The sequence below is a fragment of the Melospiza georgiana genome, chromosome 6, assembly GCF_028018845.1.
Source record: "Melospiza georgiana isolate bMelGeo1 chromosome 6, bMelGeo1.pri, whole genome shotgun sequence".
In the NCBI taxonomy this organism is placed as follows: domain Eukaryota; kingdom Metazoa; phylum Chordata; class Aves; order Passeriformes; family Passerellidae; genus Melospiza; species Melospiza georgiana.
In genome coordinates this window covers 38,716,327-38,788,415 of record NC_080435.1, presented here as the reverse complement: position 1 = coordinate 38,788,415, position 72,089 = coordinate 38,716,327, and positions in this window count along the sequence as shown.

Here is a 72,089-nt window from a genome sequence, read left to right as displayed (position 1 = left end):
AAAATGCCTGTGTTCAGAAGTATTGGCCCTTTGGCTACTGCCTTTGGTAGATCGTTCTTGCCCTCAAATTACATCTTAATAAAGTATTGTCTGTCTTGGGATAGCAGTACAAAAAATAATCAACTTTTAAAGTTGCTGCTGCGATTTCAGGGTGGTGAGGACATTGGGTTGCAGGCGGCTGTGCACGAGCACCTTGGTGTGTCCCACGTCATGGCAATCCTGCACGGTAAGCACTGCTCCCTCTAGGGCACATGATGCAAAGTGTGCTCTAGTGATGATATGGGCTGTTTTGTCTGGCCAGGGCTCTTGGACTTGCTCCTCTGTGTCTCAGTGCTGGGAGCTGCCAGTGCCTCTTTGGGGTCCCAAGAATGCAATCTGTCCGTGCTGCCACTGCCAAGCCCTTCACCTCTGTGCTGGGATGAGCCGATGGCTCGATGGGTGCATTCAAATTCTTCACTTGGGAACTTGAACTGTGAAGTCTTAACCCAAATAAAAATTTTTGATTCATCTCAGCTATCTTTTCTCTCGGAAAAGTTTTCTCAGCAGAAGGCAGTGAGAGTCCTTGTGCCCCTGGCTTCAGTTTGACTTTGTGTGTGGGAAGAGAACTTGACCATGTGCCAGAACAGTGAGGCTATCCTGGCAGGCCTTCCTGCCGGTGACAGCAAACAAATATATTGCACTACACATTTCCTCTCTCAGAAGGGTATAGTTTGAGTAGCTAAGTACCTTGTGTTTTGGGCTCCCAAGACCTTCATTTGTTTCTGCCTTCAAACTTCCTGGCAAGCTTGCTTATGCCTATTAATTTTCCAAAGTCCATGAAAGCAAAAAAAGAGCAAATTGCATTAAAGTAATCTGTAATCATTTGAGTTAGCGTATGAGTGAAATACTCTCATAGCTGAGCAGTTAAAATGGAAATGCAGTATTGGGATGCTGTATGTGCCATAGTTTATTGCCCACTATGTGTGTTGCAGAATATCAGGTTAATTCCACTCAAGGTTATCAACATGCTCATGTTTGGTTTCATGTTTATTTTTTTTCTTTTAAAAAAAGCAAAGTAAATGAGACACTGGTAATAGGAAAAAACATCTGCCTTATCAGGTGCTTTATTTGTTTATTCTCTTTCTTGGTGGGGCTGAGAAGATATGCTGGCACCCAGGACTTCTGACCAGGGTGTGTTTCACAGCAAACATGTGGGTGTCATGGAAAGGCCAGTAGGTTGGTCTGTGCTGAAGAACCAATGTTTTAATCAGAAATGCAGAAGCTCAGCATATCTAGTTGTGTTACCATCTTGAAGTATTGCAAGTGCTTGGTATATATAGCACTAATATTGTCCCTACTATGCTGAGACATCATGCTTATTTTAATGCACGGTACTAAAAATTTCAACTTCACATAAATTAGCTTTATTAGCTACTTTACTTAGTCATCATTCCTATTACTGCTTCATTAGACAACTGATTCATAATCATTGACTTATGAAGAACAGATTGCAGAGTTTTCTCCTTTCTGCAATTGCAAACTCTCTTTCTCTCAGAGTTTGCTTCCCACCTTCCCGGGTTTCAGTGTGCATTCAGACCCATGCAACACTAGTACTACACACAACACCAGTCCATTTTGAATCCTGATGTGGGACAGCCTGAAATGCTCTGTCCTTGTAAAGCTGTGTTTCTCTCGGACCTACAGCAGGATACTCTACAGCATTGATTGGAGTGTCTGACTCACAAGGATGAGCTAATTTTGTTGGCAAGTTCCTGCTTTCTTGAGCCAGTATAATTATGTTTTTTCTGGTGTTTGGGTGGTTGTGACAGGAGTCTGAAATATTGCATGTGTGTAAAATAGTGCATAAAAATATCCTTACAAAGTGGTGAGGTTATGTAGAGCTTATGTGCCCTTGGTGCACAGGACAGCAGACACTCTGAGGGCTTTTTTCCATCTCACCAAGGTGAAGAAGCAGTTATCATCTGGTGTTTGTGTCGGGAGGCTACATGGCTCTGAGACCCAATTGTTACATCCACCGAGGTGTACCCTTATAGTTGGGTGCAGGATGTGGCCTTTCTGCTGAAACACAGCTACCAAGCGACTGGGTTCTCAAAAAAGGTGTATCATGCCTGCTCATTTGGGTGTTACACTTCTCGTAGCCTTTGGGAACTACTTAAAGCATGAAGTTGGATATTTTGAAAGGAGAAAGTAGGAATGTCTTTGTAGAGGAAAATTTACTTTTCTTTATATTGCTTTTATTTGCTGCTAGCCTTTGTTATTTGATTGTTCTGTTAGCCCTGGAGTTTCTGGAGTGACCCCCAGCTCCATGACCACCTATGTGTCACACCAGCAGCTCATGAGATTCTTGCTTGGAAAGATGGGGCTCTTACCAGTTCTTGCAAGGAAAGCTGTGCTTTTCCTTCAGAATTCTTGGAAGGAATTTCCCCCATCGTCAGGCTATTCTTCCACAGTGAAATGGGAAAATGTTGCTGTAAGACCATTATATATAGTGGGAAAGGATTCTGCTGCAGAGACATGAACATTGCATAGCATTGCAACTCATCACATCTCTAATGAGAGACTCTGGCTGTGTGAAAAGGTTTGTGCTGGTTTCCCTTGCTGTAATGAAGAGAAAATCTGAAAATCCCAAATGCCTTGTAGAATTCCTATGACCTTTTGGTAACTTTTTAGACACATGCACTTGCTAAGCTCTAATATGCATGTGGTCACTGAACTGGCACTCCTCAAAATTAAATAGACCTAATGCAAATTACTAATAATCTGAGAAAGCTTTGTGCTAAAGAGGCTGTAGTAAAATTTCACAGGAGAATCCTCTTCTGCAGGCGACATTAAATGGCCTTGTTAGACATTTGAGTATTGAGTGTCATTATGTAGTGATTTGAGAAGGACAGAATAAAATCATAAAACTGCTAGTAAGATTCTCACAGCAGATCTATTATAGCTAGTCTCACTCATAATAATTTAGAGTTTTAATTTTCTCAAACGTCCCACAGGTTTACTATATCGAGCCAAATGCTTCACGGACAAGTTGGCAGAATGGAAGCTTTTTATGACCTGTCCCCATTGGTTGCTTTTAAAGCTTCATCCCCTCTTCCTCCATACTTGTGTGCCACACTCACGCACACGTGCATGCATGTCCACACACACACAAAGGAAGTCTCAGAGAGACACAGGAGTTTGTCAAGTCCTGCACAGTTCTCAGCTTAATTCACGCTGTTCAGAAGCCATCAGCATCTCAGTGCAGGGGCTTTTTTTCCTTTGATTTTAAAACTAAGGGAAATATGAAAAACTGAAACCAAAGGCAGATTAATTGATACAGAAGGTCAGAGTCAGGGGGTTCCTGATTTGAATAGTCTCCTTGAGAAACAACCCCTCTCTGGGTCTCTGGGTTTTACTCAGCAGTCAATATCCATCTGTTTGAAAAGTGAAGAACCTGCTGGAAAGCTGGTAAGACCCCTGGCAGAGAGTGCAAATACCTCAGATCTGGGGACTTGTATCAGCAAGCAAGGGGAAAAATACATTTTCTACCTAACTGGCACAATGCAGCCTAAGTTATCCATGCTGGTTTGGATCCATCGCTGACAAACGGGGACATGCGTGTCTCGGTGTCGGCTGTAGGGATGCAGTCAGTTTGTGCCCCTTGGGCTGGGAAGGGATGCTGGGGATTTCCTAACCCCCTGACCCCTCCCATGAGCAGAGCTGGCCACAGGAGTGGAGAGATGGGAATCTTGAGCTGGAGATTTTAAACAGAAGTGCTGAAATTATCTTCAACATCTGCAAAAACTCTTTGACAGAGCCTCTTGCAGCAAAGTCCCCAGAACATGAATTTTGACAAGGAAAGAGCCCATTATTATCAGTGATGTTTCAACCATTATTTTATGAATATATTCAATGACAAGAACTAGCTTGTTTCCAAGACAACAAAATTCAAACCCGATCCATGATTGCTCTAAAGGAGGCCTCCTGTCATTTCGTTCCTTTGAAGAAACTCACAATTTGATGGGCAAAATGCCAGAAATAATTAGACAGAATAGCACCATAAACCCCAACGGAAGCAAAATATCTGCTGTAAGAATTTCCCACCAGAAATCCTGAAAATCAAATCAAAGCCTGGATAAAATCTTTTCTGTTGAGTGTAAGAATGAAGGGAAAAAAAAAAAAAAGTGGGTGGGAGAAGACAATCCAGTTTTTTTACCTCATCAAAGGGAATACTAAAAACTGTCTTTGTGACTTGCTTGTGTCTTCTTGTGAAATAATAAGTGGGCAGGGCAATCAAATTTAAAGCAGTATTCCCCAAAGCAAGGTCAAAACTGCTAGAAATGTTCATTTCATTTTTATTTGCTTTCCCTGCAAGGTACACACTGTGGCTATAATTTCCCATTCTTTATGGGGAGATCAAAAGATTTGTGCTGTGCTGTGTAGGAATCAATTCAGTCATCCTGGCAGCACGCCAATCTTTATTACATTATTTGTTAACCCGCGTTATTGCAGAATGGAATAACTGTTCCTGGGATAAACCAGGGAGTTCTTGCTTCCTTGACCTTGATTTCCACGCTCGTGCCTTGTCCCCTCAGCACCCACATGCAGATAATGATTGTCTGTGTTAGAGTGAATGAAATATCGCTGTGGATCCTGTGCCGAAGCGAATCACTGAATTGATGGCGTGTAAGTGAACCAGATCCTTCACTGTTTGCCTCTGCTTTTGCAGCAAACTCAGTCTCAGGTGTTTCTTACAGCGGGACTCTCCTGCTTTACCGGCAGTAAAACCAGCCCACGTGAGAAGAATTGTATTTGCTCTTTTCTTCCCAATAGGCCCTCTCTGTAATCTTGAAAGCCAAATGCGTCAGTCAAACCATCCTTCTTGGAATATTTCTGATTTTTTTTAAAGAATGTTTTTCATTAAATTGGTGAGCAGTAAAGTATTTTGGGGACAGGCATTAAGGACATGCTTAAACCAAGTTTGTGAGTTCTCTCTAAGTAAGCATCACATGTACAGGGTTCACATGTGCCAGTTCTGCACTGGGAATGTTTCACTTACATTTTCTTAACAGAAAAAAGTCAGCTTTGCTTAGTCACGTTTTTCACATGGAGAAAATGGAGGGCCGGTTCTGAACTGGTGTAATTCAGCATGTACTTGATTTCAATCAAATCAGGTAGCTTTTAGATTGAATCAAAACCCATCTGTGTCCTAAAAAATACTGCAATGGCCAGTGCTAATGGAAGTTTGTGGACATTGAGCCCCACTGCTCCTCTGACCTCAGACTTCCTGGACAGGTGCATTTTCTATCTACACAGAACTTTCTGACTGAAAGAGCCACGCTTGAAGTCATGTTTTTTGTGGTCATGCCAGGGGACAGAGCATGGCAGGGGAGAAGGAGCAGCCTGGAATGAGGTCCTTAGGAGTCTAAGACAGATCTGAGGTTTAATTTCAGTGAAGGGCAGGGAATGCTATGTTGATATGCAGTCTGCACTGTGAAATGTCAAACTGGATTGAACTCCTCCCTGGCTGATGTAATTCAGTATAAAAAAAAAAAATCAGATTTCAGTCAGGAAATGTTAGTGAGGGAGACAGAAGAGGAACAAAACTTGCAGATTATTTTCCAAAATGCCCTCAACTGCTAAAAAGCAGATTTTTAATCCTATTTCAAAATAGAAACTTTTGTTGAAATCTTAGGATTTCTTATAGAACAAGTGTTCTTCATGACAACAAATTCCAGTCACTAAGTTGAGACCAAAGTTGATGGCATTAGTTGATGCCAAAAAAGTGCAAAACACACAAAAATGGAGAGTGTGGAGTGAACCAGGCTCTGAGACCAGGGAGTTGGTGCAGGCTCAGAAACAGAGAAGAAGAAACATCTTCTATTGTCCCTCCCCTAAGAACCGATGGTGGCTGGGGAAGTCTGGAGCCAGCTGCAGGGAGAGCCAGTGAAGGCCAGGGCTGCAAGTCTGGGCAGATGCAGTGGCAGTGTGTGGCACAAGAACACGAACAGAGCTCTAGAGACCTTTCAGGTTTTCTCCATTTGAGACTTCTCTGGAGGCTCTGTGCTTGGCCAGGTGCAGAAGCTGGAGGCAGTCACCTCCCTGCTTGTCAGGTCACCAGGGAAGGGCTCAGCTGTGCTGCCAGGTCATCCTCCTGAGCAGATCCTGCAAACCCCGAGAGCATCAGGCTGGAACCCAGGCGCTGTTTTCCAGTGTGATAGTCCCTGCCCCTTCCTCAGGAGTTTGGGCTGTGCTGCTTGCACTGAGTGGAGCAGGGAATACAGAAAACATATTTAGCCAGACTTTACAATGGGCAGGACTGGGAAAAAAAAAAATCTACTTTTGCTGAAATCTCTGTATGCTGCTTTGCAGAGGGATTTTTTTTCCATTCTGCTCTTCCATATTCTGATGCTATAATCTGAAAATACCTCTGTCTCACAGTAGGTTGAGACAAAGGTGTTTACAGAAGCACTAAGCCTGAGAATTCAGCCACCCAGCATCAAAATAGGAAACTTAAATTCATAAGCTCCCTCCTTTAAACTGATGGAAATGGATCCAAACAAAACAAACCAAAACAAAAGCAGTAGGTAAACATGTTGGAATGTACAATGGATAATGGATATTGAGGGATGATCTAGTCATGCATGCTAAACAGATACACTTATGAGTTTAAATTTAATTAGCATCTGGAAATTAACAAGGCTAGAAAGAAGGGCAATGTGTTTTTAAGTGAAGGCGATGAATAGGTACTGTTAGGTGCATATAGATAAATGAGGATTTAATTTGTAAGACATAATGAGCCAGGTGCCTATAAAATAATTTGTGGGGTTTTTTTTCTGCTGGATATCACAAAACATAATGGTGTAACACTTCAAGGTCAGTCTATATCCACCTGTTCATTTGTTTTGGGAGAAAATATTTTTAAGGATAACTAAATGAAATTTACTTTCTTTGTAGAAAACTGCTTGGTGTTTTGATTTTTTTTCTTAATTATGCATCATTGCTAATTTTACATTCAAAACCCAGTCAGCCTTTATTGAAGAAGGCTTTAGTTGCTGCTCTGATTTTAATTTTTCAATCTGTACATTGACTGAGACAGGTTTCTGTGGAGAAATGCTAGTCCAGACTGTATCCCTTAAGTGTGCATATGGGAATGCATTTCTGGAAGAAATGATATTTCAGAATGCTGGAATCGGAAAACATTGTTTTTAAACCAGAATATCACTTTAAAAAGCAAAGCATTGGTTTAAAACCAGGACTTATTTAAATAAAAACAGTTAAATTGAATACTGTATGATGCTGTGAATTATGTTTTCCCTGTCACCTATAGGATTTTCATCCATCTCCTTAAGCATTGCAGCAGAGACTACTACCACTTGAACTGAAAACTAATGATAGCAGGAGATCCTGTTATCCCAGTGATGGATAGGGCTGTAAAAGTTACCTGTTGGATCTTGGTGATGTTCAGCAGGGTGAGGAAAGATTATGGCAACCCCCTTTTTTTTTGTTTTTGGTTTTTGTTTTTTTTTTCATATTTCTGGGAGTGCTTCTGCCGTCTCAGGGCGTTGGTGGAGGGTAAGCTGCACAGATCTTGTAGCTGGGTAACAATCAGCCTCTTTGTCTCCATTCTGATTTTCCAAGTGCTGTAGCAATTTCTTGGTTTTCCAGCAAAAAATTGTAGTGCTTCCTTGTTGCTTATGGATTTGCTTGTGGAGCTGCTATTCCTCAGAAAATGGAAGCCAGAGAAGAGAGGATTCTCTTCTCAGCTGTTAGCCAAGCAAAGCACAAGTGAAATTTTATGAAAGAAAGTAAAGGCATTTTTCTTCAAACCAAATGTCATGGGTCTGCTGTGAGTAATAGCTGCATGCAAATTTATTCAGGAGGAACAATTTCTCTCTCTCTTTCTGTCCCTCTCTTTTATAAGGAAGGGTGTTAAATACGCTATATAAGCATTGCTCCCAGTATGTCATGCAATCAGTAACTAGCTTCACCTTGAACAGGAATGAAAGGGATTCTACCAGGAATGCAAAGGATTTGAGGAGGATTAGTATTTTGATCAACTTTTGAACATACAGTTTTGGATTAAAACACCAGTGATGAACTTATTTGCTTTAAATGGGCTTGTGGTAGATGGGGAAGACTGAACACCCACTTACTGACAGTTCTTTGCATTGTGATAAATTTAATGTGGCAGTAAAGCAGGGTTTATGTTTGTATGAATGCCTTTTACAACCAGCAGTTTCCATCCACTTAATAATGACCCTGCTTTCCTCAGGAGAGCGGAGCCATTACCAAGCTGTTGGAATGGCTTCCGCAGCTCTTCCCGCCGCACGAAACGGCCTGGCCCATCTGGGAGTGCGCCACAAGGCACCTGCTGCCTCCAGTCTTGTTTCTGAGGATCAGACCCATTGAGGCTGATTGCACGAGGCCTCTTACTTTGCTTGTGTTTTAGGAGAAAGATGAATAAGAGCCAGGCTTCCCACTAGGTGTGCAACTTAGCAAAACCAGTCACTAATTAAATACCCAAAAGTTGCGTGCACGAAAAGCTGCGTGCAAACATCTCTCTTGCATCAAGTATTTAAGTTCAGTAAAGGGTTTGTCATAAATTATAACTTGAAACTTATAGTTAAATTGATATTGCTTTGTGTTCTTTTGGATACAAAGAGTATCACCTAGACTTGCTAGGGTTAATACAAGTGGGGAGGGGTTGGACATAGTCTGTGGTTTAGCCCATGAGATATTTGCTTTATTTCACCTTTTTCTGTCTTTGTTTGAGAAACCCAGAGTTTCAGGACAAGCTCCGGGCTGGCAGGTCAATTCTTGTGTTTGGAAATGATTTACAGCTTAAGCTCTGTCAAGCCACTGTTGTTTGGCCAGATCCTGCCACTCAGGGAAGCTCACCCCACCTCCTCCCGAGCCCAGGCCAGCCCACCAGGCTCTGCTCGCCCATGCAGGGGCACACAGAGCAGCTGCAGCCCTGGAGCCCCTGCCGTCACATCTCCTGGCAGGGGGCGTTTGCAAGGCCACCTGAGTTCTTGCAGCTAATGAGCTGCTCACTCTTTTGTCATCAGGTTGGCTCCAGATAAATGCTCTGGGGAGGGATTTGCTAGAGGACCTTTCCAGGCTTGTCTGCCTGTGGAAAAATCTGATTACAGGAAAAGGGAAAAATTTCTCAGGGTGGTTCTACAGGCTCTGGAATACTTTGTGTTTGCTCATCAAGGCAGTATCTGCCAATTTATTCAAGGGCCTGACCCAGGAAAAGAGTTTGTGGCCAAGAGTTGTGAAATGGGAGTGACTGTGGACTCCTTGGCTTGATGTACAGCCTCTGCTGGCATCACGAGCACCTGCAGCATCACAGGTGGCCTCTGACAGTGTTGGGAGAGGCTGAGAGCTGAGCTGGGGGAGCAAGGCACCCAGAAATATGGTTTTTTAAAGCCACATTGCTTTCCTGCAAGTGTGATTCATTTCCTTATGCCTTACAGAGTGGGAGAGGGCATGTTAGGGGCTAAGGTCTGCTTTGCACTTCCCTTACACTCTTGAAAAGGGTATTTTAAAGCCAGAGCTTTGCAAATTATCTCTGTTTTTTCCCTCCTTTTAGTGGCATTACCTCTAAACATGTGTCTAGCCAGAGGGCTTCCTGCACTCTTCCTCTGCCATATGGAGCAGAAACACTTCAGTCTGCCTTTTGCAAATTGATGTTGTAGAAAAGGTTTCTTACTCACTGTTCATACCATTCTCACTACTGCCTATCACCCCTGGTCGCCTTCCTTCTAAATAAAGATTTTATCTACAAGGTGTAGCTTACAAGATTATGTGTATGAATTGTTATACGTGGTCCTGAACACTGTCATGCAGAACTTCAGGTCTGGCAAAAATAGAGAGTGGAGTGTACTGAGTTTTGTCACTGTAGGGGAATACTGGCTGAATTATTAATGAATATTTAATAGTTCTATAGGGAGGCAGAGTGGTGTAAATGGACACAAAGAAAACTAGCATTATCCTAGTCTCTGAAAGAAGCAGTATGGTAAGAGGAAATAATGAGCTAGTAAATTGAACTTAATTGCAGGCAAGTTCCTAGAGATTTTCAGAGCTGAGATCAAAAAGTATATGGGGAAGTGTGCTTTGATAAAAGTTTCCAGTGTGCCTTCAGAGGAAATAAGCCTTGTGTGGCAAGGCTCGAAAAGTTATTTTGTGAAGCTTACTGAGAGGCAAAAAGTGTGAAGGAAAGGAAAATAAAACAAATTTTGTATTAGGTCAAATAACAGTATCTGGAGTTGAGAAAAGAGACCCATTTCTGAAGGTACAAGATCCATGTGATAACCACAGGTAAGTAGTAGAATAAGAGTGAGTAAAGAGTTATGAAAGAAAATAGAAGGATAATCATTAAAAAAGTAATTTTCTGTTTAGTGTGCTAAGGGTAGGTTCTAAAGTGCTTTATGCTAGTTTGTCCTCTCCATATTGGTGGCAAGTGGAAAGTCATTTTTAAAGGGAAAGCTGCCAGATCAACACAGAGTACCTTTGGAAATTCTGGAAGTCATATCTGCATCCTGTGAACTGAAAACACATCTCATTTTGCCAGAAACATGATGGTAACCTAGGAAAATGACAAGAAAGAAGGATTTAGATTAGCCTACCTGTACAGACATACTGAAAATGCAGCAGGGCAACTCTACCTTAAAAAACCAAATTGTCTTTCTCAAAAAAACCCTTCAACCCAACCAGAAAAAAGCCCCTCAAGCAGAAATGAAGAGCAAAATGTAATGGGTAGGACAACATGGAGGGAAGTTCTAGAGTTATGAGACATTTATCAGATGGCTGCTGAAACAAATTCAATACTTCTGTTTTCTGCTCAAAATTTACAAATAAATTATAAAAAGCATGGCTAGATAACATTATACTGAAGTATAATGTTATAATATAATAAAAGACATCAAAGTCTTTTACCTGACATTAGAGTTGCCCTACACTAGAGCTGATCCATGGAAACCAACAGAACTTGCATAAATCCCCCTCCAAAATGTTGTGTCCTAGTACTAGATTAATCAGGTTGATTCCAATTATTGTGGTTTTCCATTTTTCCATATCAGAAACTGTTTAAAGCCAGGGATATTACTACAGCCATGAATGTTCATAATTACAGGCTTAATCAAATTGCTGATGGACTTCAAATCTTATTCCTACCCATTTGATTTCTTTGTTTGTATCTTCATCCACAGATCATGTTCATAACAAAGACCTGTTAGAAAACATTGGAGAGGGAACTAGAAGGAGTCTGGATTGATCTGTAAATTAATTGCAGTTCTGGACAGTGCATGTTTGGAGGCAGGCAGATTAAATGTGTGTTGCTTGCAAACCACCACTCTTCACATTCTCTTTCATACCAAGGCATTGCTGTGGAGAGGGAAACTTGCCACTCCACTGGTGGCCAGGACCTACCAGTCCCTTCCTGGCTTCTTGAGGCTATTGGGAGATACTTCATCTGGCTCTGGCAGCATGATCAGCGCAGGAGTGATGATAGGGAGATATGCATTCCAACCAAATCACCTGATTTACTACACTGGAATGGCTGTACACTGCACACACTCCCTGGAGCAATTATTCAGGATCCTCGTCATCTGCAGTGAGTGTGTTAAGCCTTTCTGAGTTTTATTTGGGCCATGTTTTAGCAGGGGAAGCTATCCATCACTGCTTTGATTGTCCGTGCCTTACAGTGGCCATGAATTTGTATGTCCATCATCTGAGCTCTCTGAAGATGTGGTGGCATTTCTAAAGCATGCCTGGATTGAACTTTGCCTAAATCTGTGTGAACAAGAGACCTGGGTGAAGTATTATGTGCCTCACCCAGTCACTAAAAAGAAATAAGTACAGCTTCAGCCATAACATATAAAAACTGACCAGGAAAGAGGTGGTGACATAGCACTATTCTAGCTCTTCAGCCAAATCAGTGGTGTAGGAGCACGTTTATGAATATGATTCCCTCTGTTTTGGTTCTGTGTCTGTGGAGCAACATCCATACAAGTATAGCTGAAACCCAGCAGAATATGATGCTTGGCAAAGCTACCTGCTGGGGAAAAGCAGTGAGTAATACAGACTCTGTAGTGGCATGAACGCCACTGCCTCTCCTTCAAATTTGAACAATATTTTGACCTTCTCATCAAATAACTTTCATTGATTTCCTTTTTAGCTTTTTCTCCAATTTTTGTTACTTGAGTTACATCTGTGGCGAGAAGATCAGAGCAGAACTCATGATAATGATTTAAACTGGAAATTAAAATGTTTTGATGGATGAACATCTAAGTTGAAATGCAAATTGATTTTGCAAGCTGGGGCATTCATGTCCCTACTAATTCCTTAGACAATTAGAAAACTAGCGTAATTCCATAGTTATATTTATGGCTATGTAATGGGTTATACACTTTTCTAAGATGTCTAAAACATCATTAGGAAAGTCAGCATTTCTGTAGAGTGGAGAAAGATGAATAAGAAAGGAAATGTGCCTGTAATTTAGGTTATGTGTTTGTATTGGACTTGGTTTTTGGTAGTTGCTAAGAGCTCATGGAGCTTTTTGGAGCCAATGGGAGATGAAAGTGCTCAGCAGTGCAGTAGCTTCTTTTGAGTAACCTGTGAACCTTTCAGGCAGGAAATAAAAGAAACTTCTTGTTTTGTACAGCTCCTAATTGAATTGTGTGCTTATTTTTTTAACTGGACTAGAGAACAAGGATTTAAACAGGCTCAAAAAAAGATTCTACACTCTTTTGGAGGGGTAGATCAGTTGCTGGTGGTCAAGCACAGTGAGATGAATGCCACTCAACGCAGCAGTGCCTCCCCACCCATCCCAGGAGCAGCGGTGCTAGTTGGGATCCAGCAGCTGCCCCAGCCCCATCAGATCCCTGCTGTCCTGAGGACCCAGCCTGTCAGTGGTGCTCATGTCTGCCTGCATGCTTCCCCCACTGCTTCACCCCACAGGAGAGGCTCAGTCCCCATCAAGCACAGTGGAATTCACCATGGGGAGGGCAGAGCTCAGGCAGGAGTGAAAGCAGGAAGCTTCAGACTGCTCATTTAAACACTGTTGTAATAAAGGCTGCAAACAGCTGTAAAGCTGGGCTCTACTGCTTGACCCAACATTACTGTTAACTCTGACAAAGAAAACTGTTGCTCAGTTCTCTTATACTTGGTAATTAGTTAATGCAAGAGTTATTAAAAAAAAACAACTTTGTATTAAAATATCTCTGTGTATATGTTAGAAATTTATTTGAAAATTTTTTTAGGGGGGAAAAAGGGAAAGGTTAAATGTTGAGCAAAGATGTAGAGAATATCTGCATTGGCATAGGTACTGCAAGTCCTGAAAAATTAAACCCTGCCCTTTATCATTACCTGGGTTTTAAATTCTTTATGATGGCTTTATGGAAGGATATGTCTTTATAGACAAGGGATTGTCCCTCATATTTTGTCTACAACAAAGAAAAAAAACCTTTCTGTAAGTCATAATTTTTATGTTGTTGCTATAAAATTCTATACAGATGTCATATTTTAATTTTAATTGACTTTTGACTTGATGAGACATAAAACCTCAAAATAGGAGATACTTTCTGGAGCTTGGTGTCTGAGGTGAGTGTATTGTGCAAATTGCATGAGCATCTACAGCATCTGGGTTGAGCCAGAGTACCTTTGATAATATGTACATGCCCGCACTTCAGTTTTCAAATAATTTTGAGTTGTCCACCTGAGTGCCCACCCAGCCCACCAGGCACTTGCTCCTCAGTACAGAAAGGTGGGATTTCAGTGGCACTGAGATGTTTTTCATGTCTGCTGGTCAGCTTACAGGGACCACGGGGCTGCCCCAGCCCGTGAAACTGCAGCGCGGCGCTGGGGCAGCCCCGTGCCAAAGGAGCCGCGATTGCTGTGGCACATTTGTGTCCCAGTCATTGCATGCTTGCACACAGCAGCCTGCTAGTGCACATCCCAGCCTCTGAGAGACACAGCCTGTTCATGTGTGGGCAGCTCCCACTGGGCAGTTTGCTCCAGGTTTCTGTCTTGAGCTTTATCTTTATACGTCCATGGGCTTCAGAAACCAACTGGCCCTTTTCTTGTAGCAGCAAGCTCTGGTCCCTCTCCTGGGAATGCTTTTGGCTGCAAACTCAACCAATTTGAGTCTGCCTTACAGCACGGATGTTTTCTAACTCTATGGGGGCTTGTTTGTCTTTAGCTTTTTGCCTTCTCCAGCATTCAGAAATAATTAACAAGTAATGAACAGAAAATAAAAGGTCCTTGAACAGCACAGCAGATGGGGTAGACTACAGCATTTCTTTTCCTGGTTCTCCCTTAATTTTATGATGATGGGGGAGCTGTGCTGTCTCTTTCCCTCCCAGTCTTTATCTGCCTTATTTGTTCAGACACTGAATATCCCATGTTAGGATCTGCCTCTAATGTATCAACACAGTGTCTAGATCAAATGAGCTCCAATTTGTAATAGAGTTTTCAGGCTCTGCTGATGAATGTACTGGATTCACAGGCTACACCTGTGCTATCCTGAAAGAGTGATCTTGATGGAAGATGATCTTGGCAGAGCTGGCCAAGCAGACAGACGTATTTCTAGCATGCTTGTTCATGCAGAGGAGACATCTGGCTTCCTGGCTTTCATAGTACCTGATCTATTAACCCCTACTCCACCTCTGAAATTAAATTGATAATGAGGAGCTGAACAACAGTGTCTTTTTATGGACCTTCTGTTTGGGGAGAGAGTAACTAATGTGGGGTACTGTAAATGGTAGATAATCAACTGGTTAATGATTACATGGGTGCATCTGTCTGAAAGCTGCTGATATTGCTGAGAACATTCTGAAAGGATGTTTCAAATATAGAAGTTTTACTGTTATTGTAGCAGAATAAGGGTTGCTGAATTCCTGCTGAATGTCAGGATGGGCATTGGAACTGCAAGAGGTGAGGATGGCTTTAGTGACACTTAGCTTTAACTCATTTAACTCGGAGGGCAAACCAAAAGCAAATGTCTTAACTGTGTTTCTTGACACAAGGGAAAGCATCTGTGCATGCAAGTCACTCTGCTCCCCTTTGCTTGAATTCTCACTTTGAGGGCCTAATCCTGCAACCCTTCATAACACTGATAACCTTTCTGTGTTGAGGTGCCATCACATACAGAGGATTTGCAGATGCACAGCTTTTGTTCACACTTAGAGCACTGCAAGCATTCCCTTCTTTTTGTACCACTGGTGACAAGAAGATTGCTCTGATTCACCTGTCACCAGTTGTGAGGTAAGCTGAAACACCTTGTCCCACAGGGCAGCACTTCCATAGCACACCGGCTTTCTCCTTACCATGTTCATTCTTCATTATATGGCTGCTGCACTCTTTTACTATCCACTGGAAAGATTTCTTCTCCCTTGTGGTTTCTTGCTATCTACAGGACTTTCTCTTGAGCTGCATGCAGTTCATTTTTAATAAGGAGTAACATATACTGAAAGCACTTATAAATGTTCCAAGCCTGTGATTCTTAATTATGTTGTGTGTATTTTGTGAAATATTGCTATCCCTCACACCCTTTCTGCTTGCAGAACTGTAGTGTATTATGTGGTAACAATAAATGTTAAATAACCTGCCTGCCACCCAACTGCACTTTGTGGCACTCGTATAATTATAGAGGCTTTCAGAAATCACCTTGTAAGGCTCTGATTTGCTGGCAACATGTGAACATTTCACTGTAAACACTCTTTCACTACATGAGATTTCATTACCAGAATTTTCTGCTCTAATATCCTCTTTCCTTGGAGAATCAGGGCCAATACTACAGTAACCACATTGTTAGCAAGAGCAATGTAAGATTAAGACTGTGGACTCCATTGATCTGAGAGCTTCAGAGTAAGGGTGCTAAATGTACTCTAATAAGCTCATGTTGGCTCTGTGCATAATGACTGCACAGAAGCATTTGAGTTATGTTGCCTCCAGCATAGTAAAAAAAAAAAAAAGCAAATTGTAAGATTGATATCAGATTATCTGCCATTTATTTATCCCTGTTATATGTGGGTAAGCTACTAATCTCCTGGGGGTGTCTTCCCTGCAGAGGCTGTGTGTGCAGCTGCCACTCTGCCTGTGCAGGGCCTTCACCTGCCCAGCCCCTCAGTGGGCTGTTACACTTAGAGCCAGTGCTCAGGCTGGAAAACAAACGCATTTTATGGCTTGAAAGATGTAAACGTATATCAAACGCCAGGCATGCACCCACCTAGTGTGTGAAAAGCACAGAACCTCACAGCTCCCTGTGCACCTTGCAGGCAGCTTTACCAGGGAGCTGGGAGATGCAGACAGTGCTGAGTGCCAAAGCCAGGTTTGCATGGGCTTTAATGAAATGCTGTTTGCAACAGCCCAGTGTTGGGTCCACTGGGTGCTGCCTCTTTTACAGAGCTACCAAAACCAGATCTCTCCTCTGCTAATAACACTCTATTAGCATCCTTGTTACTCCAACATGTGCACCTTTGTAATTAACAGCTCTCAGATGCCATATTTTTTTCATTGATGTTCCACTCCCTTGTACTTTTGCTTTGTTTCCTTTTGTGAGTCGGTGAGGCAGTGCTGAGCTTGGTACTCGCTTCCCTTGACAGTAAGCATTAAACTGTTGCAAATGTCTCCCTCAGACTGTTAATTATCTTGGAATAATTCATTAGTGAATGCACTTGCTTTATGCCAGCTAAATTTCATTGGTGAAACCCAGTCTGAGCTGCTCTGCTCTGTTCTGTGGCTGCCTGCAGCACCACTGTCCCGTTTGGTGGCAGGAGCAGTTTTCCAGGGGCTGTGTCGGAGGCACCGCTGTGCAGAGCGGGCAGGGCACTGCTGTCCCCGTGGGCTTTGGGGCAGGCTGGGAGGGCTCCCTGCACTCCTCTGGGGCTGCCTGAACCAGGCACGCTGGGCTGGGACTCACTGCTACCATGGCTCAGTTTCTGCCCTTCAATTGCTCCAGAGAGTTTGTGTATTTGGCCTGACTATACTTAAAGCAACACAGATCTTTGAATAGGCTCGAGTGAAAGCTACTGCTAACTCTGGATCAACACAGGCTGGAGTGCAGATTCTCATGGGACCACGTTCCTATTTCAAGGGCTGAACTCTGGGCATTCTGGATTTTGATCACAGCATCATCATCATCTGTATCATCTGTAGCCTTCATATCCATTTCATGATTTTCTACGTTTTTGTGGTTTTTTTTTTTTTTTTTTTTTTTTTTTTTTTTTTTTTTTTTTTTTCTTGATTCCACATCTCCCCAAGGTACTAAACTGACACTGCCTGGAGTTAATAGTTAATTTCAGATCTGTTCTGATCTGAATGGGAGTCACTTTGAGGACCTTCTTGAGTCAGAGAAGGAAGAGATGTGGCAGGTGGTCTGTGAGAAAGAGACTGGGACAAGAAGTTCTGAGAGGTTTGAGACTGAGACTCAGCCTCCACAGGTGGCCTTGCACAGAGCTTTGCAGCCACCCTCCCTTTGGAAACATATTTTGATTATGCAGGGCAGTGGGGTGCAGCCTTCCTGCATCCTCTTTGACTTTCTCCTCCCCTTCTTTCTCTCTGTCCTCCCAGGACACTGCCAATGACTCAGCCTGGTTCCTGCAGCAGGGCTGCTTTCCTGCAAGTCAGAGGTGGGCATGCAATCTGTTTCTCTAGATGCCATGCTGGCTTTTAAGGGAGCCTCTCTTCTCATCAAACTCCTCACAATCAGATGTGGTGGGTTCAAAAATTCTTTGTGATGCCTTGGAACCTCTCCCCTTCCTTCACCTCAGAGCCATCCAATCTTTCTGCAGCCTGCTATCAAACTGCAGTGCTACAAAGAGAGGGAAAAGGGTGGGATGTGTTGTACATACTATTGCAGCTCAGCTTTTATCCTATATATGTATACATTGTTTTCATGTCTGTGTGAATGAGGAAGTTCTAATGAAACCTAAAAATACAAGGTACGTTGACCTTCAAGAGATGTTTCCTATTCCAGCTGTTCAGCTCAGTCTGTGGTTGCTGCGGCTTTTCCTGACTGCAGAGAGGGAGGCTGGAATGAGCAATCAGCTTGTTTATGGCAGCTTTTAGTGCTTCCCTGGTATAATAAAAGAGGCTTTCGCAGAAGGGATTTGGTTCTTGTGTACTTCAGTGTTTTCTGCTCCATTTTGCTCCATAAAAGCCAGGCTCTTGTTTACAAGAATTAGCAGCTTCCCGAGGTTTCTGCTGATTTTGAGGAATCAACCCCTTGCAGTTATGTGACACCAGCATGCAGCTCCCACTCCAGCCGGTGCTTGCAGAACGACTGTTCCCTACGTGCGCTTCAGCACTTGGATTAAACACCTGCACAAAACAATTGGCACAACCCAAAGGGCTGTTAGAGCTCCGTATCCTGTTTGGGAATCACTTCAAGTGAAATTAATGATTCTTCTCTGTGTGCAGGCTTTTAAAAAAGAAATCTGTTTTTATAGATGCAATTAATCCAAAGCGGTTGGTGTGCACTCTGTGCTGTTACACGTCAATAAGACAGCAACTTTGTGACTTTTAATTCCATAAGATGTGTACTATTCAAGACAACCACATTTTAGACAACAAAATCCTTGCGCAGGTGGTAACAGTGACGTGTGCATATCCCCCTGACCATTTACCTTTTCTCCATTTTGGAATGAGAGGGAGAATGTCATTTAAAAGGCATTTATGCATGTGGTCCCCACATGACACAGATATTAGAGCTAAATTATTTTCATGGCAGAGATTCAAAAACTGAAAATTTCCAGTAGGCTTTGTGTGCTGATTCACAAAGTGCTGCCAGCACTTGAGATATTATCACGAGCTTTGTGATAGCTAATGTTCTGTCCCAAAGCTTCAGGTTTTCTCTACATGCGATTTTTTTGAATCTTAAGTTTCCTATCAAAAAAGAAAAGCCCATTTCTCTCCTAGCTGCAGAGAACATCTTGAAATACCATTTCCTCTCCCAAGAGCCAAAAAACATCAGGAGGAAGGTAAAGTTTTCCAAGGCTTTTTTTTTTTCTTTTTTTTTTTTTCCCAGTTTTTGGAGGTTTTGATTCCCATTTAGCTCTTACTTGTTTGGATCTTCCTTGTGGATTTCAAGTGACTGCATTTGGTGCCAGAAATGACCAATCTACATTGTGTTTGTGGTTTGATTCTTCAGATGAAGACAGAAACACTTTCTTATGGCAGATAAATTTTGCATGAAGAGGTGCCATTTTACTACAAATAATTGCTGTCCTGTAGGTTTGCTTCATCACACCCCCCTTCACATTGAACCAGTGCTTATCCCAGGATCTTATAAATGCATAGTAGCAATTAAGTTTCTTTTGTTCTTTCATGTAATTTAGCAAATCATAGTCTCCAGAAAGAGATGAGCCAGATGTCTTGTAGAGAGTTCTACCTTGTCAAACAGCTAAGATCAGAATAATGGATCCTGGTGGAACAACTTTTCTTACTTATATGTGGTCCTACATGGACAGTAGCATTTTCATCCTATACTATAGCAGAAAAAAAAAATCTATTGTTCCATTTTTAGCTGAAATCTGAGTTCTGCATTTTTACTTTTCTCTCTTACAGTTCTGATTCAACTGTTCTAAACAGAACTGTGTAACTAAAAGACAATTTTAGTTGAATGTTTAAAGTAAGAATGAATTGATGGACGCTACATTGTGTTTTAGAGTCAAGCTATTGAAATCCAAGGCCACTCACTAATTGCTACTTCTTGTGAAGAAGCAAACCTGTCTGTCATCTGTTACCCAAATTTTTTCTATTTTAGCCCAGTCTTTTAGCCCAGGCATTTTGCCCCATTTACACTAAGCTGGACTGTGCAGTCTGTCACTGCACTAGACATGCTGCTGCAGCCACAAAATATTTATACACATATAGTCACACAACCTGTCTGAGGCAAGGTTTCCATGAGGAAAGGCCTGTAGATGGTGCTGTAATATAACTGAAAATAAAATAGATTTACTCTGCGGCTGGATGGAGTTGTCTTAGTCCTCAGAAGCTGAACTCAGATCTATTTTGCTTAACTTCATACCAGCAGGATTTTGAGTTCTAAGTAACCACAGCAAACTCAGTTCACTGGAGATGGAGTGGTACAGGAACCTGCAGCTGGGCTCAGGTGCCCTGGCACACCACCTTCCCCATCTTCCTCATGCTTTGTTCAGCCTGGGCTCCACCTCACCAGGCTGGCACCGTGGAGGTACTGCAGGAAATTGTGCCAGTGACTGATCTGCATACCTACGTCTTGGAAAGGGCTGCATGTCCTAAAAACCCAGAGCTCTTGCATAAGGATGGACTTTTTCCAGGAGAAGGAAATGGTCAAAAGAACAGAGATAAAATTATTTGGGTTACCCACCAGCCTCAATTTTTACCAACTCGGCCCTCCTAAGAAGCCTCCCAGCTCTAACCTACAGCTTACCTTGGGTCAGTAGTGGATGTCCTGACTGCAGGAGCTGGGGAGTGCCAACTTCAGCAGTTAAGCAGATTTTAGGAGAAATAATTTTGCGGAAGAGTTGACTCTGTGTAGTTATGAGCTTCCCTCAGTAACTGCAGGCTTGGTGTCTCCCTCCCCAACTGTGAGTTATTATTGGATTCTTTACTCTCTTTCATAAACTGCTGATTGGTGGCAGATTGTTTAGCAGCTGCCACCTGCTATAGTGCTTGTTGAATAAATTTCCCTTTTTAGTTCTAGAATAGCCTTGGCCTGCTAACAGCTCTGGAGGCATTTCAGGAGGAAAGGGACAGGGATAATGTTGGGGTTTTTTTTTGGCAGGGTTCAATGCTGGTCCAGTGCAATTCTTCTGGGAATCTTGAGCCCCAAAAAGTAAAACATTTTAAAGTGTGAATAACCTCCTCTCTATCCAGGGGGGATTTAGACATGTACCTCAATTCTACAATTTTTTCCAGGGTGTAAGTGCTTTCCTGACCTGCAGTTTCTGGTAATCTGGAGTCATGCTTCAGTGCCCCACTGAAACAGGGCTTTTGTGAATCTTAAATGGGCATTAGAGGTTGTTCTGGGATTGAGATGATACTTGAATCCAGAGAGACTACATAATGCCTTGTAATTTAAGGAGAAAATGTAGAGAAGATTTGTCTTTTGAGAATATTTATTTTGGGATAGTAAAGTTGTGGAATAGATTCTAGAGGGGATTGCTCTGCAGTCCCATCTTGGTACAGGGAGAATTCCTGTGAACCCTGGTCTTCATGATCACCTCAGTGGGAACAAAGCTAATTATCGTCTCTGTCTGCCAAGCCCATTTATCAGGACAGATCCTGGTGACCTAGAGTGCAAAGAGAAATGGGGAGGATGCAGCAGCAGCAGGTGTGTTACAAATGCTCTGTGTACAGGGGAATGGCAGGGGTATGGGATGGTTGAGGAGACACTCATTTTTTCTCCTGTATCTCTCAGTAAGTCTTGCCCAACAGGGTAATATCTTCCAGCAGATTCACTCCACTCAAAGCAGCTCTGGACCCCCATCTTCCAGGAGAAATTAAAGCAGTTCAAGTAAGAAATTTGAATTTTTCCTGCATAAAGTCCAAGAGGAAGGAGAATATTAGCTTGCAGCTTTCTGTGTGTAGGTGATTGGCCAGTTTCTTCCTCTTTGCTGATTGTCTGTGGTAGAAACTGAGGATGTTTAAATCAAGTACGTGGGTGGTGCGAGCAACTGATGGATTCCTCTCTTGTAACAGCTGTTGTCTCTTTTGTCAGGGAGCTTTTTTAAAAACAAGAATAGGAGGGGGTAGTGCCCATTTTTCTGGCCAGAATCCAATTTGGATAATTGCATTCTGCCTACCTAAAATTCTAATGGCATGTTTATGCTTCCCATCTCCATAATGCCTGAGGAGCCTTTGCTTGAAACTTGTTGTTTAAATACAAAGTTATTAGTTGAGTCATCAACATTAATTTTATTCTGTATCTCAATCAACAAATAATGGTTCTTATTCAGGTAACACAGATCTTTCATAAAAATACTATTTTGGTGGATCCACACTAATATTATATTTTAATATTTTTAATATTATTTCAAGGTGAATGTCTCTAATGGCTGGGTTTTCAAAGATAGGAACACCCACTGATGTAACTTGTAGTTATAACTGCATGCCAAACTGAAAGTCAGGCCATTCACACGTAATAGCTCAAACCCACCATGAGCTGTCTTGGATTAGTGTGGTACAACTGTCCCACATTTTTAGTTAAGCTGTTTTTTAAACCACACATATTGCAATTTACTGAAGTGGTGCCTAAACAAATATCCAAATGGAATTTAATCAGTTGTTCAATGTCTTGATCAAGATCAATGATTTTAAATCTCTCTGGACTTCCAGGAAGGTGCATGGAGCCGTGCTCAGACTCACAGACTGGATGGTTTATATATGAATTTAAACATAAATGAAGTTGCACTGAGCATATATTCATTTTAATGTGGGTATATGGAAGGAAATACAAATGCAAATTTAGAGTTTGCAGGCAGATTTGACACTGATTTAAAGCTTAGATCCAGAGCAATATATGGATCTTAGTTTTAACAAGTCTCTCTAATCCTGTTGGGGCACTTGTTGGATGAACCATGCCTAGACTCGTCCTCCAGGAGTAGATTCAGGTTGCAAACCTCAATGAAACATTCTTCAGAACAGCTTCTGTAGAAGATCATTCTTACACCCACTGAGGTCTCCACCAATTTAGGAAGTCCCTGCTGAGCAGCAGATCTGTCTCAAAGGGCCTGACAAGTCCTGTCCGTATCCTGCTCCTGCAGGTGAAGCTTGCTTGGTGCCTGTCTTGCAGTGTGGCTCTGCGCTGTCCCTCTTGGCACTTGGAGAGTCTGTCCTCTTGCATCTCTTGCCCTGTAGGGTCAGTGCTAGACACACATTCACGTCCTTCTCCAGCAGTGGGCGGATTGCAGAGCGTGGAGTTGCTCTTCCCAATCCATTTCCAGACTTTCAGCCTCCTCATGCTGGCTGAGATTCAGGCAGTTGGAAAAGCAATCTGCATAAAAGAGTGAGGAAGCCTTTTTAAAGCTGTCATCCTCATTCATTGATCAAAGATTATGATCCTACTTTCTCATTGTTTTATGGAGAGCATTTGTTTGTTTACTACTTTGGCAGCTCTGGGTACATAAGCAATGCATATACTATAAATATCCCCATTATCCAAGGGCCCAGCTCGGTGAGCACTGCCAGGCTCTGCTCTCACTGCCATCAAGTTGATAGAAGCACTCCAGACAATAAGCACTGAACTCAACAGGGTATTCATATTTCCATCTTTTTCTGCATGAAAGGCAAAAAGGTGAAATCTGTCCCACTCAGACACCTAAAAGAGAAGCCATCCATCCACTGCTGAAACGTGTTGGTGAGGGGCACATGGGAGGCAGTGCCAAGCAAGGGCACAGAGATCAGTGCACATGGCAGTGGCAGCGCTGCGTGGTGTAGGAAGAGAAGTCACTACCTTAGTCAGAAAACACACTGTGAGGAGCATGAAAACAGCTGAAACAAAGCTCAGAATGGAGGCAAGGAAGAGGGCAAGGACATTGGCAGAGAGACGCCTGCAGAGCTGGGTGAGAAAGGCTGGCTGATAGTGCAGAAGAGAATGGTGAGTGAGAGAGGAGGTGATGGGAGGAGGAAATGAATATCCAGTGCTTTCTTCTTTGCAGGGCTGCACCCTGTCCTAGGGAGTGTGAAGTCCAGGGTGATGCCCCTTTCATGGTGATGACCCTTTCATGGGGCTGCCAAGGCCAGTGCTGGATTCTTTGAAATCATTCAAACTCAGAAAAACTTGGTTCTTTTTCACACCTTGTATTCTTTGTCAGAGGGATTTTTCAGATGGACGTTTTGTTGTTGCATGAAGGAATAAAACCATGCATCGTGGCCACAAAGATTAGTAGTCAGACCTGTTTATGCACACAGCCATCCAACTGCTGTTATTTGCATCCATATAAACAGAAGCTATGCTAAATTCTGGCCAAAATTCAAACCCATTGTGAGCTGCCTAGAAGGCTTTAGCAGATGGGAACCATATAAATAAAATGTGATGTCGTTATTAACTGGCCCAGCAGTTCAGTGCATTTCTAACAAAGATTATTTGGAATGGCATGAAGACTCTTCTGTCTTGAAGGATGAGTTTATCTTATCTGCCAGACTGAGGCATTTAAAAACAAAATGTACAGTCCTTCCTCTTCGGAGGCAGTGGTGCTTTGAACCCCATTGCTTCCCACAGTGTATGAAAAAGGGAATTGCTGCACAGTTTGGATTAACTTCTGTGCCAGTTACATTAGAAAATTCATGTTACAATTCTGTATGGCTGCTTTAATTTACTTCTATCCTAGTTCAGCACCTACTCTCTCAGCCCTAGCCCCAGTAATGACAGACTGTTCTTTGCTCCTTTGAGACAGAGCTCATTTCAAATGAGGGAAAGTTTAGTTGACAGTGATCTGCTGGACTCTTGAACAGCAACACTATGTCCTATATGAGAACAAAATAGAGACATGTGAACCCAGTGAGCAGAAAGAAATAAATCCATTTCCTCAGTGTGATCCATGTTTCCTGTCCAGTTCTAAAATCCCAGTTAGGAAATACCTCACAGGCTCTTCCTGGAGTGTTCACCAGCCCTTTAAAGTGAGCTGAGATAATGACTGATACCTCCCAAACAGCTGTTTTCAGTTCTGTCACGTATCACAACTACCTCTTCTTCAGTTCAGACCTTACATGTTTTCCCCAGGCTTTCTCTTTCTTATTCATGAGGTGGTTGCTGCTCTCCACATTGTTTTCTCAATCTCACTAGCAGGAAAGAGAGCAGTTTTCTAGGATTTTAACCCATTTTATTGGCTGAGCATTGTTGTTCTTTGTCCTCCATTCCCATTTTTTACCAAAGGCAATACTTCCCAGTGCTGATGAGACCCTGGTTGTGCCAGGTGGCTGCTGCACAATTCTACCATTTCAAGCAGCTGAGTTGCCTTTCTGGAAGATTTCACAGTTCAGTTTTGTTGATAGATTCATCTTGTCAAAATACAGATTTAGAAAGTCAATCAGGAATGGCAGGCTGCAGAGGGAAGCCAGTATAGGGGCTGAGTTACTCTTGCCATGTTGCCACTGGTTCTCAGGGATTGCTGTTGTTGTGCCTGGAAGAGTGGCACTTCCAGATTTTAAAAAGCCATTTTTATGGCTAACATTAGACAACAACTGAGAAATACAGGTGTGCTCCCATGTGATGACTGTGAACTAAATGATAGCAATGTGTGAGCTCAGGGGAAAACACTGCTGGGGGTGGGTGAGGAAAGCACCACCTTGGGCTCTGCTGTTCTAATGTCTCTTTATAGAGTGAGTGTCAGCTCATCAGAAGAACTCCTACCAGCTCTTGAACCACTGCCTTATCAGTCCAGAAATGAACTTCATCCAGTCATCTCTGTATGCTCTCCATGTATTTACACATGCCTTTCTCATGGAGTTTAATGTATATAAAGGTCAAATACTGGGGGAGTGGGTGTGTAGAGACAGCAGAGCAGGACCCAGACTTGGAAAAGGCTGTATTGCATAAATTGCCATATCCTTTAGCCTGCAACTTGATTGGTTTTATCTTTTTTCCAAAAGTGCCCCAGAAATACAGCCACAAAGACCAGAGCTTCAGTGCTAATAAGAAAGCAGAGCTGACTCAGTGCTACTAAAGGTGACTGATGTAGTTAGGGATCTGTTTATGGGTTACTTTCCCAGACACAGGGATATTAAAGCCCATCCTCACAGGCTGCCTGCTGTCTCCTGCAGGGCTGTGGAAGGCATCTTGGCACAGGGTCAGCACAACCACTGCCCCTGGTGCTGGGATAGCAGCCCGAGTGTGGGCACACACACACACACACACACACACACACCCGGGCTAGAAAGGTGAAGAATATTTTTAAGACATTATTTTTATGGTAATCTATTTCAATGGTTAATTTAGTTTAGGACACTGATTTATAACAAGTTTATAGATCTTCTTTACTATTCTTTGTTGAATTATGGAGGTGGCATGTGTGAAATGGAAGTACTTGGCCTATTGTTCTGCTTCTCACGCAACCAGTATAGTTGAGACAATAAAAAGATCTATAAAATTAATATATACAGAGAGAAAGGGACAGAGACAGAGAGAATATGTAATGCTCTAGAGCCTGATATCACATTTATCTCTCCCAGAGAGGTTAAGACTCAGAATTTACATGTAGAAATACCAGAAAGATCTTACCCTCTTATGTGGAGAGAAATGACTTCTAAGCATCCAGGCTATCATCTCCTTTATTTATAAAGCCAATTTTCATGGTGTAATTTTTTGTGGGTTTTTTAGGCTAGAACCATATTGCTTTGCTTACAGCTTGGAGCTAGGCCATCTATTGCTGAGGGCTCCCTGACCTGGAGCTATTAGGCAGGCTTTTATGGAGACATAGCTACACTAAGATTTCAATTCCCCATTTTCTTTATACCAGCACATTATATCATATTTAAATGTACCTGCATGTGAACACGCACATCGTAATGGGCAAATATTTATACATCTCTCAACAAACCCTATATGCTCACACTTATTAAATGTGATAATAGCATTTTTATCTTGCCTTTGCTAAACTGTGTTCAGTGCATACTGCTGACTACAGAGGCACTTGACTCCCTATTCTACCTCCTCTGAGGCTCTTTCTGCTATTTCAGGCCATTGAAAAGTGATTCATTTAAGGTCTGGTATCTCAGGTGTTTTAAGACTTAACTGGTTTTCCCTTCATATTTATAATAAAGTAGTGTTTCCTGGTATCCTTACTTTTGTGTATCATTGTATGACTGGGATATCAGGACATTTTTACCTACTTTTGCTTTAAAGGTTTCTTTAGTAATTATCTTGTATGAGAAAGTAAGGAGATGAAAGCAGGTATAAAATACACAAAATAGTACAAAGCACATGCTTGTTTCATTAACACAGTGTCTTTGAGTGACTGATTGTTGGTTTGCTCTTGTAGCAGCAGCAATAGCAGTGCTCCTTCTTCTCCCTTGGTCAGAGGTATGCTAGGATAATTCTTAATCAAAGCTTTAACATGACCTTGCAATGAAATATGACCAAGGCAATTAATCCATATTTAAACGGTGAATCCACTTCAGAGCCCTGGTATCTTGTCCAAGGTGTGCAAATCTCTCCAATGATGTATTTGCTAACTGCTGCTATTTTAAACTGTCCTCTTTGCCCAATCTCTTCTCTTTGATTAGTTTTCAATATGTTAAATTGGGTAAACAAATAGGTAGTGGATTGATAGTTGTGAAACTGGTTGATGTCTTGTCCTTTTCTTTTATGTTCCTAAAGGACAGCAGTCTTTTAAATAAACCTATTAATGTACAATCATTCCTTCTACAGAGTATAAATATATGGTAATATGAGGTCTGTTTTCTTGTCACCACACATCACCACTTCTATTTGAAGAAAACAGAATAAATGCACCAAATATAATATTACAGTCAAATGGAAAGAAAATTCCTGGTTTCTACTGTCAAAAAGAAAAAGCAGAACAATAATTTGAATAGAATTGCAGTTTATCCTCTTTGGTGTTAAAGAATACCAATTTATTTTAGAAACTACAAATAATTTAAAGATTTCAACAATTTTAATGAAGTTTAACAGTTCTAAGATGGGTATTTTTTCTCCATTTGGTGTATCCTTCATCCTGTGTAATAGAAACCAGTGCTGTCCACATAGTCTAGGTTGAAGGTTACCAACACTGACAAATTATCAAAGTGCTTCTGTTATTTTAATTAACAATCTCCTAGAGGTTTTTCTCTCCAGAAACATAAATAATAAACCTGCAAAAGCCTTATTTTTGGAAATATACCCTAGGAAAGAGAAAGGGGCTTATTTTCCTGACAAAGCCAAAAAGTTGGAGAGAAAGACCAAATAACAGAATCTGGCTTAGTGCCCAGCAAATTACTGGAGAAAACTATTTGGTAATAAAAAAGAAAATGCACTTGGGCTCTGCATCGTTCACAGATACAGATTGGAACAGCCAAGAATGGTTCTTTTTTTGGAGGAGGGGTTGTTCACTAACTGTTCTGTGAGGATATTTACTAGCGCAGACAACTAGAGCTAATAGCCATACAACAGAACTGCCTAATAATTTTTTAAGCCAAGTCCGCTTATTATTTCCATCAGACATTGAAATTCAGATATTTGCAGTAGTAACATCACAGACTACAGTTGTAAGTAAGGCAATGTTCAAGTAATGCAAAGTTTTATCTGAGGCTAAATACCTGCAGATAGTATCACATTGGTACAACACCCTTGGATTGTCTTTGTCTGGAATATTTAATTAATTCTATTTGCAAACACCTGTCAACACAACAGTTGTGGCTTACTTTTTGAACATATTGTGTCCCATACATTCAAGAAAGCATTTTATTTTCTTTTTGAAGCTGCTAGTTGTTGAATGCTAAAAAGAACTGCTGTAGTCACATCATGTCAGGAAGGATAGACTTGCTGCTATATTCTGCATATATCAAATTACAGCCTCTGGTAAGGCTTGTAATACCTGCCAGGTGATGGTAGGAAGTTTAAGGATAACTAATTAGCTAAATGCCCCACCCAAGGATTAGGTTTGTTGGCCTTGCATCATGGCAATATGTTGGTGCAAGTGGCTGGAATCTGGGCAGAATCATTCAATTATCAGAAGGCTGGAGGCTCTCCCTGTTGCGGAGCCTGTGCTAAGTAAAATAAGGGCTTTCTGTTCAGAGAAGGGACAGCATCTGAATTTTCTGCATCCTGGCTGAAGTGGAGGTGAGCTCCTACAATTTTGTGAAGCATTAACACAAGCTAAACTTTCAAGAGTGCTCAAGCCTTCATATGAGTGCCTCCAGTTGCTGTGAGGGTCTGCAGTCTGCAGGGGATGTGTGCCTTGGCAGCTGAAGGTACACATGTGTGTTTGTGTGTCTACTGACCCCACTCACCACAGGAATGGAACTTTAAACTGTGGCTTGAATCAGCTGTTGCAAGGAGTCCTCAGGGAAGATGAAAAGCTCATGTCAGCTGAGATCTTTGCACTCAGGTGTGTCTTTCAAAATGATATGTACTTGTCTGTCCTCTCTTGCTTTTGTATCCTTTTGCTTCTGAAAGTGTCAAAGGCTATTATTTTATCCTCTGTTAAAGTTTTTGCATGTGCACTGCAAAGAAGATGGCAAAAAGTAAATTGGTTTCACTCTGTCAAGGAAAATGGATTTAAAATATCTATTAGGACTGAAGAGCACTTATGTAGGCCTCTTCTTAGATGTTTCATTTTGTAAACAGCTTGATCCAGAAGGGCAAGTGACAAGTCTTAATCAGCTCTCTTCTGCAAACCCTTTACAGAGGAGCATGCAAGAGTTACAGTCATTTTTGCTTTAGTTCTGGCATCTGTCCTAAGCTGCCTTTGGTGTGGTGTCCCAGGTAGCTGTCTATCCCTACCTAGCCATGAGAAAGCTGCCAAAAAGTCTTCCCTCTGGCTAGGTCAGGAGCTTTTTTCATTTAGAATCTGTTATGCCAGTTGTTGCCCACAACATGTTTCTTTTGATAGACCATCTTTGCAGCTGAAATTCGTGCCTATTGTTTCAAATTTCTCCACAGTCTTCTCTGTAGAATTCTTTACAGAAGCCTTTAGACAAAAACTTTGGGCCTGCAAGGGGCAAATAATGTGAGACACGTTTCTAATGAGCAATAATTACAGGTTTAAATAGCTGGCACAATCAGTGTTCAGTGATTTCATTATTAGATGGCACTGTAATTTATGCTAATCCTGATAACGGTTCCGGATGACAGAGGTCCAGACATAGGCGATTGCACTGCAATTATTTACACCCTGTATTTCTGAAACAATAGATATGGTAATTTGGAAATCAGATGACTGTGATTTCATTTATTCTGGTAGGAAACACATGTAACAAGTTGTGTCAACAACCATAAAATTAAATAGGATTATTTGATTTCCAGTTCTAGGTTTATTCCTTGTTAGCTTTCACTGCCCTAGACAACCCACAAATCAAAGGAAGTTTATTTGGGGAGACCTGAAATTTTAAAATTTTCTACCCTTTTGCAAGTCTTGCATTTGGATATATGTTCTCAGTGCAGGAGAAAGGGGTGGGTTGAACTTCATGAGTCTGCTTTCATGTAGCTATCACCTTTGTAATTACTGCAAACAAAGCCAAACCTTTCAATTCTCTCCAGCCATTCCTAAGTGACTGGGGTACTCCACTGAGGTCTTGTAAGTAAGCCATCTGAATTTCCAGATCAAATCATGCCAGTGTGGTGGGTTGGTGGCAGGACATCAGGGGGGTATATCAGAGGTGCTTTAGAGGGCAAAAGAAATGGAGGCTGGAGTGATTTCAGCGTGCAGAACACCAAGAAAGCCTTTAGCAGGAGAACCTGTGCTTCAGTCTCAGGTTCATTCCTCAGCACCTCGTTGTGCCAAACAAGTCAATTAGACTGTTCATGTGTTTAAAGCCCGTGCTACGTGCTTCATGTGACTGGAAGATCAGGTCTCTGGGGTAAATAAGTGAGGTAATAGTCTGTTGATTGTTGGAAGTTCCTGGAACAATCAGGACTCTGGTCTTTCTGCCAAAGTATTATTCACTGCAATTAGGACAATGAGCAGCACTAAAATTCCATTCAGTGCACCTCTCATCTGTTCCTCTGGTCAACTTGTGCAGTCTTTCTTAACATTTCAAATTTGAAAATTGCTGTTGGTATTGTTGAAATAGATGTGAGTGTTTTAGGAAGGAATTTTTTAATCCAAAATATGGTCTGGATACTAATGACCAGTCTGTATAGCTTGTATTTATTTTGTGTGATTGTTCGGATTTTGCTGCAGGAGGGGGTAAGAGAAGGCATGCAAATACTGTAGCTATGCATGGGAAAGAGACAGTGAGTGCTGAGGAGCTCATCAGTTTGCAATATTTTTATCCTGGTGCATCTTGAATAGTCTCTACCATCATATCTTTTTTGTGATGTGATAGAAGGTCTGGGTTGGCCCTTGTCATACACAGGTGGTTGGCAGTGCCACTAGAATGGGGGTGTCAGGGTAGCTTTGCCAGCAAACCAGCAGTGTCTGGGCTAACAGCACTCCTGTATCTATCTGTCTGTCTGTCTGTCTGCTCCCTAGTGCTCTTGCTGGCTTTCTTTTGCTCACATACAGCCTCCTGATGCTGCCCTCCCCAACCTCCTTGGGCAAGTAGCAAGGTGAGGCTGGTCTGAGTGCCAGCCTCACTTAGGAGGCTTGGCTGCTCCTGGGAAGCTGAGGATTGCTTTTGTGAAAGCTCTGTGTCCATGTAACTGCCAGCTCCCAGCAGAAAGGATGGAAAATGGCTGCTGAACCACCCAGAGTAATCCACATGTCTGAGAGTGGACAGTTAGAGAGGCTTGGAAAATCATACCCACAGGCTTTGGTTAAACTTATCTGAACTGCTTAAGATGTTTAAGCTGAGACATCTCACAAGAAAGGCTCTTGCTGTGGTTTTGACACTTGCTACTTTCAGCATAGCTTGGATTTCTGATAAGACATTCTTTGTGGTATATAATTTTCTTTTTCTGACCATAGCTTGCCCTGGAAGGACACAAGAACAGCAGCTGCAAAACAGACAGGTGAAGCTAGAAAATCCTCTTACCCTAGCTTTTTATTCCTGCTAGCTTTATTATTTTAGTGTTTTGGACAGGTGAAGCTATAGCTTGATTCCTTCTTTATGTGAAGAAATTTGCTTATGTGTTTAGTAGAAATACAAATTGCTAGAGGAAGAAACCTGATGGCAGAATACAATGTGTTGTCAGTGCCAGGATGGTAGTTGTCAAAAGCAGACTTCATTGTAATCAGCTTGTCTTATGCTTTATATGCAACCCCTATTAACATTCCAGCTTTGACTGGTATGATACCAAACTATGCTTGGAAAAGGAACCATGCTTAGAAAAGGAACTTTACTGATCACTTTCAGCAAAGTTTCTTCATTTACAAGCTTAATTTATAAATACAGATGTTCCACAGAGCTGCATCTTCATTTTACAAGATAATATTCTGTGTTTATGTGCTGAAACCGGTGCATGTAAACCACTTCATGTTGGAGACCTACAGCATGCAACCCAAAGTAAAAGGGTCTGCTTTTGTCATTGTTAAGATAAACAAAGACTTAACTGGTGGAAACATCTCCATTCTGGAGCTGTTTTATGTGGAAGTTACAAATCGCTTTCTTGCTGTGTAATGTAAATGGTTTTTCCAAATGCTAATGTTGTGCTATTGATATTTAAGATCACCTCATTAATCATCCTGGGGAGTAATAAAGTTATCTAAGTTCATGGACTCGCTTCCTAAAGTGGATATTAATAAAGAGCAGAGAAGAAACAACATTTTAAAATATAATATTAGTAAACCTTTGGACAGGAGTAAAGATTAATTTGAAAGGACTAGGTACATAATAAAAGTGTTTCCTAATGTTGTGGAAATGATCTGGTCAAGTGTGCAGTGTGGGGAACAGAAAAGAAACTGTATGGATTGTAAGTGATGGTGAGTGTCATGCAGAAGAATACACTAAAATGTCAGTAGATTATCTTAGTTGTCCTGCTTTTGGAGAACCAAGATGGAAAGCGGGATTAGGCTGGCCTCTTGAGCAGTGAGTAAAAAATGTGAAAAGCAACTAATTTTCTTAAAAGGAAAGGTATAAATATTACCCTTGCTGTCTCTGCAATTTATGTAAACTCTGGCAGGAAAAAGAAGAAAAGAAAGGCAGCTCAAGGAGGTCTAAGCTTACTCAAGCTGAAGGAGACAAGGTGGTTGCCAGGGTTGGAAAGAGGAGCTGATCTCACTCACAGGGAAGCACAGGAGACAGTCAAGAGGCTGTGGAAGCACACGGAGATGTGGCGGGGAGAAGCAGTAATTTTTCAATGTTTGCCTTTGTCCCTCATGTCACATAATGGTGCAAAAATAAACATGTTTGCCATAGACAGTGGTCAGACTTTCCATGTGCATCAACTTCACTTGGTGTAAGTGCAAACAGCTGGGATGGGGAACTGGGAGTATGTGTAGATATTTAGGGATGTTCAAGACCTTATGAGAAGGAGAAAGATAAAGTCTATATTAAGAATGGAATAAGTTGTTTGCTTTTCACCCTGAACACCTTTGCAATCTATGACATTAGTAATATTGCCTTATAATCTCATTTACAAGGTTTCCTCAAAGATAAAATAACAAAGACTACCGAGAGTAGACCTTTCAGAAATAAAGAGCAATCAGCTGAAGCTAAAAGGCTTTTTTAAACCTCTGAAACAGTGTCATGTGGTGCATTTCTGGCTGTTTGAATGATGGAAAGGATTTCTTTTTGTTCTCACAGTATTTGGAAATGAGTCACGAAAATGCATAATGCATTTCATATTAACATTATATGAAAAAAAGTATAATATGAACTTTTAAATGAGCACTCAGGTGGAAGTCATCAAAAATGCTTGTTTATATATTTTGGGTTAATTTTATTAAGAAAGGACAACTTTGCTAAGGTGCCATCTGCAACGGATGAGGTAGAAGGAAAAAGCAAAAATAAATATTTTGTCTCTTTTTTTTTGATCATTTTATGAGAGAAGACCTGCTATTTTTGAAAGAATATCTAGGTCTCCATGTCTGAAATGCACCTCAGAACCCAAGCTACTTCTGCTGTGGGCAGCCTAGGGACTAGTTTGATCTATTTCTGATGTTTCTTTAGGGCTCAGATGCTGGATTTGGCACTGGAAGACATTGGACAGGATTTGAGGAAGGTTTGGCAAAACCCCCTCATCAATACAGTACCTGGGCCTGCTTTTGGTGCAGCTTAACCTGGCACTGCTTCAGTTTGCTTCCACTGACATCAGGTGCTGATTTTGCTCATGCACAGTGTGTGCAAGAACAGATCTGAGCTTTACATTCAAGTTTTTTTTTTACCCAAAGGGGAAATTGGGCTGTTGGGTGAGCAGAACCCACCACCCTGCTGCTTTGGCCTTCCTGTGGACAGCATTTTCAGGACAAGAAACTGAAACAAAAGGATGCTAATAATTCAGAGCAGAACTCACTCATGCTCTTCTGTAGTGGACTTGAAAGATTGTATGAAGTGGCAGAAATTGTTGGAGTTTACTTTTGCTCCTTGACTTTTCCAACTCTTTGCAGTGTTACATATTGTACTTCTCTCATCTCTTTGAATGAAGACAGCTCTGTTGTGGATTCTGACTTCCTCACATGCAACTCCTTCTCCCATCCACAGTCTTGCCTGGATTGTAGACATTTTGAGCAAGGAATATCTTTTCATCATGTGCCCTTAAGTGTCTGTCACAATAGGATGCTTCCACCTGACTCTGGTATCCAGAAGCTACAACAGTGCAAATAAAATGTAATAGCAGGAGCTGCAATACTCAATTATCCACCACTGCTACCTGAAGGAGTTCTGGAAATAAGGCCAGGATGTACCAAATCCTGGCCTTGGGCAGCCCCAGGATACCATTGTTGATGCCAGAAGTGTTGCACAGTGCAAAGGAAAGCTTAATACAAGAGGCGTCTGTCAGAGAGGAAGAAAGGGAGAATGAGATGAAATGTTTATGATTGTTGTGTAAATAAAAAGAAAAAAAAATGAAGGTGTGGTATAGGATTAGAATAAGTAAATACAATGCCATATTTGTGAATAGTGTACAAACAAAAGTTAACAATTGATTCTATTTGGAGACTTTGACTTTTTAAAGAGAGAACATTCATATGTTTATGTTGTTTTAATCACTGGTTTTGAGCAATTCAACAGGAAATCAAAAAATGCATTTTATATTATTTTTTTAAAGTGAAAAATGTATTTCTCCTGCATTTTTTTTTCCTGCCTGTCTTTAAGAACCCTGATAGAAGTTCAGAGCTGCAGACTGGCTCACAAGCAGGAGACCACTGCTGCTTTAACAGCAATTTAATTTTAATACAACCTATTTTTGATGCAAGATGCACTGAATGGCTCAGAGAATTAGTAAAAAAATTCCTTTGAAGTCTTTAATTTCTTTATTTCAGTATCTAATAGGGCCCAGTTTTATAGGGATGGAGGTTTGTGTACTTCATTTAAAAAACCCCAAACCCTGTAATTAGCATTAATTATCCTTTCTGGAGAGGTCTTTGGAAGAAAGCCAAGGATTAGCTGAAAAGAGGAGCTGACATGCCTTCTCCTCAGGGGCTGCCCGGGTTCAGCTTGGAGAGATTCTGTGCAATGCTACACTGGGCACTCCCTGCAGGAGCTGGATCTTTCAGTAAAGCAGCTACTTGTTAACATCTGGGCTTTTGTTTGTTGGGTTTTTTCCCTCCTTAACAATCAGCTGGACTGGAGGCTCTTCAGTGTGGAGAGCAGGACTTTCTAACTTCCTACAGTAAGGCATTCCTCCTACGCCGTTGTTATGTCCGTCTGTAAAATTACCTACATGGGCCTTACAGTATTTATTTAAAATTTTATTTCCTGTGTATGAGACACAGGAATATGTTCATATGTCAGAATCTGTTCATATGACAGAAGTCATATGAATGTGATGTGATTTTAAGGATATAATAATTTAGGATTGTCTGCCTCTGGGAAATGCATTTAACTAGATTCTTGCCCCTTGAAACATTCTTGCCCCTTCAGTTAACTTTTGAGAGTCTTAATTACACCTTCTGCTCTATTAAGTTGTATTATTAGTCACTCTATTAAGGTTACATCAGAAAACAAAACTGTTCAGGATTGCACAGAAGAGTGCCCAAAGCAGAGATGTGGCAGAAGCACTGAAGCAATCTACTTAAGGCTTACTATGTGAAAAGTTATTTTGAATTATTTGTGGGATTCTTAAATTAGGTTAGAGTGATTTGTATTGTATGAACTCTTCTTAATGAAGAAAAGATTCCCCTTTGCTCTGTAATAGTAGCTCTATTCTGGAAACCTTGTGACATTCTCACTGCAGAGCAGCTAGAAGCACTTTAAGGACTGAGAAATGAAACTTGTAAAAGGCTCTGTGTGTGTGTGTGCATCACCTGTGCTTGACTTGAAGTCTTGCACTTACTTTGTGTCTCAGCAAATAAATCACATTGAGTGACAGCACAGATCAAAAGTATTTGTTTGCAAGGCTTCTGCACCATATCTTCTCCAATCTCCATTCTCACTTGACAGAGGAGAGGGACTGCCCTAAGCTCTAATGCAGTCCATGGCTGAAAATTAATTCCCTTTACCACTTTTATTCACATCACTTCATCAACTTTTGTATCGCAAATACTGGAGTGTAAACAATTCTCTAGATAATAAGTATTCCTTATGTTTTCCCTTCTCCCTGGAGGAATATTTTGCTTTTGTTATTTAGGCAACTAGAAAATCTCTATACTGGCTTTTAAAGGGCAGAAACATTGAAACTGGGCTTCAAACACAGTTGTTTATGTAAAATGTTATGGTAAGCCTACCCCTGCTGTCTGTGTTGCCTCAATAAAGTGCCTCTAAAATAATGCTTTGGTGAGTGGGGAAAGCATTATCTGCAAATCCTGCTACAAGAGGACTTGGAGGGTTCAAGAGGAGCCTTTAGGAATAGTGTCTCCAAATGAATTATTCTCCTGAGCTGAGGATTGCATTTTACTACCTTTTAAATGGATTTTTTTACCTCTGATCACCTTCCTTAAGCATATGGAGTCCCTCTTTCCCTAACTGGTTCTTTGATTTTTGTCTTGAGTCCCTGCTGTGGAAAGGTCTAAAATGACAGCAGCTCCAAATGAGAAGGCATTTTTAAGACCAATATTGACAGACTTTGTAGGACAAGGCTCCAGTGATATCAGTCACCCAAATTTTTCATCTGGAGCTATTTGAGCAGTCATTTCCTTGTTGGTGGTTGTTTGTTGGTTGTTTTTTTTTGACTCTTCCTTCCTACCACCATCACCTTTCTCCTGGCTTCTGTACATTTACTCATAAAATCAAAGAGCAGCTCTATACCTCTCTACCTATATGGCCACGCTATTTTTAAATTTTATGTTGGTTAAATGCTGTTTGAGAAATACTATGAGAACAGCACTGTTTCTTTGCCTGATACAAATATCTGGATATCCATTTTGCCATCAGTAACAAGATTACCTTTGGGGGTGATTTCTCTTACCCACCTACAGGACTTCTACACAACTGGAATGATTGTACTTGATGGTCTTAGAGGTCTTTTCCAACCTAGATGATTGCATAGTTCTGTTCTATATTTACTGCTAAAAATAGGGGTTTCTGTTTACTGTGAAGTGACTCCTTGCCTCTAAGTGAGTACCCTTTTCTTTGATACCTATGCTAAATTTATAACTCTGTCTTAAAACACACTGCAATTTGCCTGAGGCATTTCTGGAAGCTTTGCTAGAGCTTAGTTTAGTTTGACCAACAGAATGGCTAAAACTTACTTGGAATTCTATCTACATATATCTTAGTGTGTGCTACTCTGTGGTTTCCTTCATCAAAGTACTGCATTTAAAACCTGGATTCCCATCCCATGGTAGGTGGCTCTGATCTCAGTAGGGAATTTGTGTTATTTTAATATCAAGCTATTTTTTTTCCAGAGTGGATTTCTAATTGTAGAATGGCTCATAAATTGTCTTGTCTTAAGTAATGTTTATTTAGCAGCAAAGAAAATGGAGTAAGAGTAATTGTTAAATGGTGACTCTCTGTGGCTGTGAGTTTGCCAAAAGGAGAGAGGCAGAAGAAGCATAGGGGTGTGAAAGCTTGTACATGCCTTTAGGCAATTTTTTAGTTCTAACTGCATAGGTTTCATATGGTCTTGGTTTTCATCTCACAGTTTTCAGTAATTCCAGTAGGTAAAAATTGTTCTAGCCCAGACTGTTTTGCTCCTAGAAAAGTGAATGTACAAGTTGTACTAGATATAATCAACATGGGGAAGTGAAAAGTATCTGGAAATAGGAATTATTCATGCTGGTAGTCCCATTTTTCCTTGATTAAATGGGTTGTGAAAGTGCACGATGCAGCAAAGGATTTCATGTGTTGTGGCAAAAGAAGCTGGCAGGAGTGCTGCCCTCCTGTACTAAGGCTGCTTCTGAAGCTCATCCTTGGCTCCTTGCAGGTGCCACATTCTCATCATCTGAGCAGAGGATTTGTGGCAAAAGGGTGTGATCAAAGCCTCGAGCTATCAGGAAGCCAAACTCTGTCAGTGTACGTGGTCCTCTGGAACTCAGTGTCTGGTGAGGATGGGTGCAGCTGCTGCAGTGACAGATGTGAGGGCCAGCAGGGTTCTGCCAAGATGAACACAGGCTCTCTGTGTAACATGTTAGTTGTTATATGCTCTTCACCTCACTAGATCTGGATATGAAATTCCTCCAGCTGAATGCCTGTAAGGGTTCTCCTGAGCAGATCTTTCATGCTAGCCTACTTCATAGCAGTACCAGTGAGTCCTGGCAGAGACTCCTTCAATTCCTGCCTGCACTGAGTGCAAACCTTTCCTGCAGTAGTTCAATAAATAGATATTTACCTAAGGCTTACTGGAAAGTCCCTGTGTGAACTGCTGGGAACTGGTGCACTTTGTGTAGAGCACCAACAGTGTCAGTACCAGCTTCCCTGCTTTCTCTGCAGGGATGCCCTTGTTTTAGAGGTCCTGGAACATTCAGGCCTCCAGATGGATCAGTCATCAGCCTGTTGAAGTTTCCATCGAGACAGAGAGTTTGCTGACTATTGTCACACCTGTGCCCTTTTGATGGCCTTTGTAACACCTTTGAGTGGGTGACTTGGGCCTGAATCATTTACTTTCCTTATTCTGCTTCACAGAAGATTTCCTTCAAATAGGTGTTTATCTAACTCACATATAAGGATGAAGTTTCTTAAAGACTGGGTTTGTGTAGTGGCATGGAATTCAAGTTTATAAATATTTCAACAGACACTTATCTCCTTTGATGCTGTGCTGGTGAGTGTTGCAAAGTTGGCCTATGGCTGCTATGTGTGAAGCCTGAGGGATGAAATCTTGTTTCTCAGGAAGGGTGAGAATGAAATTGGATGACGTGTGACTTCAGGTAAATGGAATAGCTTTTGGTAAGGAGAACACCAGTATAAAATGTTCATATAGATTAAGTCAAGACATGTAGGAAAAGCAGTGACATTTTTAAGGCGGTTAATGTCAAACTTCTGTAAAAATACACAGTGAACCCAGGTATGTATGGTATCACCTTTGACTGTCAGCGGCTTGCTGTCTATCCTGGGCACAATTCATATGTATAAATATGCCAGAGTGCTATATCCTGTGGTAGCAAAAAAGGATGGCATGGTTCAATGTTATATGCATTTCTGAAACACGCTGTAATAGCATTAAGTGACCTGAAAGCCAGTCTGTGATATCTGTCAGGATGCAGGATGTATTTTGGTAGCTTTCTCTGTCCAATGTTGTGCCTGGAGGTCCTACCACTTAGCATTTTGCTGGTTCCATATGGAAATCAAAAGGCCAAAAAGTAAAATAGGAGGAGATATTTCCTGTCTCAAGGGGACAGAAAACCTTTCCACATTTGTCAAAATAACTGGATTGCAGACCATGCATCCTAGATAACTCTCTGGTTAAGTAATGAAATACTATTTTTCAAATACTGACTTCCACTGCTGTGGCTCCTTTGGAGTATGAATTGTTGGGGTAAGTTTGAGGGGCCTTTTTTGCTTGGAAAGGAAATACAGCCAATGTAATGAAGTAGTTATTTGTAGTGAATGCAATCTGCATGGCTGAAAGGCAGCAAATTAAGACCTGAAGTTTCAGTGTTTTACTTTTCATTTGGAAGCTTGCTGGTTTGGTCTTTGACCCATGTACTGTGCTATTTCATCTCTCAGGATGTTTTCAGAATCCAAGAACTTGCCAGTATAGCAACTCTGCTATCCTCCTTTGTGACATGACTTCATAAACTTCAGATTTAGTTTCAATATTTCCATTTTGGCTTCTTCAGGAGGAATAAGCAGTGGTTCAGGTGTTCAGTTGGTGAAATTAGTTCATTAATTTCCACCTAAAGATTAAATGGGAGTGAATGTCCATGTTTCCCAAGAGCATGAGATAATTTGGTCAATAGCCAGAGGGTTTGGCTAATAACTGAGCTTGTGGTGAACAGAAATAAACTGTGGCAAGATGCCTTAGAGCTGTGGAAGCTATTAAGCCAAAATTACTGTTAGGTTTCCCTGCTGGATCATCAAAATCCCCTAACAAAAACTGGTGCTCTTGAGACCCATCAGGAAAACTGTGAATTAAGGTCTGTATTTACTGAATGGCTCTGCTGCAGGATTTTGGGGAATGGAAAGTATTAGCATCGTATTCATTGCTACAGTAGGAAAACAATGAAAATATTCAGGCAAAGAATGAGAAAATAGGAGAAACTTGGTTTCAGTCATGGATTTTCAGAAGTTAGTCACAGATGATAAAAAAGTTCTTTAGCATATCAAACTGAATGCTTGGCAACTGTTGGTCTTGAGCAATTCTGAATTTTCAGACAGTGCTGAAGATGCATCTGAGACCAACACTTCCTTTGAAGAGTCTCAACTTCCTTTGGCTGTTGGAAGAAACCAAATATTTGGTTTCAGTAGCTTTAGTGCCTGTTCTGTGTGGGCCAAGCAAAGTCCCAATTCCCTGAGTTGTACTTTGCTGGCAGCAACACTTTGATGTTTCCTCAGAAGAGGTAAGGAAAAGTCTGCCTAAAACTCACTTTTGTTCCTGGCAGACATCAATGCAAATATCTGAGTATTTTACTTTCTGTCAAAAAGTGTGGGCTGAATTGTCATCCCCCTAGAATAAATCAAGTCTGTATATGCCATCATAAAAAGAACTGAAGGAATTTTTGGTTCTTGGCAGAAAGCCAAGCAAAAGGTGCCTGAATCTTTCTTTTACTTTAACAGCTCTCATTCCATGCCACTTGTTTAAGATACACTCCCCATTTTTTTTTGTTATTGGCCAAAAATCTATAGTTTGGTTTTCAAATATATAATTTGTTGCGAAGCTCCTTTATTTATCTTGCAGTCTTCTTTTCTTCAGTTATGCAGTAAACATTTCATTACAACTATCACTGAAAGTTTTCTGAAAGTTTTCTGCTTTATTTTAGTCTTGGGTATCTGTGTGGAAGAACCCATGACAAATATTTTATGTAGTGTCTAATACCCAGTGCATTATCCTGCATTGTCATGTGCTAGGATTTACTTGTTTCAAAAAGCCCACCTCTCCATTTGACTGCAATTCACATTTTCGAATATAGATTTTAATTTCATCATAGAAGTCCTTCATTTCCCAGGTATGCAGTTTACTTGGTTTCCCTTGACAGGTTTTTCTCTGTTCACCCCAGTCTGAGGTGGAAAAGAGCAATACCTCAGAAGGTGGATGTGAGCTAGACTACCTGTTTCTCTAGTTATAAAGGTAGTTCTGATTTCCTTCTCTGTTTTAGCTTGTATCAGTATGGACTCCAAAACCACAACTATAATGATGTCCAAATCTAATGCACCATAGAAAATACTTTAATTGCCTTTATCTAAGCTTTCATCCTTCAACTCCCCACTGTTATCTCCTGGGGTTTTGTGATAACTGGCTTCCTATTCTTCCCTCCCCTGCCTCTCACCTATCTTGATTTAGAGAGAAACACTTCTTACCTTTATCTTTTCTGTAAAATTTTTCCTATCCATTGTCTAAATACATTTCTGTTTTCCTTTTAAGATAATGCCCTTAAAACATAAACTACATTTTTATTTTTTTTAAATAATCTGATGTTTTGGAGTTTTATTCCTGCCACCATTGATTACATCAACTCCACCTTCACCTGTATATTTGTGCATGTACCTGCATCTGTTCTCACCTGCACAAGATCAGATTCATGTTGTAAATCAGCAGACCTACATATCAGGTCTGGAGACAGGAGGGTCATTAGTTTAGAAGATTCAATTCTACAGCCTAAATGATGTAATGATTTCCATAAAGGTTTTGAAAATAACTATACAACTGTATCTGATTTATTTTTCTTTCCTGAGCTAATGACCTGATTTTAAAATGACTGTTCTGATAAAAGATGTATTTTGTAAGTAATGCAGATAAATAAGCTATTTGATAGTGGGATGTGGGCTACTGGTCAGTTAAGTTTTGAAGTTGTAATGTTTTGTTTACATTTGTTGGAATAACCTAGACCTAGGATATAATATAATTTTCCTCTCAAATCTTTGACATTATGGAGCTTTGGGGACACTGTGTGCTGTATATTTCCATTAGGCACACAGCAGGAATATTTTTATGTCAGAGTCTCTTTATTTTTAGGAGATGAGCAGAAGTAGTAGTAATGTGTGGAAGAAGGCCAGGTGACAAGAATAAAAGCCAGGGTCATGACAGAGTGTACTAGCTTGAAGTAGGAGCGAAACATCATGTTTGGGACTAAACAACCCCATTAACACTCCAGTAAGGAGCTATGAACCCAATGAGAAAAGGACATATTATTTTCTGAACCCCTCACCCCCAGCTGGCTCTCAGCTGACTTACACAGATCATCAGCTTCAGAAAATGCTTTTTAACTTGATGTCAGTGTTTCTTTTTCCAGGTTCCAAGCCAAACCAGAGAAAGATGTTTGGGACCCCAAGGTTTTTTGCTTGTCTGGGAATTTCTGGTTATTTGAATTTGTCTGTTCTTTCTCCTTTTCCCTTATAGAAAAGGCTCCTTCCTTTGGAGGGAAAACAATCCTGAGTATAGGGGAATGAAGTGGTCAGACAGAAAAAACTGTTGTGCTGCTGTGTGGGTAATTCCAAAGGCTAAGTTTCCAACTTAAAAAAAAATAATCATAAACTGGGCTCACTTTCAGACTTTCTTTAACCATAATTTAGTGCTGACATGATTTCTTCCTTATTTCCAACCAGTAAAATGTCTCCTGTTGACTCTGTCCTCATCAATGATTTGTTTGGCTGCAGTTTGAAGATACTGAATTGGTAATTTTTCTTATACATGTATCCTTCCTTCTGAGCCTTTACATTTGCATTCATTCTTAAACAGTTTCTGCCTAATTAAATCAGACCTATTCAAACTCTGACAGGGAAGAGCAAAGGTCAAAAAATGTCAGACACCCTTAACAACCTCTATTAAATCTTGCTAAACTGAAGGTGCTCTTACTTTCAGTCCGGAAATGGCATCTTAGATTGCAATAATTGATGTGACCTCCAAATACTTACAGATTATCAAGAATTCCACTGAGCACAATAGGAAAGAATGGGATAAATGTGCTTAACAGAAACTGCTCCTTAGCCCAAGTCCCCATACAACACTGGGAAGAGAAGTATTTTATTATGCTGTGCTGATTTGAATGTAAAGAGTGCTAGAAATGATGTCCACCAAATTTACCAAATCTTCTCTGGGATTTATTTTTAAGCTAGAGAGAGAAAGAAGAAAGCACTTTTCAGCATCCAGTCAACATATCAAAATTGTTCTCTGTGTATTTGGAAGGATTTGATGCTCTGTGAGGGGAGTCAAGCTGCTTGGACCTGAAATGCAGCTAGAAGGAAGCTCTGAGCCTTTATTTAATTTTAATTGGCATAGGCTGTCCTGTGTGTTAAAAATAGCAAGTTAGGCACATTGAAGGCTCTTGCATCGCCATCTGGTATGGCTACTTTCCTGGTAAGTCTGAGATTTGGGATTCATGTTGCATATAGTTTTGCATTTAGAGAGGGAAAGATTTTGCCCCTGGAAATGGTACCCATGCCCATAAAGAGCACAGAAAAAGGAATAGAGTTTTGTAGTGGCTGGAATTCGAGGACGTACTTCAGCCAGGAATGAAGTAGACAACCTGATTCTCTTTCTTTTACCCTCATTTTCCCAAGTCCTAAGGCATTTAGTGAGTTGAAGTGCATTTACACCTGCTGCCCTGCTTCACTGGCAGCTCCTCTTGCTAGATGTCACTAGAAGCAGCAGAATTTGCAGCAGGGTCAAAATAAGTCTCTAAAACCAAGTGAGGTGATCACCATGGATATGTGAGCAGATGCTCCAGGGCCCAGCCAGCTGAAGTGAGAGCCCAAGAACTCCTCCTTCTTTTGAGAGCACAAAAGCTCATTTCATTTCCAAAGCACACCCATAATAAACATTTTTTTCATTGTTTAAAATGTAAATGAATGTGATGAGAACTTGGAAATGACAAGAGCAGCACTGTGCTTGATGAGCTCTAGTCTGCAGAAGTAGTTATGGTTTGAAGCTGATTAGAGGTTTAGAAGTGGAGACTTTTGTGACTTCTTTTTTCTCTCCTTTTTTTTTCAACTTGAATTTTACTAATAGACACTTTTACAGAGTTAGAATTGTATTCCTATGATGTGAGCAATGAAAATCCAGAACTTATACAATTTAGGCTTCAGAAAGCAGCAGAACAAATCTTTCTGGAACACGGAGTTGCTTTTCAGATCTTTGAAGGCACACCATGGCGCTAAGGCAATACATTCTTTGTCTTGATTCTCAAGACTGTCAGGAAGAGCTAGAACATCACTAGTGAATTCAGGAAGAGTGGTGATAAATTCAGGTGGTCTGTGGTACTTTTATTAACACCCTCCTTGGTGTTTCTACTAGATGGCAATGATCTGGAGGAATCCCTGGGAATGGGTTAAATTACCCAGACACTGGAATCCTTTTCCACTTGAAGCAGTGACAGCAGAGAAAGGAAAGTCTCAATACATCTAAAAAACTAGTTTTTAGCCCATGCAGTCAGTGATGTGTGAGAATGATTGGAGTAAAATAGAAATGTTTTCTGACAGGAAGGAATGGATTGGTTATGTGCAGAAGTAAATCAGCTGCATAGAAGTTGAGTATATGGTGAGAATCAGCTATGTGGAAAGCAACACTCCCTAAATGACCTTTAGATCCTCATAGCTAAAGGTTCATCAGTTTGAAATTACTGTCTTGGATGAAAATGGCAAACTTAGCATGAGCCTCTGAAAATATAAGAGTATTTAAAAGTAGCTTTCTGAGCACTTGGATAGAGGGCTGTTAGTAAAGAGAAAACCAGCTTGATAAAGGAGAAATAAAGCTGCCTCATCCAAGCATGTATAATAGCTATTGCTATTCAATACGGCTGAAAGGTTTTTCCTGCAGCTAATGGAAAATTCAGCTTCTAGGGTGTCACTAATTTTGATAGAGATTTCAGTGTCTTCAGTTGTCTCACACTGAAATGGGATGTGCAAATATTCTTTCATGGTCTCTTGTTTTCCTGTGTGTTAAATCCAAAATTACTGACCCTTGGTGCCAGAACCGTGTTGCTGATAGCTGCTTAAAAGGTTGCCTGTGGAAAACCTAATTTCTATCTCGACTTCAGAGTCCCATCGTGTAATTTAATGTGTTGTCCTCCTATAGACATCCTTGGCAAAAGTAATCATTATGGGACTCTAGATTTTTTTGGTTAAAAACAAACAAAAAGTCTAAACACACAACTTACTGCCTTTTCTATTCTTATCATCCTGTGTTTTCTGTAACATTTTTTGTATTCCATTTGATTATAAATGAAATTATAGGTGCCATGTAGTAGTAACTGGCTAAGGCTCATTGGCACATGTGGTTTCCATCCTTGTGTCTACTGGTCCTCTGAAATAAATACAATTTCAGTAGTATTGGGAACTTTAATACTCTTAATCTGGACCCAAGTGTCCATATGTTATGAAGGATAATGAAGTCCAAATATTTATTATAAGGTGTCAAAACATGAATGTTGTGGGATGCTTAGAACCAGTGTAACCTCTTGGAAGCCACTGGCATGATTCTAACTTTCATGGGGTGTATCTGACTTATTAGCCAATACTTGCAAAGAGAGGGCTATGACAATGAACTTCAGACCTCAGACCTCTTTGTAATACTTCTGTTTGAACTCTGCACTCTGGAGAAGTGTGGGGTTTATTTTAAATTTTTGACTCCATTATCTTTTATTTGTGCACTTCAGATACAGCATTAATATTAAATGCTTGCACTTCATCCATGCTTAGCACACTCTTAAATTATCGCATGCATTGTAAAGTTCAGTATTACTGAGGAGCTCTGCTCTACTTACTTTTTTACTTTATTCAAAAAGCAGAGCTATCTCAATCAAAAGCTGTTTCTTAAATTTGAAAAGGCTATGCACAAGATTCATCTTTGGAGCCTGGGGTGGAATTCCTGGAAATGTGAGACCAGTTTTTTCTTAATGACTTAAGAACAGAAACTGTGGGCAGCAGTTCATCTCTTGGCCTTTTCTATTCAGAAGTTTAATGCAAAGCCTCAGCTAAGGCCATGGTTGTGGAGAAGCAGCAGAGGTTTGGTGTACTCTGGAGCACACTGACCAAAGCTTTAGTTGGACATGTAACTGCTAAGCTGGGAACAAGAGGACTTTCTTGCCTCCTGCTGAGTAGAGGGGCTCTCCATAGGGACAGCTGAGGGGGAGCTGTCCCTATGCAGAGAAGCTCAAAATAATCAGTGTCCCGTGAACATCTTACCATGACCCTTCTTGCACAGCAAATGTCGTGTCTGTCCCTGCTGCAGTGTGCTATGAGAAGTGGCAGGGTGGAACTTCATTGCCCTAGTTTTGTTGATATGTTTATTACCTACTTTTAAACAAAACCTAATGGCTTTTCTGGATTTTCCACTACTTCTTTTTTCATTTGCCTGCTTTTCTGGATGCAGACCAGTTGCCTGTTTTTCATGCTGCAGGGAACAGTGTTGCCATTGCTGCTCATTGGTAAATATTTCTGTCCATAATTCTCTTGATGAGAGTTTTCTTTGCTAGGGGTCTGAATGAGGGGTAAGTGTATTATAGCAGGTGAATTTTGGGATGTAGGAAGAATCTGGTTTCCCTATCAGCTGCAAGGATTATAATGTCACCAAGAAGTACTGTTTTCTTTGCTTCATCTTCTGAAGTGCCAGGGACCTTGTGTTAGAGCAAAGTATGTTCTGCAGCTTGCATGAGTTGCATGCATTCACAAGTTTTTAAATGTGCACTTAATCTGCACATTAAATATTAAAGTTCCCCATAACTGAGTAACTGGGTTTTAAACTGCACATCTCAACATTGCAAACTGGTTCTTTAAATGACTGCACTTTTATTGTCTCGTTATGCAAAGAAAAAGATAGCAAGCTTTGTTAGAGCCCCTGACTGTCTGGGAAATCAGTGAGTTGATGGGCCTGATATCCCAGATTTTCTTCAGACAGTTCTCATGCAATTCAAATAATTGCATTGCCCATTAAAACCAGAGAGAAAAACAATTTTCAGAAACAACAATCTGAGTTGGCCAGAGGGTAACTACTTTCATTGCACACAGGGGAAACATGAAACCTGCTTGTATTCCAGGAAAAGAAAGGGATCAGAGTATTCTGTCGTATACATGTAATACTGAGAAAACAAACTTGGCCTCTGTTAAGGCTCTGTTAAGTTTTCTTAGAGGTCAGCACAGGATTTTTTTTTCTCCATAAATATAATGAATGGGGCTCTACATAATCACGAGAAAAGATTTAGTATTTGTCAGTATATTCTAGAGGCAAAGAGGGAAAACCTCTTAGTATTGAGGATGGTTTCAGGGTTAAACCTGTTCATCCTCTCTTACACTGGGATCAATGCAATCTAGTTGACTGCAAGGGAATTTGAGAACTAGTGTTTCAGCTTTTGCAGTGGAGTAAGACCTCAGTTTTCTACAGTCTAGAGCCAAAGTCACCTGGGTCTAGTTTGTTTGGAGGCTAACCTGCTCTACTTCTTGAAACAGGCCTCTCCAAAGTTTTAATTGTTGTGGTGAGAGGCTTTTTCATGCAAAGTGACAGCTGAGAAAAATGCCAGACTTCTTTGGAGTAGATCTAATATTGGTGTACTCTTTGATGGATCATTTGTGAATGGTAATGTTATGAAATCAGGAGGAATTATCTTTCATTGTCAGCATGATCATCATTGTGTCAGTGATTGTTCTTGGAAATACCCCACATGGCTTGATCCTGACAAGGGTACATAGGGTGGTGCAGTTCTTGCTTCAAAGACATTGTATTTCTGTAATGACACTGTGCAGGTCTTGGAAGGCAAAAAGTTGTGTGATTATGTGGCCATGTTTTCTTCTGTGGTAACTATGCATAAAGTAGCTTCCTATCTTCCTAGCAGCTCCAAGTAGGAATGACATGTTCACAACTGAAGATCATTAAGAATGAAAACCAGCAGAAGGACTTAGAGTAATGAGATTGGGGATGACATAATTGATGCAATGACAAAAGGAAATTACTTTGGTAGCTGGTGTGTCCAGCAGCATTGAGAAATGAGTGTAAAGTTACAATGACAATGCAGTTTTAATATCTTGACAACAGCTCTGGTAAGCTGGCCAAAAGAGGCATGCAGAAAGTGGAAAAGGGAAGCAGAACATGTTTGCAGTTTGACTGGAATGATTATTTCAGTTTCAGCTGACCCTGGAGGTAGAGTCAGAAAAGACAGACAGATTCACAGAACCACTGCCATTGGAAAAGACCTCCAAGATGACAGAGACCAACCTTTGCTCAAGCACCACCACACCAACTAATCCATGGCACTAAATGCCACATCCAGTCATTTCTTGAACCCTTGCAGGGATGATGACTCCACTGCTTCCCTGGGCAGCCCATTCCAGTGCCTGTCCATCCCTTCAGTAAAGAAATTCTTCCTGATGTCCAGCCTGAACCACTCCTGTCACAGCAGGAGGCCACGTCCTCTTATTCTGACACTTGCTGCCTGGGAGAAGAGCCCAAGCCCCACCTGGCTACACCCTCCTTTCAGGTGCTCGTGGAGAAGGATAAGGTCCCCCCCGAGCCTCCTTTTCTCCAGGCTAAACAACCCCATATCCCTCTGCTCCTTATATGACTGACAAGAAATGGGAATATGCAGAGAGAGATAAATAGCTCAGTAGAGTGAGGAACATTTGCAACTCCTTGGCACGCATGGCACAATGGCAGCAGAGGGACTTGGACAGCAGTTAAAGGGAGGCATTTTGCAGAGGGGAAGAGGCTGGACCTTCATTCCATAAACAGGAGAGACAGTCTGGGCAACCTAGATTTGACTGATCAGAAGACAAAAAGAGTCAAACATTCCATGTTTGAAGTTCTGAACTCTCCCCTTCATTTTTTAAAATGAAATTACAGGCATTGAACCTAACAGCTGAAAAGCCTGCTGAATGAGTTTCTTTGTAGAGAGAAGGAAAAATTCTGATTAAAACCATTATATGTGACAGCTTTGACAGAAGGTTCATGAAATCCCAGGGAGCAAGAACAGAATGTAGCACTTGGGTTGTCCTGTCAGCCCACGTTCATTTTGTTACTACAAACTGCCTCACTCCTCGCCAGCCACTACGCAGATCGCAAAAAACCCCAAAAGCTCCAAACAAAAAACTCCCTATAATCATTTTCTACTAGGTGAATGTAGTATAGAAAGGCCTAGAAATATCACATTTGATTACCAGAAGGTGCTTATGCCGCCTGCAAGGAGAATTGTGTAGAGGGAGCAATGTTGGGGCAGCGCTGTGCTGGCCGTGGCAGGACTTCTGCAGCTGCAGTGTCCCTGCAGATCTGGGCTTTGTGGATTTCTGAACGCTAACCCTAGGTGTAACCCTAACCTTAGGCAGAGCAGCAAAATGTCATGGAGGTATGACTGGCTTTCATCTTCTAGTGCACTCTTTGAGGCAGGGTTAGATCTGCTGTAGATCAGCAGCCACCAGGCTGACAGTAATTCCACAGCATGTGGATGTTACAAGGGTGAGTAGCCATGTGCTAGGCACTCCTGGGCAGTGGAGTTGCCTGGAACAGAATCATCTTGTGGTTAGATCAGTTTCCTCAGAAGGAAACTAAACAGAGGATGAGATTAACAGAAAACTGCCTGTGAAATAACCTCTGACAGTCTGCAGATTTCTGTGACATCCTTCTGTTCCCACTGCACAATAAAGGGTGTTTATAGCTATTAACGTGGGTGGAACTATTGTTAAGGGTTTTAACTCTTGTTCTGTGATGCTGCAGGTTCTCAAGGTGCAGGTATCTGTGTATTGTTTGTTTCCACTTCTTTGGCATAAGGAAATGCTGGTGTCATGCTCCTTGGGAGAGCTGGGGCAAGGGATGTGTGGTGGAGGAGCAGGAAATCTCCAGTGCAGCAGGAGCCCAGCTGCAGTCCCTGGCTGGAGAGGGTCCAGCACTCATGGAAGGCACTGCTTCCCTGCCGTGTTTCTGGTCACCATACACCGAGCACTCTCCTGCACAATTTCTTCAAAATGTCTTAGGCAACAGTGGGGACTACTTCTTGTTTCAGGCTCTTCTTGCAAGAGGAGGGGATTAAAGAATAAGATGCCCAAGGTACTGCTATCCTTCCTTTAAATGTAAATCAAGGTGTTTAATATATTTGCATAAGAGATGTCATCTTTCAAATCAGGCATCAAGGTGTTGATCAAGTGAAGCACTTTTGAGCAACTTGGCTTTGAGATGAAATAGATAATTATAGCTGACCTTCAAGCAGGGAAAAAAAGGCAATGCTTTCCAAATTAGTGCCAAGTATTGGCTTCCTTTGAGGGATCAGGAAGCAGCCTCAAGTTACTACAAAGATGATGGACTGGACTGGATAACAGTTGTTCTGTGCATTCCTTCAGTTAGTCACCTGTAAGACTCTGTGAGGAAGCATTGACAATTTCCTATTACTTCTACTTTGCATGACCTGATAGTAGTCAACCAGTTCTCCTTAGGCTCCTCATCAGCTGGAGTCATAATCTGTGTGCTCTTGGATACATTAATCGTGATGAAGATACACCAGATCAGTTGTAATGACACTAACATCCAGTACTTTTTGTTTTCTGTTGATTCACCCATGGACTTTTGCATCGGAAATTCCAGCAGAAGAAATTCCTTGGTGCAAAAAGAAGATTTGCACAGAGTAACTCTCAGGTTTTACTTGAATTTGAAAAGAGAACTCAGGAAACCCTGGTGCCAGCAACTGGCTGGAAATACATTGGTCATGCTTTTCAGACAAGGGTGCAGTAGCTTTGAATCTTTGAATTAGGGACCACAGGTAAGTCAAAGGAGGTACTGAAAATTTCAAGTAGACTGGACTCAGTGTTCCCTTACCAGACTCCCTTAAGAAGAATATGCTATGAGCTATTGACCTGAGGTACCCTCTAGCATTTTAATAATAGTAACTGTAAGAAAATGTATAAAAGTCTTGTTTAATATTTTTTAAATATTAGTCTCTCTTCTTGGACATATATCTGATGTTATCTAAAATATTTACTTAACTGAATAATTTTGACTGGAAGGAAACTCCAGCACAGTAAATTCCTGTATGTTTGTGGATGATCTGACAGAGGAGAAAACCCACTTGTTTTCACCTCTGCACTGGAGGATTTTTCAAAAATTCTGTACATTCAAGCCAGCCAAATTCAGGTGAATACATCTGTCAAGACTTGGTCTTTGTCATTTTTTCTCTTATTTCATTATTTCCTGGGCTTAAACCCCAACAGTATTTAAAGTGAAAAGGGCAGTTATGAACAACAAAAGCCTATTAGATGACCTGTCAAATGTAATACCTGGGAGCTTAAATGTCTCTCTTACTTCGTAAGTCATCTGTTGAAAAGAAGCCTTTCCTCACCAGGATAGCAATGGTTGTACCTAATAGTCCAGATATAGCAAAAGTCCTTTCACCCACTATGCCATTATGTGTAGGTGTGCTGAGAGGATGAATACACTATAAAAAGTCCACTTTTGTGGAACTCTGCATAATATTCTGCTTTAAGTCAAAATTCAGAGAAATGTGACAGGCTATAAAGTACAATTAAAACTGAGTAGATCAGTAATAAGGAGCCACAAAGCATGCATAATCATGAGATAAATGACCTCAATGGACGGATGATGATGAGCCAAGGAGAATCCAAGGTCAATTATCAGAATTTCTAATTTTAATGCTATAATTAATAATGAATATTTCAACAAAGAATGTTTAAAGAATAATTGTATTCTGGTATTAAAACCTGTTAAACATTAAACTTATGCAATTTATGCAAATGAATCTGATAAGAAAAGACAATTAAGGTTTATAATTAACAGATAAATACAAATGATCCAGTGATGAAGGTCTTGGTTTCTCCTCTGTCTTATGAGACAATGTAATTGATTTTTATAAATGCTAATTTATATGCACTGCTAACCATTAATACATTGAAGAGATCATTTATTAAATTAAAGATGAATAGTGGTGTATGCAAAGATAGTACCTGAGTTTTCAACATTCTAAAGATGAAAAGGAAGGAGAAAAAACCCCAAAGCCTTGAATGATTTTGCTTTAGGGTTTTTTTTTCTGCTAAACAACTTTTGACATGCCAAGTACAAGGTATAGGAAAGAAAGTTTAATGGAGACAAACAGTCTTTGTTCAGTCAGTCTTTACGTGACAGTAAGAGGGATTTTTGGCACAATGCTTGCCTTTTAACATTTGTTCTCATGGACTAGAAGTAATGTGCATTCTTATTTTGCTTTGCTGTGCTCTTTCTTTGTGTTCTTGTATGAGAAGATGGCACGTTCACTCTGGAATGAAGCTGTTTTTAGCAGGGCAGGGGGAGTTTTTCAGGACAAGTGTGCTAACTTGGCATTCTCTCACAAACAGTCCCCTCCTTGTTTCCTGAGGTGTTACGTTGACTCTGTGCTTTTCTAAGAGTTTCTGACTTCTCCTCCTTTTAAAATGTATGATGGCATTTTGCCAGCCCCTGTACTTATAAGTGCATATAATAAGTTTCTCTCCTTTCTTTTATTTAAATCTCAATATTAGCAGGAATTCTGAACCATCTATAAAATGGATGCATTTTACATTATATTTTGTATCCGCCCTCAGAACAGTAATGCAATTTAGCTTTGCAGGAGCAACTGCAAACAATAGCTACACTTAATTTAGTGTAGCTTTGTCTTTGACAGCTCTTCCCTTCTCCTCTATTTTCCAAGGGTGAGGTTGTTGGCTGAATTGCAGCAAAGCAGGTGCTTGCAAGGCAGCTCCAGAGAAGTGGCTCCCAATGGCCCAAAGAAAGTCCTGAAGGGTCAAGGAAAAGGAAGTGAAAAAAGCAGGCTGTAGCAGATTTGATTACCTCTAAGATTAGATTTCAAACAAAAATATAAGAGATCTTTGCAATATCTAAACATGACCGTCCATTTTAAAGCATGCTCAGTGATTTCCCCCACTGTTTTTCTCCTTACTTCTGACTTCTGTCCTTGGCATTGCAGTCTGGGCTCAGGAGGTCAGCACTACAGGAGCTTCAAAAAGTATGGACACTTGCAGGAATAAGCAAAATTTGCACATACTGATGCAATTTGTGGAAAATCCATGGTTTTCCATTGGAGAGTGATGTGGTCTGCTGGGTTCAGCAGGGCTTCTTGATCTAAATCCATGCAGAATTTGACTTAAAACATGCATTCATTTTCTGCCCCCAGCAGCTATGGTACAGCCCAGGGTATTCCACTGAACACATTTCTGGCACTGTCTCAGCCAAGCAAGGAAAAGCACACTTATCTTCTCACATGGGTCATCTTCTAACACAGATTAGCTGGGGATATTCACCATAAATCAGAATTATGGCCCTCTGCTTCTAGATGTTAGTATGATGGGCTTCTCTCAGTTTCTGATTTCCTTGAGCAAAAAGCACTGTTGACTGTGATAGTTCTACAGCATCCAGCATGACACAGGCATTACAGATTAGTGTGTCTAATGTCAGTGGTGCATTGAAGAAATATCTGTTCTCTGCTTGCTGGACAACAAACCCCAGTGGTAAGGCAGACTATGTTCAGTCACTGCTGATTTCCCTCTCCTGGGAGCTCAATATTTTAGTTGTATTTTAACCCCTTCTGCAAAGTGTGATGATGGCAAACAGTAGCCTCCCAAGCCTGTTGGTAGTTCATCAAGTACATCAATACTTGGAATAAGAGAATGGCAAGCTACTGTTAGTACACTGTTTGCATTGCTTTTTAATCCCATGGAGCCAAATATGTGGACAGAAAGAATGATTAGGAGGAAGAGATGTCAGACTTGGACTCATTTGAAGCTTTTTGGGCTTCCTAAGAGCCAGCTGGAGCAAGTGTCCATTGGGGAGGGCAGTGTTGCTGTGCTGGGCACTGGGGCAGCCTGGCAGGTGGTGGGCTGCAGCCTTTCATGTTCTGCCAGGGTTTGGAAAGGCTTTGTTGCTCTGCAGTGATTCAGCACTTTGCACTGAAACCCCCTTTCGCTGGAAAGCTGCAGATTGATTCTAGCAACAAGTGTCAGTAAAGGTCTAGAGAATAATTCTTTTGGGAATTTTGAGCATAAAGCCTTTTTCTTTGCTTGTTTCCCAAGACTCTATTGAGCCTTAATATAATTAATAGATTTGTAGTGCAAAAGCTTGTTGCCTTTGATTCTGGAGATGAAAGTCCAGATATTTCTGAAACATTTAATTATATAACAGATGCTTCCCTTATATTAAAATTCAAGAATGTGGCTTTGATAAAAAAAAAAAGGCAATTTCAGGACAGATTTTCTGAATGACCTACTATGTTTTCTATCATTTCCTCCACACCCCACAAAAGGTACTGGTTTTATACCTACCCATATTTGACTGTGATCACTCTTACAACCACCTCCAGAGTTCACAGTCTCTTCTAGAGGCCGAGTACTCCCTGGAAACAATCAGGCAAAGACCTAGCTGAGGTTCCTACCCTTCCCTAATGATGCAGGTTGCAGCCACAGTGAGGATGCCTGGTCCATTCCTATTTTTATTGCAATCACATAGTAAGGACTGGTTTTAAAAATTTTTATTTCAGGAAGATAATGCTATAAGATCAAGGCTTTTTATTTATCTGAGCTGCTGTAGAGCAATATATGATTATATGCAAATAGGCATAATGAAATCATTCTAATAATTTGAATGAATTTCCTGAACTTGTTGAATTCATTCATGTATTTTGCACTTACCAGTCCTTTACATGTTTTGTCATAGTTTTCAGTTACATGATGAGAATTAAAATTGGAGGTGTTTAAATTTGGAAAACATTGGTAATTTGTCATATTATATAATAGTAATGTTTCAGAAATTTCCTGGGAAGTTGGAAATAGATTTAAATGTTTTTGGAAAAGTTTTTTTAAAAAATTCTATGAGTATACTGGCAATTATTCATGTCATTTCAGTTTTATAGTTTACATGATCCACTTGAAGAAAACATCTGCTTTCTTCATTTCAGCCACCAGGAGACACTTGCTGTACAGAAGCGATAAGGTATTTTAGTTAATATAAAGGAAAAGCTGACCAGAATCATTTGAGGAATGAAGTACAGCTGACAGCATTGAAATTGTTATAATGGGCTGTATTTTAGCCACAAGTCAGCTGGAGGGAACCTGCAGAGGTCATTTAAGTCTGACACGCTGCTCAAAGCAGGGCTGACATCATGAGTAGCTCAGATTGCTCAGCCTGCAGTGATCAAGCATGAACATCTATGCAGAGGGAGATCCCAGAGCCTCTCCAGGCAGCCCTTTCCAATGTGTTACTGCTTCTACTGATGTTCTTTCCACCCTCATACCCCACTGGTATTTCTCTTGTTGCAGCTGGTGACCTTTGCCTCAAGTCTGTTGCTGTGCAGCTCTGTGGAGCGATTGCCTCTGTCTTCTTGAGCTGCTGTAGGTAATGGAAGCAGCCAGAGTGCTGCTCTAGCATGCCAGGAGAAAATGTCAGATGGTAGTCCTTGAGTACAACCACAAGGAGGGCTTCCCAAGGGTAACATTTTGAATGAAAATTTCCATTTCCCAAGCAATCTTTACTTTTAAATTCTATTTTAAAAATTATGAGATGGAGTCTCAGCATTTCTGAATTTTCCCCTGAATGAAAAAAAAAACAACTTCTAACATTTTTGAAAACTACTCATTCCCATGTCTGAAAATCCCCAGTATTTTTCAGGTTAGGTACAGACTCTATTCTGCTAAGGGTGGTAAATGAATGTGGGGCAGCTCTTTTAATTCTTCATCTTCCTACCCAGGGTGTGCAGCTACAGTGCAGAGCCAGCCCAGCCCTGCTGGGACAGAGCAGCATGGTTATGCCCTGACAGAGCAGTTCTTGGCCACACACCTCCTCTGTGAGGCCAGGCTGATGGCTCCCGTTGTCAGCCAGGGCTGAGGAGCTGGGTGCAGCCCCAGCCCATGCAGCTGTGGTGTTCCTGCAGCTGGGCCAGTGTCTGTGTGTGGCAGTGTGCTCGAGCCTGCACAGGGAGCTGTTTGTGAAATGGGGACACCTGAAACTCTGTCACAAGCTCTGTGTTCTGCACTGGGGATTCAGCTTTTTGGGGGAAGAGCCTGTGACTTCAGGAGAGCTCAGCAGGGCTGGAGCCAGTTGGCAGTGCTGCAGAATGGTGATTTCCCTCCCAGGTTCCTGTCCCAGAGCCAGGATCTGCTTTTTCCTGCCCAGTTGGTGGCCGTGCTTTATTCTTTTACTGATTTCTCTACCAGCAGTGTCATGCTGCTGCTCTGCTCATGCTAGGGACGTGTGTGAGGAAACACACCCAGGTGAAAGAGTTGGGCTGCTCTCTTGCAGGGCACTGGGGCTGACTCTGAGGGACTGGCATTGAGGGGGGTTGGGAGCTCCCAGCCTGGACCAGAAGCCGAAGGGGACGGTTAGAGAGGGGAAAAAAATAAAGTTGTTACCCAAGAGATGACTCTTTCTCTGATTTTGAAGCAAGTTTTGCTGGTGTTTTCTTCAGCTGGTCTTTGCTGTTTTTTCTTCAGCTCTTTTGGTGAACTTTCAAAAGGCCTTTTGCTTTCTGAATGACAGCCACATGTTCATTGCAAGCTACCTATTTAAAAAGCAATACTGAGAGATGTTCCCTGTGTGGCACAGAAAAGTGAAAATAAAGCTACTTACAGGCAATAACACTTCCACAGTGAATCTGCACTTTGGTTGGGGGAGACTCTTCAAAGCACGTTTATATTTGTGTTTCTGCCTAGCACTGTGGTTTTGCCTGCAAAGAGATTTTGTTCTCTTTTTGGCACAAGTGCACCAGTTTATTCAGCTTCAAGCAATTTTGCTGAGCTGCAGCACAGGTTTGACTGACTCTGTCCTCCTACAGCACAGCTGTAAATCACTGTGAGATGCTGCTGAAGGCACGTCAGCTGTGCAGAGGGCAAGTTCTGCATGGAGAGGCGGAGAGGAGTTCTCTTTGATCAGTCTGGATCCAAAACCTGAACATGGCTTCAGCTGGGAGGCCACAGCTGTGTGAAGGTGGAAGTTCAAATTCCTCCTTCCAGAGGATTGCTCTCTCTTGTAGCTGCCTCACAAATGTTCAATGTTGAATTGTTAAAAATTTTACCTGCTGCAGTGCTGCATAATTTGGGATTTCACTGGAGATCCTAAGTGTCCTGTTAATTTATGTACCAGCAAGCACAGTGCTGTTATGTTAAATTCAGAATGAAAACATGAATGGAAACATGAACCCTTGAGATCAGCATGAATCAGATGGGCAATAAAAAGAGGATTTGATTTGTTCCAAGAGATTTTGTGAATTGGACTACATCTGGCACTGATGATATAATCCAATACCTTATTAGTTTTTTCAGTGAATTAAATAGTCAGTTTTAAAGAAATGAATATCTAAAGAGGAAATATTGCTCTTAACAGAGACCGATACCTAAGTGAACTAATTAGTAACTTGGTGAAGATTGGACATGGTATCTTTTTGTATTTAGCAGGGGAGGAGAAGCAAGGCCAAATTCTCATGTGATCTTCATCTGGGTTACAACACTTTGTCTCCTAAGATTGCAGCAGCTCTTGCATGGGCTGGTTGTTTACTGTTTGCTGTCAGCCAGTCAAAATGCAGGTGCATTTATTTATTTATTTATTTATTTATCATCTTTTAGCAGGAAAGAAACATCACAGGGAGGAGGCAGAACTTTTGACAAATACTTGAACCCAAGGCATCCTAAATTTCAAAACATAACACATTGAAAAACCTGGTTTTCCTTTTCTCTCCTACAATTAGATGACCAGCAGAGATGCAGAAACATCCATCAGAAAGTTTGTAGCTCCTGTCATAGTCCACTGTTATTCCCCCTGTTTTTTTTCAAACAATTGGCCTTGGCAATGGCCCAGGAAAAATGGTAAGGACAGAAGATGTGAAAGTGCACATTTTAGTTGTGTGAAGAAGCTAGAAAATGTCAAATAAGGCTGACATTCAAATATAGTTGTCTGTCAAACAAGTCAGACTTGTTTGTGTTTAGAGGCAGGTCCCTTCCCCTCTGTTCCAGCCCCACCTTCATGCTGTGATGTGCAGGTCTCCAAATCCTCAACACAGTGCCATGTTCTTACACAGGCACTTTCTAAACCCTAGCACTTAATACCTTAAAATGATCGACCTCTGCCCATTCTCTTCCCAGTTTCCACAGGATTTGCATTCCTCAGTGAAGTGTTTGTTTGGTTTTTTTCCTTGGTATACAACCTATTGACTTTTTTGCTGTTTGGTTTTAATTGGGTTGTTTGATAGCCAGGACTATTTAGCTTCAAGTACTTGAGCAGATGATTGGATTCTTTAAAGGTTAAAGAATCCTATTTGTTCCCTTCCACAATAGATTTAAATCTTTACTCTTCTTTATATAACCAAGAAATTGTTTTCTAAGAAGCAGTCTGTGGAAAGCATTATTAATACTCACCAGGTGTGAAGCATGAGGTGACAGCTTTGTTCTTTTAGATATATGTAGATGCTTAAATGATTTCTATCACAAATGAATGCATCACTACTGGCCTTTAGGTTTACAGCTTGTTATTTTAGAATGCCTAAGAGAAATAAAAACAAGACAAGGAGATGTTTTAATGGGAAAAGTTAGAGACCTCTCTTAATTTTGGCTCAGCACTTTTGAAAAGTTTTTTCCACCGAGGAATTAACTGCTTGCTTTAGCATCCCCTGCAATTCTTTTTGGTCTTTTCAGGAGGGGAAGATAGTATGTTTAAGGAGTGGTGTTAGGTCAGTGGCTTGATGCTGATATCTGTAGCAGTGTGTATTTTGCATATTCTGCAGTCTTGAAAGTGTGCTGAGCTCCTGAAGGGATCCAACATACATATTCCTTGTGTGTTTTTCTGCAGGAGCTCAAGGCTAAAGCAGGCATTTAGGAGGAGCTAGAAGACAAGCATCTGAAGCTCATTCGACAGCCAAGCTGAGATATTTTAAAGATGAGAAGGAAATTAAATTAAAGATTGGTGAAAAATATTTCCTTTTCAGCAAAGTATTTTGGTCCATTAGAGCAAAGGGAGTGGCTGTTTATTTTGCAGTTCTGCTTTTTTTTCCCTTAGAAGTACTTTGTGCACAGGGCTCTCACTTGAGGGTAACTTTTATCATAACTCATTAGCTCTTATCTAAAATCAAACTACTGTACTTGATTTTACATGTGTAATGCCCTGTTTTTAATATTGTAACATGGTTTCCTTGGCCTAAAGAGCTGGAGAGCAGGAAAGAGGAGATGGTGAGAATGGAGCTGTGTGAGTGCCTCCACACACATGCAGAGGGAGAAGCCAAGTCAAAACTGGGGTGTGTTTTTATTGCCTATGTGATGTAAGGATCAGTCCTGGAGCCTGCCATGATTATTTATTTATTGACAAAGAAACACACTGGAAGACAGGACTGTGAATGGGCTGGAGCCGTGCTTGGATGTGGAAGAAGTTTTGGATACCAAATCTGACTTTGCTATTAATTCATGCAGAACTGAGCTTTGTTTGTTGAATCGTTTGTTTGAATGCTTGCAGGCATGGTTGTGTGTAGGTACAGGCTTCAGGTCTCTCTGTTCAGTCTCTGGGAACTGCCAGTTTTCTCAAGGATTTCCATAATGAAGGGTTTTTGCTAGAAAAGTGTGCAAACTGCATGAAATTGCTGAGATGCCATTTTTCTCTGGTGCCAAACAGCACAATGACACATTTCATGTTTTGGAATATAGCTAAAAAGGTATGTCTCATTAATGATATTGTAATGGCAGTGTTTTTCTGGCTTAGGACAGAAAAATAAAAAAAAAAAACAAAACAGTGAGGATACAGTATTAAGAGTCAATATAAAGAATGCCTTTTGAAAAAAATGCTTAAAAGCTGCCCATAGAATTCCAAATACTACCCACTATATAATATGTTGTTTAACAAGAAGCAGAGTTCTAAAGTGTACTGACAAGCAGAAACATTTCTTTCCCTAAGCATTTGGTGCAACAGGTTTGAATTCTGGCTTGAGGAAAACCACCCCAAGTGGTCTGGAAAGCCAGAACTTTGGCCTACCTGCAGCTGAGAGGCACATGAGGATGTGATAATATTTACACAGAATATTATTCAGTACCTAGTTATGTGAAATGTATTAAACAGCACTCAAATCCTTCTTACCTGTTTCTGGACTCACCTGAATGGCTCCACGACTCATACTTTGCTGGACTTGTTTGGCTCCATTCCTTGGCTCTAGATTTCTAGGTGTCTGGAAATGAGCCCCCTTTTTGCTGGAATACTGATCATGAGGGAATCTGGGAAAGATTTCTAAAGTTTTCACTGTAAGTGCTTCTTGTAGATGCAGCATACATTTGTAAGTGGAGATACCCCTGTGCTGTGGCAGTGCCTGCTGTTGTCCTGTGTGTGCCTGTGGAAGGACTGGGCTTTGCAGAATGGGAGCAGCAGCCCAAGCAGGGAGTGGACACAGCTGCTTTTCTGTGGTCCTGGAGGAAATAGGTTTGAGGTGCTCAAGAGGAAGCTCAGTTTAAAGCTGAGATCTGCAGATGAGCAGCACCTGAGGTGGGAGTTAGGTGCTGAAGTCCTGTTTTGGGTCTCAGACTGAAAAGCCTTTTTCCTGTTTTTCTTTACAAAGCCCAGGAAGTGCTGTCTTCCATGAAGCATCAAATCTGCTGAGCTAACTGTTGGAAGGTGCATAGTGGATAAATCTTAGATTGTTCTTGTGTGTTCTCTAGGGGTGTTAGCCCTGTTTGCCATGAGCTGTTCATCCAGGCAGTGCTGCTGTTTGATCTGTTTTCTTCTGCTGAGTTGCTGATAGAGGTTCAGAATAAATGGCTGTTGTGCAGGGAGTTACACAATGGATGGGGGAAACAAATCTGTTCAGCCACTCCTCTAAATGCTAATGAGTTCATCTAGATATTACTCTTGGTTTTAATTCAGATGGACTACTATATGCTGGTTCCCTGAGCACTACTTGTACAAATTTTATCTGTCTTGATAATAAAACAGACAGTAAAATGGGTGTTCTACTTGCTGAATTGCTGCAACTGCTGCTGTAACAAATGAATTGCAGCAGGTACAAACAATAGTGTGTGCTGGCATGGCTACCCATGCTTTAGAACTCTCTCAGACACAGAGGTGAGGTGCCAGAGAGCCAGTGGTTGCGCCCACTTCTGCAGACTCTACATAAAGTACCAGATACACTCTTGTTATCTAAAATAGAGGTACAACAATGTAGTTAAAAGGGTTATTGAAATTTGGCTCTGAAATAATCCAGCTTGGAAAACCTTGATTTATCCCTCTGTATACATAATTTTAAATAGAATCTGTACAGTGCCATGCTTCTCATGGGAGGCTTGGAAATGTCATCTTCCCCTTTGTGCTACAAAACCTCAACATTAGAAACAAATCAGGGCAAGGTAAAGAAGACCACAACACAATTCCTTAATCTGTCCTAATATAGGCAAATTGTTTAAGTCAAGGTTCCTGCTAGCTGTGAATATTTTGGTGCATAATTGTCCAGCCAGAGGTGTCTGCAGTCTTGCTACCAGCAGTTGGCTTGTAGAACAAGCAGCACTTTGACATTTTCTCTCTTTCCCATTCTGCAAAGAAAAGAGTGAAATGACTTAAATTAGATGACTTATTTTTTGTGTGTTTGAAAGTTTATTCTCTGAAATATAATGTCTTGGTCAGTATAGATTGAGGATGGAATTGCCAAATTGTAATTTTTTTTTTTAACAAGAAAAGGGAGGGGGGTGGTTGTGTGGTTTTTGGGTTTGTGGCTTGATACATAGCAGCTTCTCCCCACTGTCCATCTTTCACACACTTACATGATGAAGTAACAAAGTAATTCTCTGTATGTAAAAGCAAAGCAGCTCCAGCTTCTAGCTTTCAGCTGGAGTGCTCTACATCTCTGGAGTACTGATGTGCAGGAATTCCAGGCTACAGTGGTTCTCCAATGCATCTCACAGTGAGCCTGCACAGCTCTTCCTCAATTTCCCTACCCATAAAATGAAGATAAGGTATCATGAAGATGGAAGAGCATTTTTGAGTGCTTTGAACAGAAAGCACTCATAACTGGCAGTGTTTCCTACCTTTATTTTCTTTCTACCGACTGAATCAAAGGGACTTGTTTTTGAACCTGTTACCTAACTTTTTTTCTCTTTTTTTACTCTTCTCAGCCATTTTCTCTTCCAGTCTGAGCATGGAAGAGACAGGTATAACAACCTGTCTACAGTACTTTTATAACCATATGAGAAATAATGTTGAAAATTATTAAAATTAAGGACACACATTGTATACCCAGCTGCCAGGTCAAGTCCAGAGGTACAGGAAACTTTAACATAAATATTAATATAGCAGGCACTTTAATTAGCTGTGCCCTTCAATCACTTGTTATTTGCCCCCTTGGTCTCCATCTTGAGCCTTCATAGAATAGCATGACCCCTACTTGTCAAGTCGGATTTCATTCAATTTATCTAATTACTTTTGGGACCCTTTTAATACATGCTCCACAGAGTGCTAAGATTGCCCAGCTCTGCCTCTATTCCTGGACTCAAATATATAATACAGGATGCAAAATGCACATCAGAACTCCTGCTTAACATATGCACAGCCTGCTTTAAACTGCGCTTCTTATTAGCGATTCCTTGCTTCCAATCAGCTGAAATAGCTGGGAGCGACTCTACTTCATTTTTCTCATGTTAATGCTTTGCCTTTTTATATCTGTCCTTTTCCCTTCAAGGCTGTTTTTGCTCCCAAGTTAATGGAAGGAGAACTGAAAAAACTGTCTGAGAGCATAGCATAGAAGTGTAACCTTTAGGGAGGTGTTGGAGCTGGTGTAAAACCACTCTTGTACATTTTGCCACATGGCAGTGGCTCCCCCATGATGAGGTGTAGCCAAAGTCACATTAGTGATCTCTTCCAGCTTGTGGATACCTTGCTGGTCTCAAGCAGCAGTGCACATTTGAGCTTAAAAGAAAAATAATGTTTTTTTCTTATCTGTTGCACAAACTCCTTAGGAATAATACACAGACCTCAAGTTTTCTGCAAATTGTGTGCGGAGTCTGATCTCCTATAAAATTAAGTACTAGGGCCTTATGTAACCTTCATATTTAAAACACCATTTTCTGATTCAGTCCTGGATCAAAATTGATTGGAATCAATGCTGAGTTTTAACAAGTAGCATCCAAACACAGCTGACTTTAATATACAGTTGACAGACCCACCTTTGACTGTTTTCTAATCTTCCTCCTTACAAGGCTAGAGCTGTTTTTAAGACAAGGCTAGTGTGAGAGAGAGAGGCAGAGATAGTGGCAAGGAAGGTGAGTCAGATTTACCATAAGGATTAAAAAAATAAACCTTGAAAGCAAGGGTAGTGTCTTGTGATATGCAACGTTTATTTTTTTTTTTAATCCAAAACCTCATTTCTAAAAATAACAAGTATTGGAAAGAGAACAATCTGCTTGCTATGAGGGGAAATAGGCCAGCTGCTCAACAGGACACAGCAATTCTAAACAGTCCTAATCAGGAGGGGAAACAGAATGTGCTACTCAGTTGAAGTTCAAGGGCAATTTATAGAGGCAGAAAATAGTATCTATTACTCCAGACAGAACATGACTAAATTAAAAGCGATTATATCTTGAGTGTGTGAAAAAAACTCAGTAGAATTACTGACACCTGGTAGTTACTGGCTGGAAACCTTTAGCTTTTGTTTTGGATAATTTTGCATTTATTATCTTAAATTGTAAATTTGGAGGGTTCAGCTGCATTGGGCAATATCCTTGGGATGCTGGGTCTGCTTGGGCCAATGGAACCTGGGGAGGTTTCTGCAACCCATTACTGGCCTGTGTCATTAGTAAGGTTGGATGTCTTCACCTCTCTGGGCATTTTGATTCCAGTCATAGTTTTTACTGTAATTAGGAGGAAAGAGCAACATTTGAATACATTTATGGGTGCCTTCTTCCAAAAATTTTGCTTTTTGGCTCCTTTCCCATTTTTCTCCCAATCCCCCACACACTCACACAGCATAACCCCAAATTTCAGCACTTATTTTCTTAGCAGCTTTGGGAAGTGGTTGGACATGCAGAAACTGAAATTCGAAGGGTACAAATTCCTGCAAGTGAAGCACACTGCAATCTAAGAAATCTCTGGCAACAAAGACATGCTCTCTCAAACGTGGTAATAGTTAAAAGTTTCTTTTCATGCTTTATATTACTTTACCACATTTTCTAATGTGTTAGTTGAATGGAAGAAATGGAGCAACATCTCGGAATGAACTGTCTTCAACAGTCTTTTCAGTTTCTATTTATGCATAATGTGTTTCTGCTGTGAAGATGCTATTTTATTTTTGTGATATTTAGGCCTGTTTCTTAAGTATGAGTATTTTGCACAGAGCATATTTAATGTATGCATATTTATTGAGACATGTCAACATTTTATGAAGTAGTTTTGATATTAATTTCTGCATTCAGACAGTCCTGCCAAGCTTTCTAAGGGCAGAAAGAAGAGAGGGAGGGGGTGGAGGCATTGTTATTATGTGATCATTATAGAGAAATTATTGGATGGATGGATGGATGGATGGATGGATGGATGGATGGATGGATGGATGGATGGATGGGCTGCAGCTGAAATTTCTTGAGATATTTAAGAACTAAGTAGAGATGGTCAAATATTCTTTTTAACAAAATAATGTTCTCCCAAGGATCTGGTTAAGCCCCCCACCACACCCTGTTTTCTGTGGAGTGATGCCTTTTTTAGAATTCAACAGAGAGCTTCTTTCTCTCCAAAAACTAGAAATATTGCTATGTTGTCTTATGGTGTTTTCTGAGCGTCTGTTTTGTCCTCTGTAAGTCAGTGCCTCCTCTCCTGGCTGCAGCTCTTGCTTCACTGTGGTGTGAGTGTCTCCAAGTGGAAGGTGCTGTCAGCTCAGTTAACAGGGAAGATCACAGAATACAGACTTGTCATGTGAAATATGAAGGGTGCAAAGAAGTATCTGAACTGATCACTGAGACAGTATTTCCATGCCACCTTTTTTGTAGTTGCATGTGTTAATTTTCAGCCTAAAACTGGAAATATTTTTGAATGATGGAAACTGAATGTCCAAATGCCCAAAGGTAGACTCATTTATGCTCCTACCAGAGCAGTGGTGAAACCTTTGGACCTTACTGAGAGGCAAGTTTGGTAGGGTCTGATTCAGTTTATTTTGGAGGAGCTGAGTCAGGCTCTTAATTAAAAGCATTGAGAGACTTTTTCGTGCTAAGGAGACTGGTTTCCTGCAAAGAGCTTGCAATTATACTCCAAATGTGCCCTGCACAAAGGCATGTTTTGCCTTTACTTCAACACTGCAAGTCAAACCATCATGTTCCAGTCACAAGCAGTTTCAAAATTATCCATTCTTCTCTGCTGTTTTATGGAGTGCTGCTAATACGATGGAATGGGCACGAGAGGACTTCCCTGTGCCAATTTGAACAAAAAAGGTTTTGGCTGCCTTTCAGACTGAAAATAGTAGGTGCTTACATGTTTAATCACAGCATGAGCGAGAGCTCACGTACACACGCGCACACAGCGCGCTCGCTCTGACGTGTGGGTCTGGAGGCTTGCTGTTGACAGCAGGGGCACATTCAACAGGGGCTGTCTGATTAAACAAAAGTAGGCTACAGCATGGCAACAAATTGTGCTCTGGGTTTCTGATCTATCAGCAGCCTTGCCAAAATGCCAGCCAGCTGAAAAGGAGATTGCATTGTTTCTAATGAAACATGCTGTGCTCACTTGTCTAGTGTGTGCTTTAGGAAGCAAATGCTACTGGTCTCCTTTCATTTGCACAGTTCCTCAGTTGCTGCTACCTCCTGTTCCTCACACATTAAACAACTGCATTAGGTATTTCCCAGCAGCTTTATGTATAGTTTAATATTTACATGGGGGGAAATAACTTCTCTGTCTTACAGATAAGATGTGCTGATTTCTGTGCAATTTGTGGTTACAGAAAAGCTACGCTCTTGGGAAGAGAGAAATCTAAAAAGAAGCATTGTGTCTTCCTACATAGTCTCATTATTATCTTAAAAACAATTCCTTGCACACATAGAAATATATCTATGTGTATGGGCTTAATGTTGTAAGATTCTTGAGTAGTACAGGATGTGTACAGAAGGTTATTGTTGGAATTGTTTTTGTTGTTGCCTAATTGCAAATGAAATAGTGGCACTTCCTGCTACCATAATGTACAACTCCCTGCCAAGAGACCTGTTGTAGAGCAAAACTCATGCTTAGTACAGTAAATGAGAATCTCATTGGTTGAAATGATTCTTATTTAACCGTGGAGTATATCAGCTAATGTAAAGAATGCATGATCAGATCTCCCAGTGGCCTCCAGGCTCAGCTGACTCATTTTCAAACACTGAAAATTCCAGATGGGGAAGTAGATAAGGAGAAAGCATCCATGAACAGTAGATGATACCAAAAGACCTTGCAAGGAGGGTCTGTCCCTGTGCATGCTGAATAAATGACGCTTGTGGGGGATGCTCAAAAATTACTAAGGAAGGACAGCAAGAGCTTTCAGAACTTTTGGGTTTAGTAACCCTGATTTATGTGGAGATCTTGGAAGAACTGAGTCTATCTAATCTAGAGTAACAGCCTTGAGGTAGATCCAACATGGTGAGGGTGTAGAGGGGAAGGACCTGCACATGTCCCTACCTGTTGCAGCAGTGTGGCTAAAGCACAGCAAGGGGGTCTTTTACAAGATGTTAAATATGTTTTTCAAGCTATGTATAGGCCAGTATTGGAATGGATTCTGTGCAGTCCCTGTCACTGGAGGTTTTACACTTTTTGAGTTCCTTAGAGAAATGGATTGATTATTCTGGAGGAGAGGAAAGTGTGGGCTAAGAGTCCTCTTGAGAAGCTCCTGGTTGTGAGCAGGGGTGTGATTTATGCCTGGCATTTGTGTGACTGCTACAACTGTTGCTGCCACAGCAGAAGGATCAAAGTCAATTTGCTGTCCCAGTTGTACCATAGATGTGTTTCCAAGTCAAAGAGCATCTTTAACACTTTGCTTCAGAAGAATTACAAATACTGCTCAAAGTGACAGCCTGTAACAGATGGTAGGTTTCTAGAGGTGACTGCAGCAGGATCAATTTCTGTCTTTGGTGGAGGGGCTTTAACAGTTACAAACAAATCAATTCCTAGTAAACATTAGTGATGTGGAAAATGTACATATTCAGGGGTCACCTTTCAGAATTGTTTTCCTCCAGCAGGTGGGCATCTTTTTAAGAAACCTTCTAGTGCCTAGCTAAATTCACAGTGACAGCAAAATACAACACTCTTCTAGCTATTTACTTTACTGATGGTGGCTTCAGATGCTCTTGAAGAATTTTCCTGTGATTTGTTATAGGACCAGGTGGACCATATCAGGATAATTGCAAAGCAGTGATTTTGTTAAAATATAGTGCTATTTTGTTAAATGCAACATGTTGTTCAGGAGCGTATTTCAATATGGCTGGAGAGATGAAAACTTTGACTTTTTCAGTGCTTTATGCTCAACTTATGAAGTCACTGGCCTGCCATGATACCATTTTTTGGGAATGAGCTGCTGAGACATGAAGTTGACTTGTCAACTTTACAGGTCAGTCTCCTAAGGAAATATATTCCTCTGTGGTTTTATTCTTGGTGAAGAAGACATCAAAATATTTCATTTCTGCAAAAGGCTGTCAGCTGTGGGTTTTTTTTTTTTTTTGGTTGTTTGTTTGTTTTTTTTTTTTTTTTTTTCCCATGGAAGAGGGAGGAGGGGAAGGAAAATACCTTGAAAGTTACTGCAAAAGAGAGGGAAATTTTTATTTAGCAGCTTGTGAAGTACCTGACGTGCTTGCTGCTTTCCCATGACACTGTATTGCACTGCTCTTTATGCTTTGTTACTGTGTTTCTTTGTCCTTTTACTTTACCCAGGTGTGAATTGAGATGGTGTTTTAACCTTCAGTGTTGTGCAAGGCATATAAAGTTACTGTTGTGCTTTTCCTGGGTTGCAAGTCAGATAGACTCTCCTGACTGATAACTATATGTAATGTAAGTTAGCGCTTTGCTGTAGGGAGAAGTTGACCATCCCTTTTATTTTTATTATACTATTACTCTAGTAATTTATATTAGGCCTTTGGCCCATCTTAAACCCAGATACAGCTTTTCCTGGACTCTTCCATTTCTGCCCTCTGATCCCTACTTTTCTATTACTGTTCTTGGATTATAAACAGTAATACAATAGAGTAAGGGTCCTCTATTTATTCAGTAGGTGTGAGGGCCCACTGATTTACAGCAAAGTTATATCAGCTTCCACATTGCAACTTGGCTGAAAGCACGTGGGGATGGGAATATGACCATCCCTGATGGGACAAGGATGGCTCCCCGTCCATCCTCCCATCCCACATGTGATTTATGCAGTGGGCTGTCAGAGTAGCTGCTCCTAATGCTCCCATAGCAGGACTGAACTGTAGTCTGGACTGCATACTCCACAACATATTTAATAACATGTCAGAGATTCCTGTTTAATTGGGATACATGTTTTAATGCATTTTTTTTCTGTCTTTATCTGAGAGATAGTCAGTGTATGGTTGGGATGTACTTTGGCACCTGACACAGCTCAGCAGCATATCTGAAACTGGAGGTGAGAAGCAGCAGCAATCATGCCACCCTTTAGCATGACTTTCTAAACTCCCTCTTAAGCAAGGGTTTAGAGCACTACCTTTCTGCCTGTGTCAGGCAGAAAACAATCTGCTTCTCACCTTTATTCCCTGCTGATCTTGTTTGTAAGCTGTGGCTTTCTAAGAAAAGAGAACCTTCTTTACAATGTATAATGACCAGACATTATATATTATACTCTGTGTGTGTGCATGTAAAACTATTCAACTGTGTTGTAACTAGGAATTCTGAATAGTATTCCTTCATTAACGTGTTTAGAGAGCCTATGTTTCACACTGTGCTGTAGTGTGCTGCCACAAGAAGGGTTTCATTATTTATTGAATTTCTTCCTAAATAAACATAAAAATCCAACAAAGGAAGTATTACTGTACAGATAGGCTAGTGATGTTAATAATAAATACACTGACTACAGATCACCATTCAGGTCACTATTTTACTGTTATTTTTTTTTCCTGACTTCAGGAATAGAAGATTATTTCAAGAAGCTTTTAAAATAATTTTCTTAATTTCTTTCTCTTATCACATAGGGCTAGTCTACACACAAGTTGATACCAAGAGCCTTGAAAGTATTTTGGTGTTAAGTCTGCTCATAGATTGGTCTTTCCACTTAGCTTTGAAGTCTTGCCTATCCAAAGAAAATCACTACTGGTGGCCTGTGAGCAATGTATGCAGTTGAGCTGGTTATGGACACAACTTGTCTGCAAGTGTCAACCAGGATAAACCATCTTTTGCTCCTTGCAGAAATTGTGGCTGAAGTACAGTTAAATACAGAGATTTCTTAGTACAGACTTTACAAGCTTTGTTTTCTAACTGCAGACATTTGAGAGTGCTCTGCTTTTCCCCTGAGTGTTGCCTTCTGCTTCCTCTTGTGTTGTTGGAGAGGCGCAATGGTCTCCAAAGCCCTTGGGTCCTTCCAGTGCTGCACCAGTGGCAGACTGGGTTGGGAGGTGATGCTCCTGGCTCAGCAGGGGGACATCCCACAGCTGATAAGGACCATGTTCCCTTGAGACTGCACCCATGTTGTTCGGGTGATCCATTTTCTAAGGTTGCTCTGGCAACCCAGGTATGCACGAACAAAATATATGGTTATTTCTTGTTAGACATATTTGGTTGCCTTGGTAACAAGAGAATAATTCATCTTAAATGCAACTGGATAGGATAATTGATATATTTTGAGGAATGCCTACAGGCAATAATAGGGATTTGTCTGCCGCCAACGGTTCCAGACTTCAGAAAAAATAAAGTTAGGCTCTGAAACAGGAACAAGTGTGTTTCCTATGAGTCTGGATGTAAAGGTAGTACTGTTCTTCCTCATGCCTCTGAGGGATCCTTGATGGACTTTTCTGCAACTTTAGTGGAGATCAAACTGCATCTGTGATTTCTTTTGAATATTTATTTCACACAATCGAAAGAGTTTAGAAAACCTCAGAAGTAATGAGCTCCCTCTATTGTTTTGTTTCTTTGTTCTATGAATGAAATGCCTTGCAGCAATCTGGGAGGCTCCTGTACAGGAAATTCATATTGACACTGATGACCCATTATTACAGATACTAATGACTGACTACCAGGCCTTAAAGGCATTAAAGCCCCTGGTTGCTAAGCTGGCTTGCTGTACTCCAGTCTTCATGGAAAATTTATGAATCTTGATCATCCAGTATTTGATGTTTACTTAAACGGCCTCATGTTTTCAATACCTTGTTAAGTGTCTTCCAGCCCCTGTGCAGGACAGGGTAGGACCTACTCCCCAGTGAATGAGAGGTTAAAAATCTCATCCCTCTTCATCTCCTTCTGCACAAAGGCTGACAGGAAGGGGTGTAAGAATGGCATGGGAAAACAGATGGGAAGAGTGCCTGTGGGAAGACTGAACAGATGACCCTGGGGTCCTGAGACTTGCAGGGTACATGCTGGAGCATAGCTCTGTCTGACTTCATAGCTGGTTGATTTTCTTCTTGTAACACCAACCTTTTCAGAGGGATGATTTTCCTGCTAAGCTGTTCTGCCCTAGGCTTTTTCTCTCCCTTGGCTCAAGAGTCTGTCCTTCCATGACTGGTGTCTTCTCTTCTCCCAGTAACTTCTTCTGCTCCCAAACAAGATATAAAGCTGGCAACTAACTTAAATGAGGAATGTTCAGCCTGGTTTTAAGGCTGCCTATGTGAATTCATCAGAAGCTTGACAGTTTAATAGCATTTCTGGAATATAATCTCAATTTTCACTGACATTTTATTAATTTCACCTTTTTCATTCTGGATATGGAATCTGATACCAAGAAAGCCCTCTATTTGTTTAAAACTAGCTCTGAATCAGGTAGAGCTCAGAAAGATATCTGTTTTCCTGGAGAGGAAAACTGTAGCTTCTCAAAGTTTCCCAGGAATATAAATTCCAGCAGTGACAGATCACAATGTCAGTATGATTAGAAAAAGGAAGTATTTGCTTTATTATAGCAAGGCACCAAATGGTGTATGCTTTCACCTTGAGGACCCTAGAAAGAAAATGTTTCCAGAAAAAGAAAGTTAGGTCCCTAATGAAAGTGGAAATACCTTTCATTCCCTCAAGACACTGTTTATTGTGTTAGTATACAATCCATCAATGCAGTAAATAGAGTCAATAAATAACGTAGTTGTCTAACATACTTCAAGATTTTGTGCTAAGGGAAATATGATTCTAGCACAAGATCTTCCTTTAGCCAGAGACAAGGACAGTCTGAATGGATAATGTCTGTACTTGAATCCTTACAATGAAATTTGCAACTGGTCAGCCATTGAAAATCCTTTTAAATTTATCTGTGCTGTGCTGTAAACTACATGAGCCTGCAAACTTTTGACTTTTAGAATTCACAAGTAACTTTTCAAGCCATGCAAGGTAATATTCATTCCCTTTTCAAGGAATTTCAGTTCATTCTGGTTGAATAATTACAAGTATTAACTCCATAAAGAAAAGGGATAAAAAGAAGTATCTCAATTAAGGAATTCAAATACTAATGCAGAAGATGGTGTTATGTTAGCTCTTGTTCACCTCTTTATTATTGTATCTGATCTATTGCAATCTTTTTATCCTGCAATAAATAAGCATCTTAGTCTTCAATTTTCCTGCAGAAAAAAATTGGTTTTTTTTTTTTTTTTTTTTTTTTTTTAATTTGAGATAATCTCAGCCTAAAAATACTCAGAGTTTTCCTTGTTTTATTTGGCCATGGGCAATCTCTGTGGAAGTTTACCTTGACTATTTGCTTGGGAATGAAAACTGGGGCATCTTATCATACAGAAATCATACCCTGAGAAATTACATCATGCTTGCTTCTTGAAAAAAGCTGAAAAGTACT